The sequence below is a fragment of the Gasterosteus aculeatus genome, chromosome 15 (genome assembly GCF_964276395.1).
Source record: "Gasterosteus aculeatus chromosome 15, fGasAcu3.hap1.1, whole genome shotgun sequence".
Taxonomy (NCBI): Eukaryota; Metazoa; Chordata; class Actinopteri; order Perciformes; family Gasterosteidae; genus Gasterosteus; species Gasterosteus aculeatus.
The window spans coordinates 1,832,680-1,903,806 of record NC_135703.1 but is presented as its reverse complement, the minus strand read 5'-3'; the positions used below and the strand labels follow the sequence as shown (position 1 = coordinate 1,903,806).

The 71,127-nt window shown below is 50.8% G+C and overlaps 1 protein-coding gene across 17 annotated transcripts; it reads left to right on the top strand.

Annotated features, from left to right (window-relative positions):
• Positions 1-28,312: 28,312 nt before the first annotated feature.
• Positions 28,313-69,801, top strand: fgfr3 (fibroblast growth factor receptor 3). Of its 17 annotated transcripts, none has more exons than XM_078089307.1 (18): positions 28,313-28,860; positions 32,208-32,405; positions 42,220-42,483; positions 44,980-45,033; positions 50,346-50,515; positions 56,947-57,070; positions 57,258-57,448; positions 61,053-61,197; positions 61,716-61,888; positions 63,319-63,464; positions 63,688-63,809; positions 63,937-64,047; positions 64,127-64,317; positions 64,412-64,534; positions 64,886-64,956; positions 65,922-66,059; positions 66,324-66,429; positions 66,546-69,801. In XM_078089307.1, the coding sequence occupies exons 2-18, from the start codon at positions 32,318-32,320 to the stop codon at positions 66,711-66,713; spliced, it is 2,385 nt and encodes a 794-aa protein (XP_077945433.1). In that variant the 5' UTR covers positions 28,313-28,860; positions 32,208-32,317; the 3' UTR covers positions 66,714-69,801. The 17 variants fall into 17 exon arrangements, with proteins under 17 accessions (XP_077945433.1, XP_077945430.1, XP_077945431.1 ...); XM_078089304.1 differs by having other exon boundaries at positions 63,316-63,464; XM_078089305.1 differs by having other exon boundaries at positions 61,713-61,888.
• Positions 69,802-71,127: the final 1,326 nt, after the last annotated feature.

The window sequence follows — 71,127 nt, the reverse complement described above, 5'->3', positions numbered from 1 at the left end:
TCATCATAAACCAACATGGCCCTTTCCTAAAGTCTTTGTGCTTTCCCTCCTACAGGCTTCTGTGGATGGTGGTTCTATCTGCTGGTGGTTCTATCTGCTGGTGGTTCTATCTGCTGGCGGTTCTATCTGCTGGCGGTTCTATCTGCTGGTGGTTCTATCTGCTGGTGGTTCTATCTGCTGGCGGTTCTATCTGCTGGCGGTTCTATCTGCTGGCGGTTCTATCTGCTGGTGGTTCTATCTGCTGGTGGTTCTATCTGCTGGCGGTTCTATCTGCTGGTGGTTTTATCTGCTGCAGGTTCTATCTGCTGGTGGTTCTATCTGCTGCAGGTTCTATCTGCTGGTGGTTCTATCTTCTGGTGGTTCTATCTGCTGGCGGTTCTATCTGCTGGTGGTTCTATCTTCTGGTGGTTCTATCTGCTGGCGGTTCTATCTGCTGGTGGTTCTATCTGCTGGCGGTTCTATCTGCTGGTGGTTCTATCTGCTGGCGGTTCTATCTGCTGGTGGTTCGATCGCTGGAGGTTCTATCTGCTGCAATTTCTATCTGCTGATGGTTCTATCTGCTGCTGGTTCTATCTGCTGCTGGTTCTATCTGCTGCAGGTTCTATCTGCTGGTGGTTCTATCTGCTGGAGGTTCTATCTGCTGCAGGTTCTATTTGCTGGTGGTTCTATCTGCTGCTGGTTCTATCTGCTGCTGGTTCTATCTGCTGCTGGTGGTCCCTGCAGTGGTCTGCTGTACACCTGCTTACTATTCACAATTATCTGAATCATCTCTGTCATATGAATTGAATGTCATGTTCATCTTCTACATTGTTTATTCTGTACACATGACGTCATTGTAGTCTGTCCATCAGGAGACAGATCTTCCTCTGACCTTCTCGCTGAGGTTTCTTCCCCTTTTCTCTATGAAAGGGTTTTCATTTTTTGGGGGGGGTTTCCTGTGCTGCTGTGAGGGTTTCGGGACCTCTGAGGCAAATTTGCAATTTTGATCTACACAAAATATAAAATATAAAATTGAATGGATTCCTCCAGGTTTGTGATGACTTGGTTTGTAGAAACTACAACAACTTATTTCTGACTGAAGGAACCTTTAGGTGAATGTACACGCCCACAGGAAGTAGTTCAACACACCTTTTTTCAAACCATCTATCTGAAGAATCTTTGCAGATGGATGAAGTTAATAAAAGTAAATATTACCCCTCCTCATTTTGTTTAACCAAATCAAGAGGTTTAGATGTGGAGCAACTGGCTTTGAGTGGTATTAGAGTGGGACGAGGGGGTCGGGGGGGGGGGGGGTGTTACTGGCTTGTTTATCCAGCGTCCCCCAAGTCGTGACTACTGTTCACGCAGGCAGGATCAGAGCCCGCCGATCGGGGCTTTGAGTGTTTAGTCCGTGGATTAGCCATTGTGGCGGCCTAGCACCATCACCGCCCACCCCTCACCACCCCCACCCCCCCCCCCCCCCCCCCCCCCTCATCGGCCACCCAGCCCTCTACACAAACTCCATTGAGAGCACCCAGCACCCAGGGGGGTCACAGTCCAGTATTCACTTGGAATTAGAGAACGGGATGGCTGATCTGGGACCAAATTCACGTCTCAGTCAATCAAAGGTGGGGACAGAAGCGCGGGAGGAGCCGTGTCTCCTGCTGAGTCGGGGACGTCTCCTCGACCAGGCGTCCGATACCACAGCGCTCACACACCAATGCACAAGGCGCCGTTTGGCGTCTGTACCAGATGTACCAGTATGACAACGGCCGTGTAGTCAAACAAACACAGAACTTTAAGCCAGGAGACCTTTGTGTCCCAACGCTGGAACTAATTACATTTTTTATGTTCTTTTATGCCCACGAGGTGAACCTGTACATCGCACCCTCACACAGCACATGAGCCGATCTGCTGCCACATAGCCGCAGCGCCGAGGCGATGGGCCGCCGGAGCACCGAGGGGCCGGCAGATGGTCGACCCAGGAGAGACGTCTTTCATCAGGCGGCAGCGCCAGGAGCCGCCAACAAAGAAGATCTCCAATCAGAGGCCCCCCCCCGGAAGGGGGAACAATGGGCCAAGTGCAGGGTGAGTCATTCCTCATTCACCCGGCAGCTGGCCGGGAACCAACAGGTCGGCGTGCTCGGCCTCCACATGGACCCCGGGGGGGGGGAACCTCGCCACGACGAGGCCCGGGACGGACAACTTGTCGGCAGACGATCAAACTGGCGAGACCAATCAGCGGCGGTGGAATCGCGGACCTCTTTGATGGCTCTCGGTTTTGTTGGAGCACCTGTTTGACACCGTCTCACTTTGATCTCCCCGTCTCCCTCTCAGAGGGGGGAGGGAGGGGGGAGGGAGTGGGAAGGGGGGGCTTCTTCTAACAATAAGCAGGTTTATCTCACTTCAGATGTGTTGAGGAATTTGCACATGACAGTGATGTCCGGCTTGAATGTAACGAATTCCAAAAGCAGAAACCTATTTGCGTGTTACCCCAACACGGACATATGAGGCACATTCGGTAAATATCCAATCGAATCCATTCAAACGCGTGTTGAATAAGAGTGGAACGTGTAATTCATTCGGATCGTTAGCGTTATCTCTCTGAGCTGAGTGTGGAACAGGCGAAGGGTTTGCTTCAGCTTTGCGCTCGCACAAATATGCCAACATTTACACGTCCCAGATACCGGTGGAAAGAACCGCCCCGGGTGCCGTTAAAGGGACTGTTAAGTGCTTTACGCTGCGCAGTAAGATGTGCTTTAACTGCCTCGCCGTCTGATGACATTTCTATCTAGACAGAGCAGCCGGACTGAGCCCCGTTAAAGATAATGGCACTCCACAAACACAAAAAGCCCAGACAGGCCAACGCCAGTGAAGATCTAGCAAATTATACCAGGGGAAAAAAGAAGTCGCTTTGTTATTTGGGCTGAAGAAGAGGACTCGGGACATGTGGAACGCCGCAGCAGCCACGCAGGCCGCGCGCCTGGTGAAAAAGTGTCCTGGCAACGCTCCGGTCCGCTCAGCCTCCGTCACACAGCCTGTCCTGTGGCAGACGGCCATCACGACACATCTGGATGGTTCATTTCCACCAAAATACAGTGTGGTGAAAGTCAGCAGAATGTGGAGGTGAAGCCGGCATCACGTGCGCTGAACGTTGGACAGGAGTGTGTACTTTATCTCAACTATCTCATATGAGTTCTTTTGTCACCAAAAGTCCAACTCGGCTCTGCCAATGACGTTCACGCCGGAGGATCAAGCCGCATGATTAACATGCAACACGGGAAGAAGTGTGTCCGGTGCCAAAAGGCGAGAGAGCAATTTTTTTGTTTTTTTTAGAGGCGTATAACCTGATATCTGCATATCACGCCAGACATGTACACTTCCTAAGAAGCAGGTCTTCCTGAGACACAGCGAGCTAACCGTACACTCAGTCTACGATGCTCACTGAGGTGAGAAGTCGTTTTCTCACGCAAACAGACTTCTTTTTGCAGCCATAGGAGTTGCGCCCCGATGGGAATCAGAGAGAATCCATGTCCAAAGTCAACTTTCCACACCCATCAACCAAAATATCGGAACAAATACCTTTATGTGTCTTTCTGCTGAGGTATTTCATCCTGGACCAAAGTGGTGGAGAAGCTTTCGCGAGCTCGTCCAACATCAATCTCTGTCTAAAAACGGCAGCCTTAGCGTGGAGTCAATTAAACCCAACCAACGCCTCTTTCTGTGCTTGTTCACGCCATCCAGCCACCACTAGAAATAGTCTCAATCTATGGAAGACTGCACGAGCGATGCAGTGGCTCCATGCCAGATAACAGAGGTCCTGCTGGGACGCTGATGCACGGTTCGGCTCCCAGGTTGTGTGTATCACAGTGAGACAGCGATGCATCAGTCAGCGCAGACACAATCGAGGATAAGAGTGTGATCAGGGTTAGAAGTGAGACAGCAGTGCGACGTGATGGATGGTGAAGAACGCTGAAGAACGTCGAACGGTTTGAGATCCTCTGGACAAATAAACGTTCGACACACTCACAGCCCGCCAGTGGACCCGTGTCTCCGTGTGTCTCACCAGGACCCAAATCCCCGGGCACTGCCTCTGCCAAGCAGTGTAAATATTTAGGGTCACCCGTCGCACAGTGGAAAAATAGAGCTGCGACTTCGACTGCGTTCCGCAAACACGACCTGGTCTGTGTGGACAGAAGCCAGCGGCGCATACCTGCGAGTGTTTGTGTGAAAGGCTTTTTACTTCTATTTTACTTTTCAGGGCGACTTTGACAGGAGGCAGTAAAGCGGTATCGGCGCGATGAGGGCGCCGTGCCATTCGGGGGGAGCACATTAATCACGGCTGGAGAAAAGGCTCAACGTAAACAGCGGCCCTCCTCCGACGGAGCCGCCGCACCGCGAGGCCCACAGAACCTCTTTCCTCTTATGGTCTTTGGCTTTTTCTTTTCCTATATATATATATATATATATATATATATATATATATATATATATATATATATAGAACCTAGAGAGAACAACCAAGTATTTACCCTTTCCCCTCAGAATTCTCTCCTTGTCAAGTTAAATTAACATTTGGACCATCATGCAACAGTGAAAGCCACACTGCACAAAGTACTTGCACCGTACTAATGCAAAAGATCACGTCTCCCTGTTCGGCTGTTTGGATCCTTTGAGGAGAGAGTACACAGCCATGATTGTTTTAGGTTTTTACTCATTTTCACCAGTAAATCCAGAAGTAGCTGTATAGATATTAGATAAATATGTCATGTTTGTCCCCACGGACTCAAATGTGCATTTTCTCAATCTAAATCTCAACCGTATTTAACATTAAATTATACATTACAATTTTGACCTTTTAAGGATATTAAATTAAAATGTGAAAATCCTTGTGGATTAACTTTAACTCTCCATAAACATCGATGATGCAAAACACACAGACGATGAACACGCAGACAAATGCGCACATGTAGTTTGCTGGCATTTAACCTTGTAGATAAATCCCACATATACGAGCCACATAATCCGATTTACCTCGAGCGGACTGAGCTGACGGTGAAGGCATGAAACGATTGGGTAAAAATGCAACGCGAGGCAGAAGGAGCAGACGGGTGTGATAGATTAGTGGACACGTTACACAGAATCCTGTGTGTGGGTTTGTAAATCAGGAAATCAGAGGCGACTTTCAGAAGAAAAAGAAATTGTTGGGGATCTGCTACACTAGAAGCATTGACAGGCACGTTGAAAAGAGCCTCAGAGCCTGAAGGAAAACTACCCGGACACGAGGGGATTGATTCAACTTTTGTGCGTGTGGCCTCTGGTGGACACTCGGCCGCCGAAAAAACGCCTATAAGACTCATTCAGTGGCAGAAAATACAGCTTTGACCCCACAAGGAGACACGGGCGCCCGGACCCCAACAACTCGTAACGCTATCATCACTCTGCGCTTTGACCAGAGGGAGGAAAAGGTTCCCGTCCCGCGTTTCGAGACGTATTAAACTGCATGAATAACGTATTGAGTAAATAACGGTGTTTGCGGCCCGCACGACTGCCCCTGAATGGCTCTTATTCAGTGGGTCCACTGACAGGCTCCCTTGTGCTCTCCTGCACTCACCCCGCCGCGACCTGCGCTGGTCCTACACGGAGGTGGAACTCGCCCAGGTACAATCACGGTGGCTTTGTGTGTCTTCAGCTATTTATCCTCAAAGACTGCAGCTTCGACCAAATACCCGCTGAAGAAAGTGGAGCATTTAGCAGAGCCAGAGCTTTTTAATGGTGGAGACCAAACCAGTAAATGTTGTTCCTACTTATTTACCCGGCGGATGCAAATCCTAGAGGCCTAAAAACGAATGCTAATGTTCCTTCACACCGTCCAAAATAATAAAGGCGAGGAAACGGTTTAGGTGGAGGCGGCGAGGAGTCAGCGGGTCCGATCCAAGAGAAATAGAAGCCACACAATCGGACTCTTGGCTTGAAAAAGGACAAATGTGTCCCAGAATACAAATGCATTTAACGCAATGCTCACATGAGTGAATAAATATGTTAATGATAAATAGTCCTCGTGTCGGCAGACAGAATATCTACATTCACATTATCACTGTCATATTACAGCCCTTTCCTTTTCTCTCATAAGACCTGAAAGGCATAAAAATCTAAATCCTTCGTCTTTTCAAACACCCAAGTTGTCCGTCACTCTTTCGCCTGACGAGGAGAAAAGTGGAATCAGACTGGACGGAGATGCTGAGATGCGTTTCTCATTACTGTGAGACGAGTCGGTTGTGATTTATGTCGTCCTGCATCATTTCCTACCGATAGGAGAGGAAATCCTGCAGCGGAGTCTTCGTCAGACGCCTTTGAAGTGTGAGTCAAAGAAGACAAAGGAGAGCGTTTTGACATCAACAGATGTGGTAAAACAACTACGTAAAAGGTTCTGTCTCCATTTGTATGAGACAGTGATGTCTTTTTCATCGTCATGCTGTTTTATCAGCACGGGGATGAAACCATGACTGCAGGTCTTAAACGCAGCAGAACCTGCGTCGTCTCTCCTCTTCTGATACAACGACGGGTTTTCTTGGCCGGCTCACCTGGTGTCGAAAACCTAATCAGCTCTTTCTTTCCAGAAGAGGTTGATGAGTCCAAGATGAAAAGCAATCGGATCAATTTGAAAACGGGAATAGTGGTTGGAACTATTAGCCCACAACACAGAGCTGATCTCAACCCCAGATCTTCAGAGTTCCACCAGCTGGGGATGCTTATTGCTTCTTTTGGAGATAAATGGATGAGATATGTGGTGTGGGACAGTTTAAAGGGAAGCATACAAGCATGAAATGCATGATCATGGATATAACTGTGAGAGTGTGAATAGATTGGTCGTGGAATGAATGGTGGACATATAATTATAAAGCTACGTCACGTCTAACTGCGCGATCACTGGATTCAAACATCCGACAGTCAGCGGTGCTCGCAATAAAAACCGGGTGAACTCATAAGAGCAAACAGACGCTCTTCTCCAGATTTGAATTTCAATTGGGTCCCCCGCCTGCTTAACAAGAGGAGGACAGTATTAATCATAATAATGTGCTTCAGCACGAAGCTTTAATCATGGACAAAGCGTGAATCAGATTAATTCACCTGAACTAAACGCAACGTATCTTTAATAAATCAAGAGAAGCTGTCAGAAGGAAAAGTAAAAAGCATCAACTTGAGCAGCATTGATTAACAATAATTCTGCTGGTTGTCGTCATTCAGGTCACAGGGGGGGGGTCCTGGAATACGGAGCTTTGAGCGGGGACGGAAAGGCTTCCCCTCTAATGAGTCCTTTCCTCTGCTTCCCTGCTCGGCTTCCTGATGTGTGCAGATGCTGCTGCGGCAGCGGCCTCCGAGGGACTAAAGTCGGCGACGCTCTTCTGCTCTTCCGACAGTTTGACTCTCTGGAAACACGCTGTGCAATTTTCTCGAAGCCAGTCGAGTCTCCATTTCTTTTCCAACCACTAACTCATTACAGTTGATGCATCAGGACAAAGGAATGCCGGAGCCCGCGAGTCGAGTTCAGAGGAGGAGGAGGAGGAGGAGGCTGACGGAGGGATGGATGGATGGATGGAGGGACGGGGGGGGGGGGGGGGGGGGACGGAGGGGGGGGGGGCGGCTGTGGTTTCCATCGAGCTGTCTGGCCCGACCAATGTCTCGTAGGCAGAGACACAACACGTCGCTGCAGTCCCACGTCGGCCTCCGGGGGACCAAACGCCGGAGACGAACGGTGCCGATTGTTCGCTGTGGGAAGAACGCGCGTCGTGGTGGGAAGAGGGACGCCGTGCGTGAGCGGAGGGGCTCAAACAAACACCGGAGACCTCCGGTTGTGTCTCTGTGAAGCTCGCGTTGGCTTTGGTTCCGGTCTCTGGAGACGTCCGGGATCTCGCGTGTCCGTCATTGGGGATGTCGGAGCCCACAGCTCGTGCCTTCGGGAGCTGCAGATGGAGGATCTCCACCCGTTTCTAATCTTCTGCCTTGGGAAAATACAGGTTTGCTGTATTCCAGAGGAACCCACAAAGGAAATGTCAACAGAATCAGTTTTTTTTTTTTTTTGCGTGTAATTACAAACCAGTTTGATTTAAACTCTGCTTTCATTTTGGCAGAACCGTTGTGAATCCAGACGGGGTCTCAGAGCTCGCTGGAGCGGCCCGCGTGGGTGGTCCGGCTGCTCCGTCATACAGGACCGACTTGTTCTGCCGGGGCGGCGATGTCATCGCGGCTGCATCTGCATCGAGGCCCTGCACACACATCACACACACACACACACACACACACACACACAGTTTACGGTCTTCTTCTTCTTAGTCGCAGCAGTGAGCATCAGGCCGCTGACGGCAGGAAGTTTGGGCGAAACGCTGCAGACCTTAACGTGAGCCGACGACTCCGTTATGCTCGGGGCGACCCGGAGTAGAGCGGGTGCACCGTGACCCCTGACCCCTGACCCCTGACTGCTTAACGGCAGCACCCACTGTGCAGGACGGGTTAAATGCACAGAACAATTTCCTGTACGTGTAAAATAATACGTGGCAATTCTTCTTCTTCTTCTTCTTCTTCTTCTTCTTCTTCTTCTTCTTCTTCTCTGTGATGACGGACGGAGGCTTCAACCCAGAAGCCTCTGCTGTGTGTCGTCTCCAAGGCTACAGGCGGAGGGGAAACAAGACGACTAGCGGGAAGAATCCGACGGCGTAGATCGGGCGTTTTGATAGTCAAAGGGGTCGTGATCAACGAACGTTACCAAGGTCCCATGAACCAGAACAACACAACGTCAAGTCCAGCTGCTCCTTCTCCTCCAAGCTTCATGTTTGGTTGGGTGTGAAAGTACGCCTCCACCAACAAACGTGTCAGTTAACGGCACAGGAAGAAGAAAATCATGTCAGTTTGTGCTGAATAGAATTCATAGTTGGTGGAAAAGAGTCATTTTGAACGATCCGGTTGGCGTTACTCAGCGACCAGTCCGGCCCTTTTGGATCGCACAGCGGCACCGCGGTGATGAATCCACGAAGTGGTCGAGGTTACGGCAAGGCGCTCTCCCAGTTATAGCTCAGCAAACCAGAATAACACGCTGGCCAAACACGGCGCCGCGCGCATTCACAGGAAACCCACGGTCAGCATCCTGAATGAGAGCTATGTGCTTCCACGCAGGAAGCAGCGCGGCGTTTTCACTCCCGCTGTGCCGCGGGCGTCTTCGCCACAGGCCGGCTGTTTGCCGAGGCCCGTTTGGGTCTGTTTGTCTTCCCGTCACCCCCCCCGACCCCCCCGAGTGGTAAAGCTTCAGCACCGTCCTGTTACTGTTCAACCGCTCGGACGACCTGCTGAGCGCGGCTCCATCCTGCCCCCTTCAAAATAAAACTGAGGGTAAAAATGCATTTAGAAAAAGAGAAGGAATCTCTGCTGGATTATTTTTAAGCTTTAATTCACCAGCAAATTTCCGTCGCCGGACCGTAAAACCCTCAATTATGCTCGACTCCGTCCAGACATTTGCCGTTTGTTTCAGCGAGTCCACACGCAGGAACTTTATTTGAGCATCTTATGTGCAAAACATGCGCAGGCCTCAGTCCTCTGTCGTGTCTTTTTTTTTTATAGATAGCAACACACAGCCAGTTAGTCTCCAGTAAACAAGCTTTTATTGGGGAATAAAACCTTTTTCCATCAACACCACGCAACCGCCGCGGCACACAGCGGCGTTCAGGAGGTTTACGCAGAAATACCTCCACTCCGGCTCCAGAGGAATTCACCAGAATCAGTCTTCTCTTCTCTGTTTTTTCTCCCCCCTCCACTCGCACGTCTCGTGGAGCTCTTTCCTCATTGCGTAACCTTCTGAGAAGTGCGTCCCGCACAAAGAGGGTTGGCAGGGAGTCGAGTCGCTGTGGGGGCGAAAAACAAGGCGCGGCGTTCAAATGGCTGCTTAAGGACGCTCTATAAATAGATCACATTTTAGGTGTGTGGAGTTATTTTTGTTAACAATCCACGCACACGTTTAAAGTGACTGTTCGCTGGGGTTTGATGCAGAAACAGTTGGAAGTCTTTAAATCGTTTTTTTTTTTTAAACTTCAAATCCCCAAATATTAACGGCAGGCGGCTCGTGGTGACCGGTACCGAGCCGGCTCTCTATGCCGTGACCTCCTTCACCGTGTCCTCCGTACGGTATCTCACCAAATGTTCCCCACAAATATTCAACAACACGTGAACAATTTTTCCAAAATAATCTCCTCGCTTCTCAGAAAACGAGTTTAGTTTTAGGGAACCGTTGTGGTTTCAGCTTCGTATCAAAAGTACTGTTTAGGTTTTAGGACCCTGGTTTCAGTTTAAATAATGACTCAAGTCGTGAGGACCGGCCGTCTACTGGGTGACGGTCTGGTGTGTATTTCACCCACTTTTTGTATTTCCTCGTTCACGATTTGATGGTTCGATGAACCAAGATGAACCAACTTTTCCTTGTTTTTTTTTTTTTTTCCAATAATCTGCATTAACTGAAATACAGATGTGAAGCGGCGCTGCGAGGGAACATCTGCCAGTGAGAAGGTGCCACACGGTGGATCCAACTCTTCATCACTGAGCGACGCAGCAGCTTCTCACTGCAGCGTGAGGACCAGCGGTCGGCGGTCGCCGCCCCCACCGCGCCCACCGCGCCCAACGGGTCAGCAGGCCGCCGACACAAGCGGGTGCTTCTCTTTGTCGCCACTGAATTGCTCCTCAGGCGTCGTTGGGGAGGATCTGCAATATGAGTCACGCAGAGAATCACGTCATTTATTATCAAAAGGAGAAATGTTGTCTCCTTCTTCCTCCTGTTTGTTTCCTCAACTGTCTCCTCGTCCCTCCTTCCTCCTGCCTCCTGCCTCTCGCTGCCTTCTCTCCCTTTGTCCTCCCCTCCCCTCCAGCGTTGTCCTCCTCCCATCTTCCTTCGCTCGCTGGCGGCCCGGCGGTGGACGGGCTCGGCTGGCGTAATAAAAATAAAATAAAATAAAACGCAGGGGTGGAAAATCTATTAACGGGACTTATTCACTTCCAATGTGGCAAATGTTTCTTTTGGGATCTCTGAATAACGACATTATAACGCAGGAAGAAAACAGCAGCAGAAGACTCAGTCTAACCAGCGGGGAGCCGGAGGAGGCGCGTTGCTGTCTGAGCTCCTCCACAGATTGAAGGAGTCTGCTGTGTCAAAATAGCTTTTCCTTCATGCCTTGCCCGCCAAAATAAAATAGCTTTAAGTATACTCATTATGTGTGTGGTGGTAGTTTTTCTTAGCGTTGCCGTTGCGGAATAAAATGACTCACTGTTCAAATTACAGGTTTGCTCCGGACGAGGCACCATGTTAATGCTCTGGAGTCAAAGTGTATTTGTACCTATGAATTACAAAATAAAGCAGATTGAATGTCAAACTGTTACAGTACTACTCACAATGAAATTGCAATTAAGCATAAATAATTGCAATTGATTAATAACATGTTAGTGTTAGTATGCATGAGGCTGTCAAACAGTGAAATAATGTTTTGACCTGATTATGACGTTAAGATGAGTCATTCGGATCCTGTATTATCTTTGAGCATCGCTGTTTCTCGGCTGGTCTTTTTTGTGTTGTTGTTGTTGTTGTTGTTGTCTTCTGGTAAGTGGCTCAATGGTTACTGGCTGAACATTTTTTTTATGTGATTTATTTATTTTTTAATTGCACGTATATGAGTGACCATTGTGCGTGTTGCATCGAGCCCGTCTGCCCGGCGGAGGCGCTGACGGGGTTTTAATTGGTCTCGCTCGGCGTGTTTTAAACGCCCCAACGCCACTCCAACGATTTCACAACCGTAACCGTAACCTGTTTTAATATAAATAAATTGCGGTTTGTTGTGCAGCCGGAGCCTTCTGGTCCCAACGAGCATCCGGTCTCGTCCCCCCTCACCTCTGGACTCTGGAGTGAAAACCAAAGACCCGCCTCCCACGACAGGAAGCCGTCAGGTAAAAAAATGTCCTGCTTATTTACAACACGGAAGCTCGGTGACCACCAGGCAGAAACCGGGACACGTTTCTGTGATCAAATCTTCCCGGCGGGTGACAATGAGTGGAAGCCCTCCAGCGAGCCGACCCGGCACGCTCGCCCCGTTTGCCAAAGAGCCATTGTCTTATTGTTGCTTTACACAATGTGACTTGTTAAACCTGCAAATGAACTCGCATTGTAACAACGGCATCTGGTCCCGGTTCACTTTCTTCGGGATCGCCTCCGTAATGGGGACGAATGAGCCCGTCGCCGAGGAGCTTGAGGTGTGTCTGCAGAGGAGGTTCAATCGGATCTTTTTACATTCCGGTTGTCGCGTCACACTTTGCAATCGACGCGTCTCCCGTCACGTTTTGCACTGAGCAGAAAGCGCCGCTCGCATCTGGAAAAGGACGGACGGACGGGAGGATCAACCCGCCGCCGCCCATTTGAGAAGAAGCGAGATGATCTCGGCTGCAGCGCAGTCGCCACGTCGGTGTTCACGCCACCTCTCCAGGTCAGACAGCGCAGAGCGGATCCCGTCACGTCTCACGCAGCTGTCTGCGTAAACTCCGCCGCCGCCGAGCCCCTTCAGGTAACCCTGGGGAGGGATTTGGCGCTCGTCATCGCTCAGGTATGTGCCCAGGTTGTCGGAACAGGTTTGTGCGCCGCGCCCGGCTCGGCGTGCGCGCGCGGCCTGCGGGAGATTAATGAGCTGTCAGCGGGCAGGGGAGGCTTCAAGAGACGGTGATCGCTGCTCATCACTCACGCCGGAAGAGTTACGGCCTCTTACAATAGTGCTTCTCATCATTTATGATTACGCGTGACACAACTTGGCTAATGGTTTCTGTTTGGTTTACTGGATCCTCTCACCGAGTACAAGTGTTTATTCACCACATGCATGGAAATGGTGTCAAAGATAGAGAGTTTTGTTTGTCTGCACCGAGATGGACGAATGGGTCAAACGCAGGAACCGTTACTATGGAAACTGATGTCATTTTGAGTAACAACCAACCATCCATCCATCCATCCATTGTCAAACCGCTTATCCTGCACACAGGGTCGCGGGGGGGCTGGAGTCCATCCCAGCCAACTTCGGGCGATAGACAGGGTACATCCTGGATTGGTCGCCAGCCAATCGCAGGACTACACAGAGACACACAACCATTCACACTCACATTCACACATCTACGGGTAATTTAAAGTCCCCAATCAACCTGATCCCCAGAGCACGTCTTTGGACTGTGGGAGGAAGCCAGAGAACCCGGAGAGAACCCACGCAGACACGGGGAGAACATGCAGACTCCACACAGAAAGGCCACTGGGCGGAATCGAACCCAGGACCTTCTTGCTGTAACCACCGCGCCACCGTGCCGCCCTAACAACCAACCAAGTTGTTTTATTTCCCTAAAATTAGTGCTTTTCACACGGGACGGGAAAGGAAAAGCCGGTTTGGTTGTGTGTCTCACGCCAACGTTCTGGGAGACGTTAATGACTCTAGAACGTCAGAACTGCGTGACATGATCACGCCTCCAGCGCGCACTGCGACGTGCTGTACGTTACCGGGTTCCTCGCTGATCCGTACTGTATCCCCCCCCACAGACACGACGCCGGCTGCTCACCGGGAGCATCAAGTCATCCGTCTTTGAAAAAGTGGCCCGAGTTGCGACTGAGAAATTGTGCGTCCGGCTTCCAGCAGGTGCATTTTGTCGAGCGCGGGTCGATGAATGTTTCATTCACCAGAGGTCGGTCCGTGGCTCTTCTAGGTGGAGCTGAGGCCGTTCAAAGGAGGCTTTTATCTTTTCATGTTTTTCCTTTTCGCGGCAGCGTGTTTCCCGTTTATTTTTCGGGAGCAAAGAGAGCTTTGAACGTGGGTTCCAAGGCGGATTCGTTCTCTGAGCGACTGAAATGTGAAGTGATAAACAACGTTTAAAAACCTTGGGTTCAAGTTTCTCCCTCGTGGGTCTTCCTGTGTGTCTCTGCATCTTCTTTCTGCCGCGTCTGATTCCTCCTCTTCTCACAGCACATTACCGTCACCCTGCAGCACCGCTCACCACTGCAGCTTCTTCCCAAAGAAGCATCGCACTGGCAGCAGACTTCATGCGGCGATGCATTTAGCTCACTGGGACCTTTCATGTGGTGCAAGCTTCCCTGGATGGATTTACCAATCAGACTTTTATCAATTCAATATCAGAAAACTCGACATCTAAAGGAACGTCGGTTTATTCCTTTAACTGTGAGCAAAGTTGAGGATCAGGAGTTCGTAAAACGGTGAAACCAAATGGGGTTTTTACTGTGAGTCAGGCGATTCAGAGATACGGTAACCGAGGCAACCGGCGTTACAGTACGTGCTGCCAATCACCAATCAGCAGCAGTTCCCCTGTAAGTGGACGATAGACGTGCAGGACCCTTGAATGCGTCATGACACGGAGGAGCACTCTCATTTTCTCATTCCGCCCCCGCCGTGACCTGGCGGCGGTTCTTTTAACACCAGGTCTTCAGTTCAACACCTACCGCTGATATTGGCTGCCAGCACCGTCCTGCATTATTAACTCTGTGGTCTGAGGCCGCGGGGGCCGAGCGGGGGGCCCCCTCGGCTGCTGGAGTCATGTGCAAACATCGGCTCCTCTAATTGAGGATGGCAACGAAAGTGCAGAGCAATTAGACGGCGCGAGGGTCCGGGACGCCTCCCGGCAGGCCAAGACGAAGCTGCTGAGCTCCGGCAAGGCGCTCCGCTTCGCGCCCGTATATATGCTTCACAAACCAAGCAATTAAATGGGATGAACTGATTTCGTTTCCCACAGTAAATGGTTTTGAAGAGCATGAAGTGTGTCACGTTCATGAGCATCGTGGTCGGCCGATAACAACAAGATGAACCCAATCGACCGCTGCCGTGCATGTGCACGTAACGCTCCCTGAGAAATGGTCGTCGCCGGCGTGTGTGGCTGGCACGCTGTTGTCTGGGTGTGTGCGTTGCTGCAGGTTCATTCTCCTTAACTTGTCTGGGGTTTTAAAAAAAGAAACGGCTCCTGCAGAAGGACTTGGCGCCGCGTCGCTCTCCGGCGCGACGGGCTCGGACTTGCAAAATATGTAATTACCTTCGTCGACTCTCAGAACAACAGGCCGTGTGTTTTTGGTTCCATGTGCGTCTGCGTCTAAGACTCATCAGATCTAATTAGATGCCTCTGATGTGTGAGGGATCGGATCACCTGACGGTGACCTTTTGGCCTTTAGTCGTGCTTCTGTTTGCATTCGGACCTGTTGAATTAAACTCAGATACAGTTGTGGTAATTAAAACAACCAAATATAAGACTTGCAAACGTTTAGAAAAACTCTTTAAAATGTGAAGACCACGCAAAACCTTAATTATATAATAACGGTCTTTAAAGTTCTGGATCAAGTAAACATCAGTGGAGCAACTGAATGTGTAGCTTTATGTTTTTGTTTAATGCAAACTCACTAAAACAGCCAAATTATTTCCATGAGGACGAATAGAGCTTCATATCAACGATATATAGTACAATTTAAGTGCTACAATATACTCACATAAGAAAGGAATCATATTTTCTCAAACACTTAAATTTGTTGACATTTTTGACAACCTTGAGGGTGATTTCTTGCAGATGGGTTGTAGTATTTATATATATATAAATGTCAGTGGTCATATATAGAACCATGTGCACAATTATAAAAAGGAGCTGTGGTTTACTCGCCGAGTATGTTTAAGTCTGTGGAGCAAAAACCAGAAAGCAATCAGTTCTTATGTAAGTGGCCCCAGAGGGCAGAGAGTCCCCAGGAGCCCATCCGAGGCCGCCGCGCTCCGTTAATCATTTCTCACTGCTGATAAGTCGCACCTTACGCCAGCAGCATGATTGAGATCCGTGGTTATTCCACGCCGTCCCTCCGCCTCGAAGGCGTGGCTGCACAACGAGCTGCTTCTTCTTCTTCTTCTTCTTCTTCTTCTTCTCCCACGCATTGCCGCGATTCTTCCCCGCTCGGCGTTTCCGGCACACCTTGAGTGCTGGGCGGCGCTTCAGAGCCACGAGGCTGCAGGTGCCTCGACTGACACGCGGCTACAGGTACAGCTGCAGAAGAAGAAGAAGAAGAAGAAGAAGAGGCCGGTTAAATAAACACTGTCTATTAGTCCAAACGTGAGCCCGTCCCGCTGCGTGGCTCCCAGCCAACATCTGGATCAAGTTCTTAATGTTTGGTGTTGCTCGAAGCCGACTGGGCGCAGCCGTGCATCCTAAACTGTGTCCGTGCATGAGTTCACTCGTGTGCAAAGGAAACAGAACACTGATGAGTGACCTCTGACAGCGAGGTGGAGCTCTTTCTTATATAAATCAGTGAGTTTATCGGTTTGGTGTTTTGAACCATTAACTGCAAACAAAATGAATCCTTACAACATTTTTACAACATGCATGAATTAATTTCAGCTCTGCTGCTTGTTTAAATAAGCGGAATGTGGAAATGAAAACATCGTGACATTAAATACAGGAGATGATAAACGACGTGAACTTCAGCAGCTCGAGACAAACTGCCAATTTCCCAAAAAGCACGCAAAGCGTTTCTGCACAGATTCCACAGGAAGTGAAACATTTTGGGGAAATGCGTGAATGTGGACGTTACATTGAAAATATCAATCAATTGGAGTTGGCACAGTTTGGAATTGGGAGCAGCTCGCAGGTGTAAATTGAGTGGATGAATATGAAGCCCCCCCCCGCCTGCCTGGATGAGCGATGGCTAAATGAAGCCACAGCAGGTTAAAGACGGAGTCACGAACAGCAGCAGTCGATCGGTTCAGTAAATCCGCCAGGATTGAAATATAATACGCGAGGGCTTTGGGGGGGGCGAGCGACTCCAACACCCCTTCCTCAAAGATCCTTTTTGTCTTGAGCGTTGGGCGGCGGACGGAGCGGCGTTAACAGGCTTCCAGCGCTTAACGCGGCAGTTGTGAAAACACGCGCCCCCCCCCCCCCCCCCCCCCCTCCCCCCCCGGGGGCCACGGCCCTCGCTCCGCTTTTCTGTTTCCAACAGAAGCCCAGAAGGTTCTGGCTGAGGCCCGAAGGGCTCGCACAGGGGGGGGGGGGGGCAGCGTTCAGGGCGAGAGCGAAGAGGGGGCTGGAACTGAGGAAGATTATTGTTTGAGGCTTTAATCGTGAGGCGAAGCTCGGCACATTTTAAGGGGGGGGGGGGGGGGGAGTCTGGAGCGAGGAAGTCAAAACAAGCTGCCGTGAGGACAGAAGGTCCGAGGACAACGACCAGCAGCCCGACGCTCGTTCAATGTCTGTTCCTTTATGACTGATTCTTCTGGAAAGATACAATGTATACAACAATTATCAACTTAAATCTTCAGTACAGTAAGATTGTAATGCTTAATATTTTTCAACTTTTTAATATTTAAAATTTGTTTAACTTTATTCCCCTGTTTTATACTAACCCATAGCCTTAGCCTTATTCTTACTAAGCCATTGCATTAGCATTTCATTCCACTTTATTTTATTACCTGTGCACTGTTGTCTTGTCTGTCTACTGTCGCGCACTAATCGCCAAGACAAATTCCTTGTATGTTTGACATATTTTGGCTAATAAATGTTTCCTGATTCCTGATTCCTAAAAAGAAAGCATCCTCAGTAGCTGCTGAAGCCACTCCCCCAAATTCCTCTGGCGGCGCGGTGAGTCGTGGTCACAGCTACGCTAGCAGCTAGCTCATCACGGTCCAGCAACGACAGCTCCCGGATTCATTTTTCTTGTGAGGATATAACTTAAATTTAAACAAAAACACCAACGCCGCCTTTAGAAAACCCCTTTTTCAAAGTGTCGTCTGTCATCAAATGAGAATGTGGGATTGTCTTGGTAGCGGCGGCTTGTGCTCTCGATGTGCCTTTTCAATTATTTTACAGGCGCGCGTGAGCAAGGTTTACAACCCGCTCCTGTTGGTGTCACCAGCTGTTTGTAACAGTTGACAGAACAAACGGAGGCTTTTACGTTGACTCGTCTTCCGTCTGTAAAGCGCTGGATGCTGAAGTGCTCCCAGCGCTCTTTCTATTACCGGGTTTATTTGCGGTCTTCTATTTTGGATGCGACCTATTTAAGAGGGCGGTGTGTGTTTATGCAGCCCTCTCGGGTTACTGCGCCGCGGTAATTACGCTCCCTGCTTTTAGCTGTCATAACACTCGCTGTTTGGGCTCGCGGAGGACGGCCTGGGGGGTGTCACGCCGGGCGAAAACCGCTCCCCGGGCATCGCAACCCGTGTTTAACTGCAGGGTCCGGCATCAAGGTCCACTCGTCCCTCAACATGACTATATAAATATATACAGAGAGAGAGAGACTTTCAACCTGGACTCAAAGAATGCGTCTGAACGCTGTTCTTCTCTCTTTCCGAGCAGCGGACACAGAAGCAGATGAGGACCGAAGTGGAGGACGGCCGGAGGACGGCCGGTCCTCCTTCCTGCGCCCAGAACCATCGAGCGAGCTCCTCCGAGGTGTAGTTAGTTCATCCAGCCGTGTGCATGATGGATGATCCCAGGGACGCGCCGGTTCTGACCCAGCTTGGAATCCGCAGCAGTGTCTCCCCCGCGTTCAAATCAGATCTTTAAATAAACCACAGCCACGTAAACGCAGCGAGCGTCATTCACATAAAAAAACAGTCGTCCTTTGCTAAAAAGACAAGCGGCTTCAGACCGTTTTCACTCCTTCTGAACACAGAGACGTTGGACAATTCTTATACTAAGACTACGACGTTAACGCCTCGAGGGAGGACGTCAGGTTGCGTGCTGTAAAGACATTTGGGTCAAACAAGGACACGCGTGTTTGTGGCGTGTGGAAGCTTCACCTCGCCACCTTGAAGGTGTTTGATGCAGGAACCCTGGGGAGTTAGAAGGTACGAGCGCAGCACAGTGTTTGGTGATGTCGTTGCGGCGCATCCCTGGACCGCGCGCCAACGCGTGAAAACCCGCGGCATTGTTGTTGACAGTCGGCGACGAGGAAGTCCGGGGCACTGAGGCTCTGCTGCAGCTCCTCGCTCGCACTCGGTCCGTTGTTCTTCCTCTAAGTGAATTAAAGCACGATATCCACCGCATTCAGGGCGCCGCCGCTGCTGTTTCCAAGGTAACCACCAACTGGCATCCCGGTGAACCTCATCATCACAAAGCAACATAAACATCCTTACACGGTTTTTTTATTTCCAATTAATGTTACCCGCCGCCGTTAATCACACCGTTACCCCCCCCCCGGGACCTCTGGGGGTCTGAGGAGTGGATTCACCATCACCATTGCTTTAACGGGACACTTTTTATAATCAACTCCTGCAGCTCGCTAATCATTTTAATGCTCTGTTTTGCTGCTTTATTGTCTCGACAATCATTCCGAAGATGCGTTCTTTTATCTGTGGCCCGATCACGCGCCGGAGGAGCGTCCCTCCCCCCGAAGGCAGGAACACAAAGCGCACAAGAATCTGAAGGTCCGAGCGCTGAGCTGCTACCCGACGCCACGTAGCGCTGCACATCTCGCTCCTTCGCCCCTTCACTGTCTCACTCTTTACCCGGCGTCGCTCGGCGTGGCCGCGCTGACGCAGACGGATTTGCGTGGCAGACAGTTGGAGGCCCGAGGACGGGAGGAGATTGCTTCACGAGGCGTCCGGGCCGCGCTGGATGTCTGGAGGGTGATTTGCCAAAAATCTGTCAAAGAAAAAGTTCTGCAGTGGTGATTGAGCAAGTCTCGCCGTGAGCGTTGGCGTAATTTACTGAGAAGACTATTATTTCAGTTCTATGTACCTTTGCCTCAAATAGCAATGTTTTTTTCTGGAAATGTCATTCAGGATTAATTGGCGTTAATGGATTAAATATTTGATTTAAAAGTAGTAACCATGCAAACAGTATCGACAAATAAGCTTCTTTCTGCAGCTTTATTCCCTTCACACAGTAGCAGCTAAAACATTTATTCTGAACCTCAACTTAAAGAAATCTTCTTTAATCTAAACTATATAACATGTTTTAATATAAAACTAAAGCCATTTGCAACTGCCAGAGCTTTAATGTTGAATGATGAAAGCAAGTTGCATCATAACAGGCAGCTACCGTGTAGCAGCAAGTCCGCATCTATAAATCAGTTCTTTTGTTTCCTGACAGAAGGAACACTTCTCAGCATAAACGCTCCGCTCAGTAGTCGCGGTATTTGTTCTAAATGTTTGTTGGTGCATTGATGTTTTATTGGTGTTTATAAGAAGCGGTGCTCCGTAGTTAAACACCCGCTGTGTGCCAGGTACCACTGACTGTGTGCTAGTTAGCTTAGCAACAACTGTCAAGCCGTTTATTGTCCGTTTGTCATCAGACGTCGGGTAATAAAGTGGCGCTGGCCTGGCGGCTAACTTAGGTGGCTCGTGATTGGCCCGTGAGGGTGTGTGGGCGGGGCCTCGGTACTGTGGCTCCCGGCGCACAAGATCACAAACTGTCAGACTCTCCACATCTGCAGAAGTTCAGGAGGCTGCCAACGCAGTGACGTAAGCGTCACTCACCTTTTATTTTAATTAATATACTTATTCTCCATCAGAAACTCCCACGTTCCGTTAAAAAGAAGATTGTCCAGGTAGACTCATTGTTTACATGTACGTGTGTGAGATAAACTTCACTTCACATCACCTCCCGCCACTGTACGTTTGATTGACATGTGAATAGAGCTCAAAAACACCACGGAGATTATCTCCTAGCAACACGGATGCAAACAAAACAAAACAGGAATAACACCTGAACAGGATATCTGTGTAGTTGTGGTGTTATCAATACGACTACATGCGCGTGTATTCACACATCACACAATGCGCCAGGAGCCACGATGAAAACGCTTTATTTTCGCTGGAATTTGGAAACATATTATTCATTTTCACTGCAGCATCTTTTGACGAAAAGCTTCAGACTGTTCTGATCTCGGCTGGAATCTCTAAAGTGAAACTGGTAGTCCGGTGCGGCACGCACTTTCCCACAAGTTCCCCATAAAGTGGAGAATGTGCCTAATCCCGTGCAGAGTTATGACATATGGTCGGTGGCTTAAGCGATCTGGGGCCATTTTAAGATTGAGCTGGAATGCTATTCCCGAAGGGGAGAGCGAAGGTAAATAAAGGAGACAGTGCTCGGCAGATATGGGAAAATATTGACACCACTGACCTCAGTGCTTAACTGATTAAAGGCGGTAACATCTCGCAGCTGTCTACTCAACAACTTTTAAAAAAGGGAAACCACATAGGACCCCTAAAAGTGTGTGACTTACGCCAACGATGCTCACATGATACACACACAACTGACATCCTGTGTTTTGGTAGGATGGACGGAATAAAAGGGCAGAAGAGAGAAGAAGAAGGATTTTAAATGTAAAAACAATAAAGCCGCTGTGAAGGATTTAGTGTCATTTAATGAAAACTCTACAAAGCGCGATGAATATCAGAGGCGGGGGAGTGATTCTAAAAGATACATTTGTGAGAAACACTGAGCAATCGTTGCTTCGTTTTCCGCGGTTGAATCGTCCTCATTTCGCTGTGTTCAGATACGGTTGGTGAAAACAGCCGCGCTAAAGTTAAACTGCAACCACGTGTCTACACGCATATGGACATATGTGATGCTTTTGCTCGCTGCAAACTGTCATTGGTGGGGATTCATTCAGACAGATGTGGATTCGATTCGACGCATTTGAGCCGCTGTCGCTTTGCATCGAAGCTCGTCACGTGAAAAGCCTCACACGATTCCCGGCTACGGCTCCTCGTGGCTTGGTTTCCGTCTGCAAACAGCAACGAGCGCACACGGCACCTGCAGGGCAGCTCTCTTCAGATGGACCCGCCTGCCCTGTGATCCATATCATTCCCCCCATAACGGGTTTTCAGACAGACTGATGAATGTGCGAAGCGCTCTCACCGAAAAAACGACCCCCGCCCCCCCGGCTCAATGGGCTGCTCGCTCGACCCTCGCAGCGCCACATGATTACTGAGCTCCTTTACCGATCAATACGGATCAACGCAGGCAAGCCGTGTGCTGCTCTTGGCTGGAGGAGAGGGAGGGGAGGACGAAGGACACTCACAGAGGAGCAACGTGGATTAAAACACGTGGAAATGCAATAAGTGACATAATTACTTCACTGCACTCAGAGGATCGTTGAGAAGTTTTGATTAAGCTTCTTTCATTCAGGAATGTTTTGCAAGAAATGTCTTGCTGCTGCAACAGGCTACCTTCACATGATGTGATGCTCGTTTCTTCTTGGGGGGGGTTTAGAGCTTGAATGGTGCCGTTTGGTGTCTGCGTCACTAACCATTAAGCACAAAGGGCCTCCGTGGCACTCGAGCAGAGCTTGACTCGGAGTTTCGTCACCTGAATGAAGACACACGACAAACTGGCACTCAAACCGCCTGCAGCGTTGCCGCCTTCGACTCGCGGCAGACGAGGCGACACACAAAGGGCCGTCGGGGGACATTCGGGGGTTTGCACAGTCTCGCCTCTGAAAGAGACGTCTCCGTTTGACAGCTCGTGACAGGTCTCGTCCCTCCCCCGGTCTACGCGCTCAGGTCTCACTCGCCTGCACACAGCGTTACACTCAGCGTATGGAGCCAGGAGCGCGTGCACACGCGTGCACGCCTGCACACACACGCGCTCCATCTCTCTCGCACACACACACACACACACACACACGAACTAGCAAGGTGGGAGGAGTCAGCGGTAAAAGACTTGTAATTTGTGTTTTGCCAACAAAGGCCGGCTAATCCTGCAGGGGGGCTTTGTCGCAGCTGCTATTGTGTGTTTGTGTGGTGTGTGTGTGTGCGAGTGGGGGAGAGGCAGAAAGAGAGAGGAGGTGTGAGAGGGGAGGGGGGGAGGGATGGGTGAGGAATGAAAATGTGAGGGAGAGAGAAAAGTGAGTCTTCTTTTTATTTATTTCAAATCTGTGTGAGAGTGTGCGTCGCTCTTTGTCCCAGCTGTGTGTGCACATCTGCGGGGGGGAGGAGGGGGGGGGGGAGTGGGAGTGTGTATTCGTCGCCTCCCCCTCCTGCGGTTTTCTGCATGACAGAGCTCATTTTAGGCCCCGCCTCCTTCTCTCCCCATGGCCGCTGCTCCCCGGGCCGGGCTGAGACCTCTGCTCCTCCGGCGGCCCATGGAGCCGAGGGGTCGCGGGGGGTCGCTGGGGGTCACGGGAGGGAGGGAAGGAGGGAGGGAGGGAGGGGAGGGCCGCAACGCTTGTTGGAGTAATTTAGCTTAAGACGGAGATGATCCCTCTGATATCTGCCAGGGGGCCTCGGCTGAGTGGAAATAAAGTCGCCAACGTGTGACAGGTGGAAAGATAGCGAGCTAATAGCTTTGGAGCGGCGAGCCCCCCCCCCTTGCCCCCCCCCCAAACCCCCCTCCATTGCTGTCCCTTTCACACATTAAAAGAAACCACTGAATCAAACTCACCTCCCAGTAACCGGCGAGGGAACCCGCCGGGAGGCTAATCAGAATTAGGCAAATCATCAGCGAGTTCAAGTGTCTTCAAAGGAGGGGGGAGACAGGGCGGGGGGGGGATCATTTTTGTAGGAATTTGCTGACGGGGCCCCGGTGTTCGATCGGCGAGGGGGGGCGCTGATGGTGCGCTGATGCCGTGTGACGGAGCACGCAGGTGCCGCTGTGGTCACGTGCGAGCAAACAGGATTTCTAGACGGCGTTCACAGGTCGCCGAAGGTCGAGGTTCATCGCTGATCGAGCAGCGTGAGAATCAATCGGCTGCTCAACGTCCTCCAGCTGGGAGAAAAACATCGCTGTGTGCAAATAAGGACAGCAGACAAATGTGTCTTTGTGGGGAGCAGGTTGGAAAACAAATGTACTCGTCTTCACCCGAAACATCGTCTCAGGTGGTCCCGTGCCTTCACTGAATGATGATCTGACGGCGCTCCAGCGGTTCCTGTTGGAGGAGACTGAGCAGATACAGTGAACACATTTACTTCATTTACCAGGTGGAGATTTTTGCACCTGAAGCTTATTTTCACCTGTACACCGGTTAAAGGCACCACAGCGGCGCATTCAGAGACGCAGAATTGGCCCCGGAGCAGCTGGTCGAGGACGTAGCGACGCCGAGCAGCCGAGGTTTGACGTGAGCTTTGATTGGCAGGCAGCGAATCGCGTTCAGCCGGAAGCCGCACCGCGGGGGGCCTCCTTCACCCGGGCTTCAGGGACCGGTCTGACCGGCCGCGTGAGTCTCTCTCCTCCCACGCTGCAGCCCGTGAGGGGGGGGGAGGAGGGGGGGGGGGGGGGGTGAGGGCGCCGCCACAGTCATTAAAACAGGCTCATGCAGACAGAAGGAGAAGCAACACGTTCCTCCAGTCGGGTTCTCTGGTGTGTCAACGTGAGACGACTCAACACAACCGGTGTCCTTTTCATTTAAAGCCCGAGGCCGCGCGCACACACACACACACACACACACACACACTCTCCTGCTCTCCCCTCTTGGCTGCATCTCTCTTTCAAGCCTTTTGATGTTGGTAAGAAACTGAAGGAGTAGTTATGAAAAAAACAGCAGGCTAAAAATAGCTTGTGGAAGAGACGGCAGGAAATCGCCTTTCATCTGTCTTTGCAGCAAGAAGTTCTGTCTCCTCTGCAGCGCGCGGAGGGAAGTCCAGGGGTACAAACATGCGCGGCAAATCGCTATCGGCAAAGGCTCAACAAACAGGGGGGAGGTCAGAGGTCGCGTCGCTGACCCCTCTCGCACTCTTTAAACAGGACGTTTCTCCTTCTCTCCTGCTGTGTCAGAAAGTTCCCCCGATGGTCTGTTCAGATCACACCATCACAAAGTTGTTTTCATCTTGGAGCTTGATGACACTTTTCGAGTGTGCGTGCAGCTCAAATATCAGTTTTCTCTGGTAAATGTACGCGCGGGCGCTTGTGTAACCTCCACGGAGGCCGAGGGTCAATGCGTGTTTGTGTCGTGAGATGTAGAGTCGGCTGATCAGGGATCGATATCGACGTGATGGTCCACGTCTACAGGACGCGGATGAAAACATGGAAGGTAAGAAAGAAGCAATGGGGAAGAATAAAAGGAGGGCGGTGCAGCGGATCGAGGAGGGGAAGAAGGGAACTAGTGAATAATACAAAAATAATGATTCTAGTTCAACGGAGCTTCGTCTCGTTTTCACGCCGCCGGGCCGGAAGCTCTCGCGGCCCATCGCTCTTCTTCTCTGCTGCGACAACGCGGCCTCCTGTTCAACCACGACGTCGCTCCGCCCCCAGGACGGTGAGATGACGCCGCTTCCTGCGATCACACGGAAGCGCTTTTAGAGACGGTGTTGCCTCTTTCATCGGCGTTTTTTTCTGCCTCCCGCTCACGAGGAGCTGCTGCCTCTCGTTTGAGTTTTAAATATGAAAGGATTTGTGCGGCGTGGTGCTCCGGTTGTTCATCCCGTGTAAACAGCAGCTTTTCCCCGGCGTGGGGGGGGCGGGAGGCGTGGGGGGGGTGTTGCCTTTTTCACTCTCCAACAGTTGTTTTTTCGGGTGTGTGAGTGCAAATGCAAACACAGCTGAGGGCTTGTTTTGTTTGCTGTGTTGACTTTCACTTTTACACCTCAGCTCACAGTCACAGCAGAGAGGAGGAGGAGGAGGAGGAGGAGGTGGAGGAGGAGGTGGAGGAGGAGGTGGAGGAGGAGGTGGAGGTGCAGAGCGGCCGCCGTGTGCCAAGGCTCCGACGTACAGATCAAGACGTCACAGCTTCTGTGCCAAAGCTTTGAAGAGCTCACAAGCTTCTTCTAAACTCCTCAGATGGTGCAGAGATGTTCCCAGTCGCTTTGTCCCTCCAGAATAATTGCTGTTCAGACGGATCCTTCACTCTCAATATGAGCCTCTCACGTCGGGAAGGAGCCTGACATTCAATCAATGACATTATTGACAGAATGCAAAGATCCAAGTGAAGTTTTAGTGAAGATTGTGAAAATAATAATAATGAATTTTATTCATAACGTCTCTTCTAATCCAAACATCTCAGTCACAAGGTCAGGGTCCCGCTGGCCGCAGGAGACGACCTCTGAGCCCCGAGATCCACTTCAGCCCCTCAGATGTTGTTCTCAGAGTCAAGCTGTCAAACTGTTCCTCACAGCGGGGGGGGGGGGGGTCCAAGGGGGGGGGGGGGGTGACAGGGGGTAATGGCGACGACTTTTTCAACAAACTGTGCAGACAATCTCGCCTGTTCGCCTCCTCCAGAAAGCGGCTGCTGGAGCGCCGGTGACAGCTGAAGGTGGGTGGAGTTCTTCACACCTTTCTGTTCAGTGGCCCCCGAGAATATGAAAGCAACCCCCCCCCCCGATAACAAGGATTCTGGACGCTTCAACGGACTCAAACTCATCCAACAGGCTCTTGTTGTTGTTTAATGTTTAACTGGGTTTTAAATGAAAAGGCCTCACCTTTCATCTCCTGCTGATCTGTTCCCTGGGGGGCTGGAGGAGGAGGAGGGGGGGGGGGGGCAGGAATGTGTGTGTGTGTTCATTAGAAGGAGGGGGGGGGGGGTAAAGAGGAGTTTTGTTTTTTCTACTAACATGAGCGGTCTTGGAGAACCGGAGTGTGTGATTGTCTGTGTGTGTGTGTGTGTGTGTGTGTGTGAGGTCATCTGGTCAGTCTGCCCATCAGTCCTCTAGATGACTGACTGAGCATTCTCACCATCTGTATGACCTCCGTCTCTGAACCCCCCCCCCCCCCCCCGACGCTTCTCACGGAGCGGCCGCGGCCCAAAAGGTCGCGGATCACCGGCCGCTCTCCTCTTCTTCAGCGACTTTAATGAGCTGCTTGTTTTCTCCCGTCGGACTTTTCCCATGAGCACTGAGGCGTCGTCACGTGGACGCCGTGTTTCCGTCAGCGTGCACCAGGAGGATTCAGCACATTTCTCAGCTCTCCAGCTGATTGGTTGTCTTATTAAACGGGTGTTGTGGAATTTGTTTAGTTCTGCTTGAGCGAAAACAACAAACACGACGAGATCCAAGGCTCAGTTTTTATAGTTAGAAGCTTATTTATATTATCATCCAATATTGAACCATGAATCAGTAGGTAAACATGTTTTAATTGTAAGTTTAATTAGACTGAAGCTGAAGATGAAAAGGGACAAAGGTCAGAAAGGAGGAAACTTAAATGATTAGAAGTCACATCATTTTACACCTGGCTAATATATACAAGGATTTTATTCATATTTTTGTATGATTTCCCCCGGAAGGAAATAAGAACATCTCAGATTTGCGATTCATTTTAAAATTCTGTGAAACACTGAATAATTTTGACCTTTTAAATTGAAATTGAATTCAAATGAAACAGTCTGAGAGGAGAAAATCATTTTTTTTTAACTTTTTTATACTCTACAAAAGGTCTTTGAGAACATCCATCACAACCTCCGGGAACCAATTTTAGCAGGTTTGTCTAAAATCCCAAAGTATTGTATTTGCAATGACATTGCAATTGTATATTTTTATATTTTATAATATTATATATTATAATATATTAATATAATATATATATTATAATATTAATATTATAATTTTATAATATATTGTATTTGCAATGACCGCTTCACGCCGCCATAAAGTCGCCTTCTCAAAACACGTCACCTCGTCCTGACAGCAGTAAGCAGCCCAAGGCCCAATAAATGGGGGCTGACGGTGATTTACTGTCAGCTCGGCACGCTCCGCCTGGTCACATGGCGGGTCGCAGTCGTTCCAATGACTGAAGGGAAATCAAGCGAGGACCAAAGGACGTAAATCACACTTGTTTTCATAAAATTATAACCAGAAAAATCATTTCACAGGAGATTTTTACATTTGTTTTTATGTAGAACATCTGGATAAAAAACACTTTTGTCTCACAGAATCACAAAACAGAAATAAAGTTGTAGTCAGTTTATTTGAGTTGTTTAAGAATAACCAGAGGTATGAAGATGATTTCTAATCCCCATGTGGGTAATCATTCCTTAATGGAGCAGCTCCATGTGATAATCTTCTCTCCCCTTCAAAATTAAAGCCTGTGCAGCTGCGTGGCATGAATCATTTTCATGTTTGGTGTTTCTCTTTTCATTATTTTGTATATTATTTCAAAAGAACACTGTTGACAAACTGTTTAAAACTAAACACGTTGATGAAATTGTGAGAGGATTAAGATAATCACGTTTACCAAAAATATAATGTTAGAAGAAATGAACAGATGTGTCTTTCTTCATTATCGCTTATTTAAAGAGGACGAAACTAAACTCAAAATCATGAAGAAATGAGCAGCTGTTATGTGGCACAGTTAACGTCACTGCGTGTTCTCTCACATCTTTCTCATCCACGGTGTCATTGCATCACCGGCTCGTCGCTCAACGCTTTATTTTGAAGGTGCAGGCCGGAAGTCCTCCTGTCTCCAGCCGGTGTCCCTTGACGGCAGCAGCCGGCGCAGCTGCTACTTCACGGGCAGCCAGCGGAGGAGAGACACCAGTCCGAGTTGGTCGTTCCGAGGCAACGACGCGCGCCCGCAGGACGTCCGCGACCCCCGACACACGCGCACGCACGCACGCACGCACCGGCGCACCAACCGGAGGAACCCGCGAACCGGAGGTTTGGACACCTCGGACCGGAGCGAGCGAGCGCGCGCGCGCGCTGCGAAACGGGATTTAAGTGGGAGAAGTTGGGCTTTCGCAACGGCGGTGCCCGCGCCGAGGACTCTCGTTGTCGAGTTGTGACGGGGATTTCGGACCCCCGCCGCCGGCCTCCGCCCCCCGCTCCCCTCCGCCGTGGCCACACCGCGAGGACTTACGGATTTTTAAGTAGTTTTGTGGGGTTTTATGAAGTTTTAGGGGAGAGAAAACGGCTGTATTTGTTCTTCTGAAGCCTTGGGGACACCTGAAAGGATCCGATTTGCTGTCAAAACAGTTTACATTTGGTAAGTATATTATTATTACTATTATTATTATTATTATTATTACTATTATTATTATTGTTGTCCACCCCGTGCTGCCAGTGAGGTGTGGGAGAAATGGGAGTGAATCCTCCGCGGGGAAGCGCCGCGCCGCGCCACGGCACAGGTGCCGCAGCGGAGCTGCGCGCAATCGGCGCGTTCCGGCCGCAGTCAGCAGGAGAAAAGGGGGAAGCCTTTTTCTGCGCGCGGTTCCACCTCGGTGCGGGGGACGCACGCACGGCGTTCTGCTTCTCGGCTCGTCAGTGCGGGCTGAACCGCGCGTGGCCCAGATTTGTGTCATTACGCGCACCGCGGGGGTGAAAACGATTATTTTCCCCTGAAAACGGCAATTGGTTTAACCTATTCCCGTATTCCAATTTACACAAAGTTGCTGAGAGACTGAAGTCAGTTTGAATGCAGTGAGTGATTCATTTAACGAAAATACCGACACTTAGGTTTCTCGCAATTTCCTGGAACAAGAGGAAAGCTCCACGAGGTGAGGAATTACGCACGTTTATCCGTCCAACCGGATAAGCGGCAGGACTGGATGCGTCTGGTAAAAGCTCGCTTTCCATCCAGCGTTGGTCAAACGTTTCCTCGTCCCGATTTCCCTGTCGAAAGGAAGCCAAACGTGGACTTTCGTCGCCAACGGGCGCTCCTCGGGACGAGCACGCCTCTTTCTCCGCGCCGCGGCGGTGACGTCTCCTCCGGTTAGCAGCAGGCGCATGAATCACGCATCTGCCTCGCTGCCGACGCCTCTCATCACGTCTGAAGTTCCTCCAGAAGCCCCCCCCCCCCCCCCCCCCCCCCCCCCCGGTGATCCTGACCCCCTCAGCCGCCGTGTGAAATCCCATCACCGGAGGGAATGAACGCTTGCGCCTGTTGGATGTCCGAGGCGTTAAATAAGCGTGCGCGTGATAAATCGCATGTATTGACCCGGTTTCCATCGGAGGAGCGTCGCGAGCCGCTCTCCTCCGAATGAGCGCGTGATTGGCTCTTATTATTAACGTAATTGGCCCGAGAGACTCGCTCCGCGCGGCGCCGCGCGCTCTTTGTTTCTCCTCCGATAACGGAGGAGCGTGTTGCGTTCAATGGCTCAATAACTAGTTCATGTAACATTCCAGCAAATATAAAGCGTGCGCGCGTTGCATCTGTAGGACCGCGTCAACTGGAATGTGTCACCCCGATCATCATCATCATCATCTTCATCATCATCATTCCCCCTAGTTTACTGTAACAAATCCTTTAAGGTCTCTCGGTGATTTGGGGGAATTTGAAACTCACTGAGCACTTTTTTATTTCCCATCTCACCTCCTGTAATTATGTAAATCCACCTATTATCTGTCGGTTTTCCCACCGTGTTCTTCAGATGCGTTTCTACTTGAGACCAAAGTGTCCGCGCGCGTGTCCCCCGCAGAAGACACGTGGACAGGTGTGGCCTTCCGCACCTGACGAGACAACCGACAGCTTGAAAACGCACGTCTCTCTCGGCTGATCGATATCAGCAGCTCTCACCTGAGGGTGAAACTGTGTGTGTGTGTGTGTGTGTGTGTGTGTGTGTGTGTGTGTGTGTGTGTGTGTGTGTGTGTGTGTGTGTGTGTGTGTGTGTGTGTGTGTGTGTGTGTGTGTGTGTGTGTGTGTGTGTGTGTGTGGAGGGAGGGGGGGGTCACAAAGAAGCGCTGATGTGGAAGATCCAGCTCTCCCCCCAAACAACAGTCGATCTTCTCCAGCTTAATAATTAAAGATTAGCACTGCGGAGAGGGGTGACCAGCATGTGACTCGCCGCCCACTGAGGGGGGGGGGCGACAGGGATATGAACCCCGGTTTAATCTCTTTTTGTTTTCCGCCCCCGAGTTTTTACAGTGAGAGGACAGTTCTGCATGATTAATGTTCATGTTTTATTTACTGGCTGTGTTTCCCTTTCATGCTTTAAATATATATATATATTATATATATCAGCGTGAAAAGCAGTCGTAAGGCTTTGACCTGCGGGGTCGTGTCTTTTAGGATCCGCGCCCCCCCCTCCTCCGCTGCGTGGGCCTGAAATCAGAGTGTAAAACCGTCTCAGCCGAGTGTCATTGCTCGTTACATGCCGACAACACCGAGCATATAAGGTCCCTTCCTCGTCTATTAATCGCAGGGGTTTTAAACTGGTTCCACCTCCGCGCTGCTCCTCCAATCCGAGGGTTCACTTTGTACCCAAAGTAGTCCCGACTGCTACCTGTCACCAGACGTCCATCCAAAAGCCGGCGTGGTTTTTCCAGTCGTCTTGTCTAAACAGATCTGCACGCTGACACGAACCCAAGAGTCGGCTCTCCAAGTGAAGTGGCTGCAGAAAGCTGCCAGAAAACACAGAGACAGAGAAAGACCCACAGGGAAGTGCTTAGATTACACTCCCCCCGCTTTATCAAGTCACGCGTCGCTTTATCAAGTCACGCGTGTCTGTGTGTGTGTGTGTGTGTGTGTGTGTGTGTGTGTGTGTGTGTGTGTGTGTCACACACACCTGAGATACGTGTTGGAGAGCGATAATGTGCAAACACAGTCTCGCCGAGTCGGCTTCAGTTAGTGCTGAGCAATGAGTGGGTCACAAGAAAAGACACACACACGCTCTCTGGACTGTGTGTGTGTGTGTGTGTGTGTGTGAGTGCGCACAATACACCTCTGTGTGCAGAAGCCCACTCGCCTGCGCGTGTTTTTGTCGGGGTCTCACAGCCAAGGCTATTCCAAAGCTGGACAGAGCCCCTAAAGTTTAAGCTAACAGTTGGTGTTGTGCGTGTGTGTGTGTGTGTGTGTGTGTGTCTGTGTGTGTGTGTGTGTGTAGAGGGGGGGGGGGTGCTTTTCTGGGCACGTCGCTCACAGCTTTCTCCTCAAACCTCAGTGCATTCCAGCTTCTCCCTCCCTAAGCAAACAGAGAGCGGAGCACTCCGCCGCCACTCGCCGTGCAGCCGTCACCTCCCTCCTCCTTCTCCTCCTCCTCCTCCTCCTCTTCCTCCTGCGGGCCGCCGGGCCCGTTGGGCCACTGGTGATTTGTGTTGGTCCTCGTCAGGCTGAGGTTTCTCTGAGCCGTCCCTTCATCAGGAATCTTTGAAATCTGTGTGGAATTTGAGACGTTTCCCCCCGCGGCGTCCAGCTGGCAGTCCACCAGTCCACTAGTCCACTAGTCCACCAGTCCACTAGTCCACTAGTCCACCAGTCCACCAGTCCACTAGTCCACTAGTCCACTAGTCCACCAGTCCACTGGTTCATATTCAGTTCCCGAGGTGATGGCGCGTTCCTCCCGCCCGCTCAGTGTCCTGCTCACGTGTGTGTGTGGTTTGTTTTCCGGGGGCCAGGTGGGTGACGGCGAGGCGTCGGAGGCCCCCAGCATGCCGGCGGAGGAGGCGGTCTGAGTCCGGCTCGGGCCTCGCTGCTCTGCATCATCCGCCCCCGCCCGCCCAGAGGGATGACGGCGCCGTGGCGCTCGCTGTGGCTCTGCTTCCTGCTTCCTCTCTGCGTGGCCCCCGCCAGGCTGCCCACCGCTCCGCCCACAGGTAGGACGCGCCGCCCTGCTGTGTTTCTGGTTTCAGGCGTCATGCCAGAGCGGCGTGGAAGGACCAACCCCCCCCCCCCCCCCAAATAAAACAAAACAGGAAAGACAACGTTCAGCTGCTCACCGGCTCCTCAATAGTTCCCTGCTTCATTTTCCATGCTGATACGACTGAATTAGAGCCGCTTGCTTTTCTGTGCGTTCATCACTTCAAAAGGAACATTTATTGTGTATGTGGCTCTCTGTCTGTCTGTCTCTCTGTCTGTCTGTCTCTCTGCCTGTCTCTCTCTCTGTCTCTCCGTCTCTCTCTCTGTCTCTCTCTCTGTCTGTCTCTCTGTCTCTCTCTCCGTCTCTCTCTCTGTCTGTCTGTCTCTCTGTCTGTCTCTCTCTCCGTCTCTCTCTCCGTCTCTCCGTCTGTCTTTATCTCACTAGCAGTATTTAATTGGCGTCTTCTTGCTTCGCTGAGATTCTCGCTGTTTGTTCTCGAGGCGGCGAAACCCCCCAAGATCGGCCCAAAGTGAACGCGGAGCCGTGTTTGCTTTAATCTCTCCGTATTGCGCAATAAAGCCTCCCCCAAAAAATCAAAGCAGAGTAATTCTTTTCTGAGGCGTCCATGTGTTGCCCCCCCCCCTCCCTCTATTTTCATTTTATGTGCGCGTTATTTCGTCTTTGACATATTTTACGTGCTGCAGTGAGAAAGACGAGCAGTGTGTGTGTGTGTGTGTGTGTGTGTGTGTGCAGAGACATGCAGTGTGTGTGTGTGTGTGTACAGAGACCTGCAGTGTGTGTGTGTGTGTGTGTGTGTGTGTGTGTGTGTACAGAGACATGCAGTGTGTGTGTGTGTGTGTACAGAGACCTGCAGTGTGTGTGTGTGTGTGTGTGTGTGTGTGTGTGCAGAGACATGCAGTGTGTGTGCAGAGACATGCAGTGTGTGTGTGTACAGAGACATGCAGTGTGTGAGTGCAGAGACGTGTGTGTGTGTGTGTGTGTGTGTGTGTGTGTGTGTGTGTGTGTGTGTGTGTGTGTGTGTGTGCGCGCAGACCTGCAGTGTGTGTCTTTCAGTGTGCACCTTCCAGACAACCGGACCAGATGGACGTCACACTCGCACACTTTGGACTTTAATGCTGTTACACTTGACGTCCTTGAGACTTGAACCACCACTCAAGATCTCAAGTTTCCAGACAAAAATCAGCGACAGCCTGAAAAGGCGCCGGTGGCCGAGCGTCTTTCTGCCTTTAGAGGATTTAGTGTCAACTTTGCGAAGAAGGAGCGCGACTAACGCAGCTTTCGGAAAGGAACGTCATCGCTGAATACTCGATCGCGATTCGTCAATGACGGCATTCTACGCTCTGTTGTCTCCGTCGTCATGGACACCGCTCTGATCCCGTACCTGCCGAAGAGAAGCTACAAAACTAGACCTGTTATTCTTTAAAAGCCATATTTCATTCCTGCTGACACGACGCCTTCAGGGTCCCGCAGGACTCTCATTTCGACTTTGTGTCGACGTGGACTCCCCCCCCCCCCCGAGGGGCTGACGTGACCCCCGCCTACCCGTGTGCAGATTCCCCGGGTCACAGCCAGACAAACTCCCCCCCCCCCTCCTCTGCCGTCTCATGTAAAAGCTCCAGGGTTACAGCAGACGTGTTGTGATCGTGTGCGCCTCATTGCCTTCCCTGCTGGGAGCCATCGCAGCCTATCATGCATCCACGAAGCTGTGTGTGTGTGTGTGTGTGGGGGGGCTGTGATTTCAGCAGCGCGGTGCGCAGACACGGTGAAATACGGCCTCTCTTGTGTCGATACGTTCGGGTCGTATGACGAGACGAAGCGCTCTTTCATCCTCGTCAACGGAGTAAAACAAACCTGGATCTGAAGTTTACAGTCGTGAAAATGTTCTTGTTGAGAAACCGGTTGGCAGCTGCGAACTGATGACCTAATAGCTCCTGATCATTTGAGGCTCAATAAGTCAGGAAGATGTTGAGATCTTTAACCCGCACGTGTCCTCCTGCATGAGGTGAAGTGGGCCTCGTAGCCCACGGGCAGCGTCTCTGTGCCTGGGGGGGGCATCTCCAGTCCACAGATGGACGAGCAGTGGGGATAAGATGACTGCCGTCCGCTGGCAGATGGTACGAGTTCCCCTCAGCCGAGAGTTGTGACTCCAGCTCTCGGCCTGTGTGTGTGTGTGTGTGTGTGTGTGTGTGTGGGGGGGGGGGGGGGGGGTGCAGATTAATGTGTGTATCTGTTTCAGGGTCAGAAATTAGCAGGTGCTGAGGACAAAGGTGCCCTTGATAGTCAACATTGCACACGTTGCCGTTCTGGCCGACGTAACATTTCTAAATTATTGATCGGTTCTCGCTGAACTGTGAGAGAAAAAAAGCACATTTACACTTATGAGCTGTTAAAGAAATGAAGTATATGTCTCACCGTATATATAATATACAAGAAGCGCCGTATTGTCTCAGCCAACCAGCTTCCACTTATTACACTTAATAAATATACTTATAACTGTGTGTGCAGCCGCAGTAGTTTGTGAATCAGGGCCACGGATTGTTTTGTGAGGACAAAGTGACCGTGACCTTTGACCTTTGCTCTGTGTTATTCTTATCCCCTCTGTATTTACCGACCCCCCCTGTGTGTGTGTGTGTGTGTGTGTGTGTGTGTCTGTGTCTGTGTCTGCAGTTAAGTGAATGTTGTGTCTGTGGAGGCAGATTACGAGAGGAACGTGGCAGAAGAAAAGAAAAGAACGGTAGAAATTACAGGATAGAGTGTGTGTGTGGAAATGCATAATGTATATTTACACACAGACTGCTGTGTGTGTGTGTGTGTGTGTTGTCACACGGTCATTAATGCCCTCCTTTCAGATCAGACGGCCAACGTGTGTGTGTCTCTTTGTGAGGTTGTTCCAGCAATGATTCCTCCCATTTAGCTTTGAACCGCGCGTTTGTCGTGATGGAAACTAAAAGAACTTCTGGGACGTAACGCCTGAAGACGGCTAAGGTCAGGTCAAAGGTCAGAGGGTCCTCTCAAAGATAAAGATAAGTACAAGGGTGTATGTGTGTGTGTGTGAGAGGTCACCGACCCCCCAGACCCCCCCCCCCCACCCCGACCCCAGCAAAGACTGTAAATGTCAGCAGGGGTTGTTTGGGTCATTAGGAGGCTCGTTAAATCTGTGCCATGCGCACATTCACGTGCAGGCTCTACAATCCACACACACACACACACACACACACACACACACACACACACACACACACACACACACACACTTGCCCTCTGAAAACCTCTCCAGTGTTCCGTAAATCTTTGAAAAGTGGCACACTCTGTCAGAAGCATCTCAATGGAAGCGTTTGAAAAAAGGCCTCTGGATCTGCCGCGTGGTTCGTCTCTGTCCTCCCCCCCCTTCACTAAGAGGGTTGCTTCCTCCCGCGATCGTGGAGTGATCTTCCCTTTGATCATCCCACTATGTAAATGAGTTTCTCCTCCCCAGCAGGAACGATCACTTCACTGGCGACGTGATCGAGAAATCTTCTGGCGAGCGGCGGGCGAACAACGGGTGGTTAAACAATGGCTGTTCTTTCCTCTCCGTCCGCCAGACACTCGGGACGTTTTGTTGGAAGGGAATTGAAGGCTGAACACACCTCGGGACGCTTTACAGTCCGTCAGGATTTACAACAACCTTTTTTAATTGAGTGAGAATAAATCGCCTCAAAGAAGTCTTGAACTCCCGTGATGATGGTCGTCTTTCACAAAAAGCACAACGCTGTAAATCTGGCGCGACAGTAACGGCTGGATTGGTTCTACTAGCTCTCCGTTTGCACCGCGTCTCTGTGGAGGGACGCCGTCTAGACACGGCGTTTTCTCGAGAGGGGAACTCACAGCGGCTCGTTGCTGGTTGTGATTAGAGGTTCTCATATCAGATGGAAGCCTGGACTGAATCGTGAAGCAAAGCGCGTCTGATATTTGCAGATCACCTGATTACCAGCCGGGTCCCCTGAACGCTGCAGCTGGAGCAAACACATCTGTCCTCTAAACTTACCTGAGGATGTAGAATGGGAGGTGGGGGGGGGGGGGCTGTAACTCAGGCTTCCTGTACTGGGGGTGCGGAGGCCTCGGCAGATGACAGTGACCTCCTGTGGATCAGGAGGTCACTGTCAGCCCGGGGGCCTTCGTACCAACCTTGCCTGCGGGGGCCACGTTTGCACCAATACGCCTCATTAAGGGCCTTTGAAAGCCTCTCGGGCGCGTCCCCCCCAGGAATTATCCCCCCCCCCCGACCACCTTTCTTCTGTCTCTTCTCCCTCTCAGCACATTTGGAGTCTGAACCATCTCCCTGTCCCGTCCCTTTGTGACGGCCCGGCCCGATTCAGCCCAACGGTGTCCCCCGCACACTCACACACACACACTCACACACACACACACACTCTGCTACACACTCACACACCTGGTTCCGGGTGCTTCTCTGACATCCGCTGGGCTTTTAATTACAAAGCTCCACCTTGAGGAGACGCTTGAGATACTCGACAGATAAGGGAACAAAGACGCTCGTTGTCTCGTATCGGGACCACTGCTTTTTGGAGGGTGTTTAGGGAGGAGGAGGGGGGAGGGGGGTGAAATCAGCCAGAGCTGCAGTTAAATCGGACAAAATGTTTGACGAGTGACAAGTTGATTTACACCATTGATTTAGTTGCATAATTCTGATTGAATTGTTGCAGAAAGGAGCCAGTACAAACAACCCTCATGCATGCATACAAACATGTTGTGTGCGTTTGTGTGTGTGTGCACTGTGCCAACAGCGTTGGAAGAGTGTATTTGTTGCTGGCAAACAGATGGCGGGTTGTGTGCCAAACTGTATGCAGTCCAACACACACACACACACACACACACACACACACACACACACACGGGAGCAAGGGAGACAATTCAGGCCTGATGTGTCTCACCCATCAGCCAGGCCCTTGACTCCCTTACCTCTCTCTCTGTGCCTCGCCCCCCCCTTCATCTTCCTCCTCCTCTTCTTCGTGTCCGCCGGACGAATCCCAATTAGCTCCATCGACCCCCCCAACCCCCCCCCCCCCCCACGCAGGGAGGCTGACACATCGAATATAGAAACCAAACGCTGCTTACATCGCCCCCCCTCCCACCTTCCCTCCCCACGTGTTATTTTGCTTGGAGAGCTAAAATAATAAACTGTAGCGCCTGCAGAGCGGACGGGGGGGAGAAGAGAGAAGTCGAGCCGACTCCTGTTTCCCTTTTTCTTTTCTTTTTTAAAACAATCCGTTTCAAATTCCCATGAAACGTTGTTTTCTGAGCACCGGTGCGTCTGCTGCTTTGCTCAGTGGCACTAAACAGCAAAAGCCATCGAACGTTTTCACGCGTAGTAGAGCGCCGCCACATTGAACCTGGCCGCGCGGCGTGGGGGAGAGGGGGCCCCCGTATTTCTGCAGATGGTTCCTCTTGAGCCCGAGTTCCAGAGGAACCATTGTTCAGTGTTCAGGCCGTGTTAGTGTAGATGTCTGAGGACAACTGTGCTCCAGTTGTTCTCCTCTCTGTGGCCCGTCTGTGCCGTAAGTGCAGGCCGGTCCTGGAGGGAGGACGATGGGATTAGAGGCTTTCCTGCTCTGCTCCTCCTCGCATAAGCAAACAGGCTGAACACAGAATCCGGTCCCGAGTGCTCAAAAAAAGGTGTCCGGCTCTCTCTCGCCCCCCCCCCCCCCATAGAGGCCGTAAATCGTCTATCTTCATTAAGGACAAAGACAAATCGCTGGCAGGGAACGGGGAGCTTTGGCGTCCGCGCCGCGAGGGAAAAAAAACAGAAAAAGCCGCCTTGTAATCGGATTGGTTCCTCCGTGTGGTGAAAGTGATCGTGCCCCTCGCACACTCCGCAGACGTCCCGGCCCTTTGTGGGGGTCCGACTTCGCGCACTTGTCTGCTGAATTGAAAGTAGGCCAGTTCGCCTTTGGAATGACAATTACCGAGGACGGAGGGACGGAGGGACGGAGGGCAGGTGGGGGGTGACGGCGAGGGTCTGAAAAGGCCGATTGGCCGCTGCCAAGATGCTCTGGATGTACAGTAGCTTCCGATGCTCGTTAGTGCAGCCGGAGCCGGGGGGGGGGGGTTAATCACGCCGGGGCGGGGTGTTTAGAGGAAGCAACTATCTTTAACTTGATTTAAGGGGTTCTTTTGAGGATGGACGCACCGAGCTGGTGGGGGTGGGGGTCTTTTCTCCTCTCCCTCCATCCCTTGGCTGGCGGGCTGCTCCGCGCCGGTGTGAGGTTGTCAGGCCGGCCCCAGATTAAGGGCATTGTCGGAAGGTATTTACATCCGGCCAAACCATATTAAACAGAGATTAGGGGGGTTTTCACTGCACGGCGCAGCAAAGGAAATAAAGGAGACGGAGCTTTTCAGGGACGGGCAGGATGCACAATGGGCACAGCCGTGAAATGGAGGAAGAGAAATGCGCTCTGTGGAGGTGGGGGGGGGGGAGGGTGGTTGAGATGGGGGGGCTCCACAGATCCTGTTTGAAGGTCGCGTGATGCCGAGCGTGCCAAACGGTTGGCAGCCGGTGCCGTTTTTTTCCGCATAGGAAGCAGAAGTAGAAGAATGTGTTGGCGGGACGCGGCGAGCAGACGGAACGCTGCGGAGGCGCGTCGCCAGCTGCAGGAGATCTAAGAGGTCACTTTTTTTTTTTTTTACTGGAGTTATCTGGTGACGGATAAAATAAAACGTTGATTCGTGCACAGCGTTTAGAAGCGCTTCCCTCTGAGGAAATGTGGAAAAATGCTCTCGCGGTTCTGAATAGTTTTCCTGTAACTAATCACCTGCTTTCAGAACGATTCTTACTCTTCAAGAAAGAGAAGGATGCTCTTCATCCTGAGAAGATGCGTCTGCTCCTCATGAGACACGAGTGTTTGTCTCCTACATCTCTGACCATCACGTCATGAGGCCACATCTCCCAGCGGATTCGGTCCTCCTGATTATGATAACGTGACTTTATTGCCCTGCTGCGCTCTGCACGGGAGGAAAACACGGCCCAGTTCTACCATCAGCTCTGTGTTAGCGGGGAGGAGGAGGAGGAGGAGGAATAGGGAGCTTTATGAAGATGAACGTCTCCCCGGCCCTGAAATCCATCACTCTCTGAGGTGGGTTAAACGCAGATATGGTTTTAAAAAGGCAGAGATGAAAACCCTGAGTTTAAATCCTCCAATTTAACCGGTGTCTCCCCTCAACATCTGTGGAATAAATCCTCGAAAGCCTCCTGCTGCAAATACGAGAGGAAAAATCGAGAGAAGCTCACAGTTCTATTAATGTGGGTCAGCGTGGCTGCAGCCGGTCGCTCTAAACAAGCAGAACTTTGTCTGCTGCCGATACGGGAGTTGTACAAAAGCGCACACGGAGGCGTGTTTGCCGAGCTGAACGTCGTGCGGGTTTCCTCCCGTGACCCCGCGCGACAGCCGCCATGGCGACGGCTCCTCGGCCGGTGTCTACGCCGCTCCGGCCGCCCACATAAAGGGCTCCTTTCATCCGGGGCCCTGGAGGAGTTTGTAGAGGATAAATAAACCTCTTCAGAGGGACGAAGAAGACGGAGTCTGTTCAGCGTGTGACGGGGCCGCATCTCAAAGACGCTCCGTATTTTATTCTGAAGGGCTGTTTGTTATGATGTTGAGGCGAGAGGGTAAGACGGGCCGTGAGGGCAGGGGCCTCTTGATTTATGGAGTGACCGCCAAGCCTTACCCGCTCTCACGCACACACACACACACACACACAAACTGTTCCTCGTTTACAACGGCAGACACATTCGTACACACACATTTACACACATGCTCAAAGAGTACATGTCACACATTGTTCCCAGCTGGCACCCAAGTTCCGGAGAGCACACGCACACGCACACGCACACACACACACGCACACACCAGGCCGCCGATGGCTCACACCGGACGGAAAAACAGCGGGAACGTGTGGATGTTGATACGAGCGGTGCAGCCCAGCTTTCATGTATCTGCTGCGTCAGGATCACTTCGGGTGGGTTTTTATTCTGGCGGGGCTTTGATAACAGGAACAAAGAATTTGAACAGAGAAGATTTAGAAAAAAAGGCTGTGAATTAGTGCGTTTGATGAGAGCAGAATACGTACAGGAAGGGATGATAGAAATGAATCAGCCGGAAGCTCAAATTTAAGCAGATGGTCCAACCTGCGATATCGTACCCGCGTGTTGTTCATCATCTCTGTCGTCCAATAGAAAACCACTAGAATCCTCCTGCTGTTGTCTGTATAAAAGCTGAGACGGAAGAATCAACCTGCGCTCGCGTTCATTGAGCTTCACACATTTCCACCATCCCTGGACGCACAGCAGCTGGAATTTTCCCTTTGGGAATTCCACGTGCCCACTGACTTATCAGGAATTCCTCTCTTTGCATATCTGTGTCTCGTTTCAAAGAGCTGTGATCAAACCTGCGTCCGTGCATTACAGGACGTCCACTTAAAGCCGGTCAATTTGGACCCAGAGGCCTCAAAAAAAGCCTTTCAAATAAAAACATACTTTTATTTAAAGCACCACATTTTTTTCTCCCATGTTTTAAATTTGCCGGATCTGAAGGTGAAGCTGATATTTTGTTATTGACAGTGACAAAAAAAAAAAAAAAAGGCTTTGCTCTTGTTTTTTTTTTCTTCTACATGTATGAAGCACTGGTCTTTTGTTTTTGTACTTTCGGTAAATTGCATTTGTTTGGTCTTGCATTGATGCATCGCCTCGCTATTTAAATAAGCTGTAATATTGTGAGGAATGCTGTAAGAACATTTAGAGGAAATTAATAGATTAAAATCGTAGGAAACTGGAACTTTGTGCATGGAGAGACACCATTTGTAACCAAATTAACAAAAGCTGTGCTTTATAAACGAACCCTTTAAAGCAAGAAGTAAGCGCTGAATACAGAGAAGGTGCTCCAGCCTCGCTGCTGCTGCTCATTCAGAGTCTCTGGAGAACTTTATCTTCCCCACGAAGCCCGATTCCTTCTTTAAGACCTGAAGACATCAGATGTATGCAAAGAACCATTTATCCTTTGGAGGTCACACATACTTGGATTGACGCTCAGCGCTTTTTTTCCCCTCAATGGGCCTTTTCTGCTTAAAAAAAAATAAAATAAAAAATGATGTGTGGTAAATATCGTTGTCAAAAGCAGAGGTCTGGGACGTGTGATGGCGGAGTAACGAGAGAGAGAGAAAAAAGGACTCGCAGGTCATCAATTCAGTTCAAATTGTTTCAGACCTGCAGCACCTGGAAGAAAAAGAGGCCTCCCAGCGGTTCCGCTGGAGCGCCGCCAGCGTCTCCCGTTGCGTCTCCCGTTGCTTCCCCCGCACATATCGGCACGTCCGTCTGTCTGCGCGGCCCCTCGCCCGTGGCCGTCGGCTTGAATGGTCGACCAGGGCGACCTGAGAGCTGCGCGAGGTACGAGAAGACGCCTTCTGACGGAGGAGACACAAGGGGACTGTTTGTTTTATCCAGACGTCCCCCACCTCTCCTCCATCCTCAGCTGGTAGACATGTTGATTTTTTCCCCCGGTCTCTATCCAGGCGAGCTCCTGGAGTAAATGAGTATGTGTGTGGCAGGAAGGGGGCCCGGGGGGGGCGTTTATTCCCACAAGCCCCAGATCTTACAAAAACTCCTCTTCACGTTGTCAAATCTCCAAACCGCACAAGGTATTCAGTGTGAGGTCAATCTAAAGATGTAGCAGACGGAGACGCAGCACCTGAGAATACTTGAATGTGAAATAACGCGTAGACGTCTCAACGCAACGTAACCGTGTCCTCCTCTTTGTGCGCAGACTCCGTGTCCAGCGAGACGGCCTTCCTGGAGGACGACGTCCTGGGCATCGGGGACACCCTGGAGATGTCCTGTGACCTGGAGGACCACTCGGAGCCCGTCGCCTGGTTCAAAGACGGCGCCGGGCTGTTGCCTAGCAACCGGACGCGGCTGGGCCAGAGGGTCCTGCGCGTCGTCAACGTGTCCTACGAGGACTCGGGTGTCTACTCCTGCCGGCTCGCCCGCAGCAACGCGCTGCTCAGCAACTACACCATCCGGGTCACAGGTGATTATAGACGCTTCTCATTCGCGGAGGAGATGATCTCTGTTGTCCCTCGAAATCGGGCAAAGTAGAAATAGGAAGCAACGACACTGTACGCGCAATGTGAGAACGCGTTGCGAGGAACGCGTTCCCTTTGAATGAGACGCCGAGGACGCGCACGCCTGTAGGATGCTCCACTCGGTAGCTGAGCTACTGGGGAAACACCTACAGCGCGCGGTGGAGCCCTCGGTGACCCTCGGTGACCCCGCCGGCCTCCGTCCGCTCCGCCCGCATTCTCGCCGAAGTATCGGCAAACACTGAACGAGGTTCAGCGGTGACGTCTGCACGCGGAGAACACTGAAAACTGAAGAGAAAGTTGAATTATTTTCTCCTTCCTGGTCGGTTTCAACTACCGGTTAGCTGCGCGCGCACACACACACACACACACACACACACAGCTTGCATGACAAGGCAACGCCCAGCAAAGTTTCACACACATTCTCCCTCCTGACACACAGTCAGAGGTCAAATTAATTATGGTATAAGGAGACGAGTAACGTGTGAAGTGAGCGTGATGCAAACGGAGCTCTGACAGGAATGCAGGGCGGGGGGGGCGAGAGGTAGGGGGGGGGGGGGGGGGGGGGGGGGTAATGGGGGGGTCAAAGGCAGCGAGCGGCAGCTTGCCCGTAAAACTCACGGCGAGACCAGCGGAGCCGGTTATTGACACTAATTAGAAAGCAATTAGCGAGAAACATTTAATCATTGAAAACAGATGCGGTGGCAAGAAACGAGGGTTTCAACACCTCGCAACCCCCCCCCCCCGTTACCGTCCAAGACCACCGAATCCACTAAAGGCTGCAACAGGACCCACGCAAACACACTCCCCACATACGTGTGCGTTTGAGATGAGGCGAGGCCATCGCGGCCATTTCAAGATGGTTTTAACACTCGGCTCGTGTTTGAATTGCAGGAGAAGTCAGACGTTTTACAGTACGTGGCGGCAATATCCTGTTCTTGTCGCTCTACTTTCAACGCGGCGCCTCAGCGCCGTCCCGCACACACACACACGGGCGTTTGTGTTTGGTCTTTTTCCTCAAATATTTGAGCAAGGTGTCAGATGTTTAGGAGTGGTATCAGATTTTGCACCTGGATGGCAGCCAGACAGGCGTGTGTGTCATATTGTGCACACACACACACACAAATAGAAGGTGCACATAATAAGGGTCTGTAATGTGAAGAGGTGACAGAAGTTACAGCAACAAGTTCATTGAAATGAACAACTTCTGCCATCATGGAGGGAATGTTTCTGGAGATCATGGCCACCACGTCTTCGTTTGCATTCTTATTTCACTCAACAAATGATCCATTTGTTCCCTTAAAGTCGTTTTAGTCTACGAATCCAAAGTGCCACCGATTAGCTGAAGAGCTTATTCAGACGCTAAAGCAAAGTCAGATGTATTTATTGGTTTCGTTTTACCGGAAAACACTTTAATCTGGCTGAACGCTCCAAAATATTATATAAATCTATAAAACGTTTTTCTCATCACTTTCCTTTAGTGCGATGTTAATATTTTCTTGTTTCGCTGCTGTCTAAGACCTGAAATTAAGGCTCTTACTATTTTTAGCGCAGCAGATGGTTGTAATTGACACGGTTTATGTGAAAAAAAAAAAAGTTTGGTTAAGCTAATGTGGTAAATCTGTCTGTGTTTAGCGCTAATTAGCAAATGTTAGCATATCAACACGTTACAACGGGACGGTTAACATTTTCCCTACTAAACACTGGTTGTCATCGTGTTAGCCTAGCGAACGTAGCTTCAGCTCTTCTCTTGATTTCACCTCTTCCATAATCTTCAAACCTGCAGAGGAACCAGCTTCTCCTCCGGCCGCGCCGACCGGCGCCACAGTAGCCGGCCGGCCGAGGCCTCAAACAATTGAACGTGAAACCTGCTCGTCAGCGGGTTTTTCGGGAGCCGTTTTTAGCTCACCTGGGGTTGTCGAGGCAACAGCTGGCTCTCATTAGCCGAAGCTGTGAGGCCGAGCCACGAACCGGGGAGGTCAGAAAATAATTACAACGTGGCAATAAGTAATTAGCATCCGACATGCTAACTGTTAGCCAGAGTCAGCCTCGCATGGATGGAGAGAGTTGTGTGTGTGTGTGTGTGTGTGTGTCTGTGTGCGTGCGCAGCAGAACTAATGACCCTCGTTTCTGTAACGTCTGTGGAAATGTTTTGGTTGTGAGCTCGAGGACTCGAGGAGGACTGAAGACTCATTCATGAGTTCCTCGTTGAGCACAGTCGGTTTTATGATGCTTAAATACGCGTGCGTATATAAAAAGGTGCTTGCTGGTCAACACGCCATTTCCTCTTAACTGGGCATTTAAAATTCCTGATTTGTTTTTTGTTCCCCTCTTTATTTCCTCTAGAATAAGTCAATGAGCTTTCCAGATGTTCTTCTCATGCTATCGGTTACAGAAATCAGTTAAGATTTGTATTGATCGATCTTGTGTCTTTTCCCCCGAAGATTCTCTGTCGTCTGGGGACGATGAAGATTATGACGAAGACCCAGAAGATGCAGGTAATGGAAATGGTGAATTCTTACTTTCTTTTTTTTTAGCTTCAACCTGTATGTTTGAGTGAAACAACGTTGTACCAGAGCTACGAGATGCTCGTGATGAACGGCCTCGTGTTAAGAACCTATAGAACAATAAAAGGGACACAAATAGAAACAAGAAGGAACTCATCTGATGACAAAAAAACAGATGCAGTTCCATTGATCCCAATTATTTACCTGCTAAATTTAGCCCTAAACGTGGGCTCATTTGTCAACGGCATTAGTGCATTTCTAAATAACAATATCTGGATTGTTTGCTAACCACCATTCATTTACCTCTTAACAACGCAAATCATTCACCATCAAAAAAAGGAAACCTCCACTCTGCAGTATTTTTAGCAGCTGAACGTGGAGCATTAACGTGTTCCTGAATACTCACGTTGGAAATACAACCTGACTTCCACCAAGGCGGCATGAAGCAGGTCGTTTAATGAGCACACCGCCTGCAGACCGGGAGCTGCTGAAGACGGAGAAGACACTTTGCTCAAACGCGCTTTCATTTTCTACTTCTTGATTTCCCTTTCCTTCCCGGTTTGGACCAGCTGTAAAGTCCATCTTTGTTAATGTGTAAGGTTGTGTGGACTGCAGAGAGCGAGCCGGCAGCCGGTGAGCCACTGACTGGGGTTTAAATACTGAAGGAGTGAGCAGGGCAGACGGGTGAGTGTGGCTGATGGAGGTGGACGCGGCCTCCATTAGGTTAGGTGGAGTCAGAGGTGGAGAACGCAGGGTAGGAGTGACAGAGCTGTGACACGAGAAGATGCTGTGTTTTTTTGTGCAGAATGTAGTTAAACTGCATTTTATCGCCGTGGTGGAAGCTGTTGTCTCTTGGAGCCGACAGGGTTTTCGTCGGATTGATGCGGCTGATTCGATTCCTCTCGGTGCAATCCGGGTTTTTTCCATCTGCGATGCGAATGCCGTGGCTCTTACGGCGCGTGTTCAGCGGCTCGGAGCCCCGAGCTAAACGCCTCCGCCGCACACAGGTTTTTTTTTTTTTTTTTTCGTTCCATCCAGGTAACGACCCCTCGGTTTGAGATGCGAGCCGCTTTGGCGTTTCAGAGACGTGCGTGAGTTCAGATGTGGGTGAACAAAGAACAATAAGGGACGTCAGCTACCGAGAAGGGGGGGGGGGCGAGGACTCGGACAGATGGAAAATAAGAGGAAAATAATGATGGAAACAAACGGTTCTTTTAACTGTCTGCACACTTTGGCGGCTCACGATGGTTTGAAGGAGGAACCGGCGAGACGACACCTTGAAGCGCTTCTTCCTGCCCCACGCGACGGCTCAGCGAAATGGGCGCCGGGCCGGGGAGGGCTGCCGCCCAAATGGAGTCAAGGGCTACGAAGCTCCGCGTTGTGCGAACCACGTGGCCGTGCACATTTATTACCTTAACGAATGATTGGAGAAGGACTTTTAGCTTAATTAGGGTCCTAATTAACTGAGCCCCCCCCACCCCCCTCTATTATTAACGGCGATCTCTCTCTCCTCTCATTTCCCGTCTCCTATGAAAAGAAAAAGGAGCTGGTAATTAAGTCGTCATGCGAAAAAAAAACTTTTACTAAATCTAAGTGAAGTAAATTTCCATTCAGGCTTTTGGGAGTTTTGGCGAGTTGCTGTTTTTCCTTTTTCTCTGCAATTCTTTAATTCCGAACGTCTCTGCCGGGACACGGGGAATAAATCCGTATTGCAGTGAGGCAGTTGCTGCCGATGACAGGACGCAAAGGGAGCCGCGTGAAAGACTGTCAGACAACCAGAGTAATAAACGAGAGTAAAGGCCCCGTCAGTGATCGAATAATCATCCAAATCCTCTCATTTTAATGCGCCGCTTCACGCGGCGGTGAAAGCCTGTAAGTGTTTCCCTAAAGTGGCGGCGGCCGCAAGTGGCTTTCGGCTTCCTGCAGACGTCCTGAATGCCGGTAAACAGCCTCGGACTGCCAGACTTAATCTCTGGATGTAAGTCCACCCTCATGACATGCAGGGCTCCGATTTCCCCGGCCAAAAGGAGAGAGGGATTAGCCCAGAAACGCTAAACCCCCGATCGCCGCTCAGCCTCCGCTACGCCAGCGCTAATTAACCAGCGGCGAGGAGCCGCGTGACCGGCTGCCAGGCGGAGAGTCCCGGTCAGGTGAGCGGGACAGCGTCCACGTGCAGGGAGGACGATGGCAGACGGGGGACGTGCAGAGAGGGGCCGTTAATGAGAGGAGGAGAGGGTTGAAGCGCCGCCGCCGGCCGCAGCTGACTGTTGTCAGAGGAAGGAGACGGACAGAAAAGCATGAGCTCACTCCCCACAGGTCGCCAGCACCGACTCCCACGGCCTTCTGGGAAAGGTCACGGGAGGCGGACGCCTTCCCGGCGCCCAAATTGTTAATTGAAGTCAAAGACTTCATGGGAGGGGCGGACGCGGCGGCGCAACGTCGCCCGTTGGTTTGTCCGCTGATGTTTTGCAGCCTGGAGTTTGGCTCTTTTTGCGTAAACAGAAGTCGAGAGACGCCTTGTGCGTCCAAGCAGAGACCTGTCAATCAGCGCATAGCCCCGCCCTAAAGCATCCCCTCCCTTAGGGTCTGTTTGACGCCAGAGCGGCTTCCCTCTGACGCACGTTTTTAGGAGCCCGCCGCACTCGCTTTGCCGCCTTGTGGATGCCGCGTCTTTCGCTGCAGAACTCTGAGGCTGACGCATCTCTACGAGATGTCGGGAAACAGAGGAAAAACATCTCATGCAATCTGCTTTGCACGAGACCATCTCGACACGAAAAGATGGAAAGTAAACTGCTGAGATGTTTGATTACATGAAGGCGTTGTGGATCATTACCATCTGTCATACGTGGCTTTGTTAGAGTTGTCAGACAGAAGAGCTTCACCCTCAGTTATTGAAGTCAGTATTTCCTTGTGGTGTGGAAACCAGCGTAAACACAGCGTATTCTGGGGGGGGGAGGAATGTTAACAGAGGCTAATCTGTGCTCCTGAGCTATGCAGCCTCCTTGTTTACCCTGGCAGGAGAGCAGAGAGCCGGGCCACGCAACGCCGCCCGGCGCCCGCCGTTCCTGCGACTCTTGTTTGCCCCGAGTCCCCGCAGCCCCCCCCTCCTCCCCCCGGGGCCGCGCGCCTTCAAAGAGCCTCGGTGTAATCTGGAATGAAATCTGCCCGTGTGCTCGCAAGGCGTCGGCGAGGGCAAATTACACAATTAGTGCTCCTCCTCCTCCTCCTCCTCCTCCTCCTCCTCCTCTTCCTCCCCCCGGTTCGGTGTCTGAGTGCTCGAGCGGCCGTCGCTGGGTCCTGACAGAGAGCCACCGTCACGCTCCCCCGACCCGCGGCTCCACGCCGGGGGGGGAAAAGTCCCAAATACAAACGCCTGAACTCCCCCTGAAGGCTGCGCACAACTCTGTTACTCCGACCGCAGTGAAGTGATTCAGTCCAACTCTGGATCTCCATCATAATTCAGACAGACAATGATGGGATTAAGTTCAGTTGTTGCAGAAAAAACAAAAAGGTAGACAGGAAATAAAAGCATTTATGGTTCCTCATCCAAAATTTTACTTATTTATTTTCCAATTTTACTTTCCAGTATTACTAAAAAATAAAAATATTAATAAGTGAATTCCAAAAAGCCAAAACAATTAGCCTTAGCCGGCATCTGCAGCATTGACTGCTTGGCTTGATTGACAGGTGATCTTGTGCAGGAGCACAGCAGTTAGCAGCTAAAGGTCAGTGAATAAACCATCGCGGTGTCTTTGGGATCCACGCCGCCGTCTATTCCGGGTTACAAACACCACCGAGGATCGGCAGCAGCAGCGAGCTGTTTTCAGAAGGACCACACATCAGCACAGAGAAAAAACTGTGTGCGCGTGTGTGTGTGTGTGTGTGTGTGTGTGGCCAGAAAACGATGTGTTCGGACTCCCCGGAAGGTGTCCCACGGTGAGCGAGTGCCGCTCCAAAATACGCCGAGACAGACGAGATGCAACAAAATGTAACAGATATTCCCCTTTTAAGGTGCTGTGTGTGTGTGTGTGTGTGTGTGTGTGTGTGTGTGTGTGTGTGTGTGTGTGTGTGTGTGTGTGTGTGTGTGTGTGTGTGTGTGTGTGTGTGTGTGTGTGTGTGTGGTTGCACGTGGAGAGCGTTTGCCTCTGCGAGCTGGGGAGTCTCTAACTCAAGCAGGGAGCATGTTTCAGCTGCTCCATTGCAGTTTGTAAACACACACACACACACAGACACACACACACACACACACACTGGGATCGGGTGGAGTGACGCTCAGTTTGTTTGCTCTCTAAGAAGATTCGTCTTTCATCGCTGAATCTCTCTCCTCGTCTGGTTGTAATTACTCCGTGAGGCCGACGCCAAAGTTTTACGGCTGGCAAGAAAAAGTGTCAGAAATGTATCAGAACTTCAGAAGTGATAAACACACACACATGATGCGGATCAGAGACACACACACACACACATGATGCGGATCAGAGACACACACACGATGGGGGGGGGGTCCCTATCGACATCTCACTTGAGGCGTCCTGATGAGATAATAACCCGCCCATGTGGGTTACTACACACACACACACACACAACATTGAGATGCTAATTAGCTCCCCTCTCACTCTCTCCTGCTGCATTTAGAACGTAAAAGAGACATCTGATGACCGGTCAGCCACCTCCCCAGCTTTTGTCCCGGGAAACACACACACAAGGACACACACACACACACACACACTCCTACAAAGAGAGCGGTGAGCCTCCACACCCCGACAGTGGGAACAATGGGCCTCTCTGACTCGCTACCCTCTCTTTGTCCGCCGTCCTCTCGATACAACTCAATAAATCGCCCCGACAGGGACGATTCAAATGAACTCCTGCATTGTTGTGTGTGTTGTGTTGGGGGGGCATCGCTTTGTGTCCTCCGTCAAACTGCGTTTTCATGCCGTTTGCGCATCTGCAACTTTCGCGAGGGGGATGGGGGGGTGGGCGCTGACAGCTCAGACGCAGGTACCACATCTGCTCGTAACTCATCCAAGATGAGGACCAATTTATTTTCTCTATCACCAAAACATGTTACATCAACTCCTGGAGGTTCCCTCCTGGTCTGTTTAGCCGGTTGCGCTCGTTCTCTTCCCGGTCGGTTTGAAGGCCTTCTGGCGAATGGCCCGGTACTTGAGATCATTGCTATGCGTTCGTGGGAGAACCCTCCTCTGGACGCTGGGTGACAGCGGCCTGTACTGCTCTGTGTGTGTCTGTGTGTGTCCTGCTTTGGAGAAAGAAGTGACGGCCTTGTTTTGTGTTCCCGCCGACAGAAGCTCCGTATTGGACGAGGCCCGACCGGATGGACAAGAAGCTCCTCGCCGTCCCGGCCGCCAACACCGCCAAGTTCCGCTGCGCCGCGTCCGGCAACCCGACGCCGACCATCCACTGGCTGAAGAACGGCAAGGAGTTCAAAGGAGAGCAGAGGATGGGCGGCATCAAGGTGAGAGGACGCAGAGGAGCCGAGATTTAAGGATTCAGATCCTCACACCGGCTGCCGGCAGGAGTCGATGTTCCCGCCCGGGCCTCCGTGCGCGTCATAGCTCCATGTCGACGGTAATGCGGTGCCGCAAACAGCTGTTGTACTCGGTTCTGTCATCGGATTCTCTCTAAACACTGGGCTCTCATGTGGAATGTCGCTGCTTAAAGTAACAGGGCCCCGGTTCGCGTTTGGGTTCTTACCCTGAGCTGCGGGATTAAAGGACAAACCCATCGTGGTAAGAAGATCGGAATTCAAACAGACCAAACCTGTGTTTTGGTTCAAAATAAACCCAATGACATGGCTTCTCAAATGATGCCCAGGGAGGAGAATCCCTCCCGTCCTGGTTCCCTCCTTTGTTGAGCCCCAATAGGACCGAGCGCTCCTTGCATGAAGGTTTCAGGGTAAACATCGGCCCCACTTTGGTTCAAATATGATCCTTTCCCGGTTGAATTGCTGCGTCGGGGGAAAGCGGCCGGCCCGAGGAGCCCCGTAGCTTTACAACGTCTTACAGACGGAAACCTCAGCTGTGTGCAGAGGCCGCGGCAGTGAGAGACGCGCTCTCCCCGGTGGACGTTTGGGCCTTTAAAGAGTTAAATGTAATGAGATCCTGCAGCTATTAACAGTTTACGGAGATCTCCCACATCTGCTCCCAGCAGACCAACAGCAGTTGTCTCCCTCCCTCTGTCCACACACACACACACACAGACACACACACCTGTCACCAGCCATCAGGACACTCCGAGTGGCTCCCCGACAGCAACTTTTAGCACGTTAGGTACGCAGGATGATTTGCTGGTGTCGGAGTTTGCGGCTGCCTTGTTAGCAGCAGATGAATCCCAAACTGGGAGGTCAGGTCGCTTGTACTGCTAAACGCTGAACCACAAGTAACCTGTTTGTGTGGAAAATGACTCACAATTAGGGAGCGAGACACAGACGTCTTCATGGAGACTGGTGCTGTATTAAGATACAAACGTTGAGACGACGTTTCAAAGAAAATTGATCGACGAATCTATGTTGGTGTCAACTGAAGGAGAGCTAGTAGACGTTAGCTTTCAGCCGTTAGCTTGGGGGTGTTAGCTTTCAGCCGTTAGCTTGGGGGTGTTAGCTTTCAGCCGTTAGCTTGGGGGTGTTAGCTTTCAGCCGTTAGCTTGGAGCTGTTAGCTTTCAGCCGTTAGCTTGGGGGTGTTAGCTTTCAGCCGTTAGCTTGGAGCTGTTAGATTTCAGCCATTAGCTTGGGGGTGTTAGCTTTCAGCCGTTAGCTTGGAGCCGTTAGCTGCAGCGGATGGACAGCACATACTTGTCTGAATAAAAGGGCTGGCGGCTGACGTTAAAGGAGGTCGCATTAAGTTCCATTATGAATTTTTTCAATTCTATTAGATAAAATTATAATCAAGCGAAGGTCTATTTCGGACTTATGACCTGTTAGACCTCTTGAGACTTGCTCTAAGCAGCTTATAATACATAATTAGGTAGTAATGCTTGGAATGCTTTTAAATCAAAGCCAATATTAAATCAACTATACGATAATCTTTACCTTGATCCTCTTAATTGCTTGTTAATGTGCAAATTACCACTAAAGCTGACGATAACAAGGTAAAAGGATCACACGTACAGTACTCAAGACTTGATGCTTGAGATTATTTCCCAGGATGTTGGTGATGGAATTTAACCCAGAATGTAATGTGTTTGTTTTCTAATGAGGAATCCAGTTGCTCGTTCTGTCCCGTATGTCCCGTGTGCAGTGCTTATCTGCCAGCTCTGCATGTTTAATCAGAGGGTGATGTGTACAGCCGGCTGCCACCAAGATTCACCTGCATTTTACGCTCCAGCTTCACCGGGGACGTTTTCCCACTTCTCTCAACCTGCAAGGCAGAACTTTACCTTTTAATTCTCCCTCAGTGAACTTGGCTTTGAATAACCTGCAGACTTTATGCTCTAAAGCCACTTTGCCAACATGCCGCCGAGTCTCTGGAACCAATTCCTGCACGGAAAGGGAGATGTGGGACTTCAGGCGGCACTTATTAGGACGTTCCCTCCCGTGTCTTTGTTGAGATGCCGTTCCTCGCTGCCCCCCCCGCAGTGCGTTTGAATCTCCCGTTGGCCATGTGGCCGGGGGCTGTCGCGCGGAGAGGTCGCCCCCTCCGTAGAATCGGGATGCTGGGTGACGGACAAGCTCGTGACACGGCAGGGCTCCAGAGGGGTCGGGGGGGGGGTCACAGCTTCACCCGTTCTAATGTGAAATCCTCTGCTGACTCCGCCTCCACCCTGCACGCCATCAGACGCAACAATGGAGGTTCAATGTCATTTCACGCATCAGTCTTTTCCTTATTATTAAAGCAACGTTCTAGAAGATAATTCAGACACAAAAAGAAAGTCTGCAATCTGCAAGTTGAGTGACGTGTCTAATACCATTATGTCGTCACTTAGTTCCTAACACGGTTATCCCTCAAACCACCTGTCAGTCAAACACCACCAGAAGCGCTTGATTCTTTATTATTTATCACGCGGCTTTGTTAAACGCTCCGTTCTGGTTGGTCAGCTAGGGCTTATATGTTTTGACCCAAGTTATTGCTTTTTCAGTAAGTATTGGCGCCTGGCGTCTGCCAGGGATGAGTTCATCCTGCAGGGCGGGGTGGGGCACCCTGAGGTCCTGACAGCCTGACCTTAATGTCCTTTCTCAAGGCTCAATTCCTGCAGCAGGGTCCTCAAGGTGGAGCCGCCTTCCTCCGGCCTCCTCGCTGGAATGACGAGATCATTTGGGATTCGACAGCCGCGGTTAATTCCCCACTAAATGACTCGCGACTGTGTCTGATTTTATTCTTTTTAAGGTTTGCAGAACGACTCAATCACCCGTCTGTGTGTGTGTGTGTGTGTGTGTGTGTGTGTGTGTGTGTGTAGAGATCAGCACAATGGAGTCGCCTCCACTCAGCACAGTTTGTCATTTGCTCTTAAGTGCCATCAGATCTGCACCAGTGAGAGGTGAAAGCCACCGACCACCATTAAGGCCCATTAGGGCCCACAAAGATACCTCCTGACGCCACACGGCAGTGAAGTGGCCTTTAAGAGGCCGCGCCGTGTTCCGCTTTGTTCCTTAAAGACGTCCACTTCAACAAGAAACGACTTTTTGTAGAGTAGGAGGAAAGATTCCTGCTGTTCTCTTTATGTCGGTCCGTTTGTGAAGGATATTTGTTCTTAGTGTGTCTGTATTGACAATAACAGTGGTATATAAGTATATGTAAATTGTTATACATAAATAATGTTTATTCTGTTTATAAGTTACAGTTACAGACTCTCCACGGTTTGAAAAGCAACATGAATCACAGATTCGACAACTCAAGTATAAAAAGGTCAATGTTGGCGGTATATTCATCACTATTTAAAGTACTAATATCATTCTATTGTCTATAGTCTATTGAAACGCTGCGTTTGTTGAAACTGAATGAAACGGCAAATAGGAAGTTTTGGCTCATTTGTAAAATGGAAAATTAAATTCCAGCATGGGGGGGCGACGTGCCGGAGCTTTGTGCGCCTTCCCAGAGTGACAGCGGCGCTTCAAAAGCCTCCTCGGGTATGGAGCGGCGGGGCCCAGAGGTCAGAGTTCACCTCTCTATTGAGCCATCAGATGGAGGTGGGCAGCGAGGGGCGTCTCTGCGGCCTGTCGAGTCTTATTGAGCCGTAGCCAACGCTGTTGCGCGCTGCCACGTATGCTGGGAGCGATCGCATTGCCAGACAAAAGTGGACAATGTAATTATTGTGTTTCGCCTCACAGGTTTCTCCATCCCCGTTGTGACAGTTTCCAAGTCGTGGCTCTTAAAATTTCTACACTTTGCAGGGTTATTTTTGGATTCCTTTTTTTTAATCTGAGAGCTTTCACGGTCGTTCGCCTTCCTCCCCCATCGTTTTAACACAAACACGCCAGAGGGTCTGGAAACGGACAGATTAGCCCGTTTTTTTTTTTTTTTTTCTCGCTCATTACCGCGTCTCCTCCTGAACTCTTCTCCGCCGCGTCGATGCAGCGGCGCGCGGAGCGCCAAACTCGGGCAGCGGACGCGGCCGGCGGGCCCTCGGGGCGCCGTCCGTCTATTTCCACTCTCTCTCTGCAGGTCAAATTAGACGGTAGCACGGATCCGGGCCGCCGGTCCGCTCTGACAAAGTCATAAATTGTGATAACTGGGCCCGCCGGTTGTGCCGGGGCTATTTTGCGAGGTGAAGGCTGAGGGTTTGGACTATAAAGGGAGCACAGCTTCCTGTGTTTTCTCAGACAGCTGCCACACTGCAAAAAAAAAAAAAAAAACCCCGGCTGCGTCTTTGTGAACTTTAAGCTGGCGGCCGCGATGTGACTTCTTGTTTTGATTTAAATGAGCGAAAGGCTCCGCCAGTGGAGTGAGGTAAGCTCGCTGGATTACACGGCAAGAAAAATGTCTTAAAATGAAGCCGATGACTTTATTTACTTTGAGGTAATTGAGAAATTTCACGCACAAAATGCTGCAACGCAAACCCCAAACTCCCCCTTCTTGCAGACACTTCTTGCAGTGTGAAACTCCCCGTCCATTCCCATGGCCAAAGCCCTAAAACCTTTTAAAGCCTCCTATGACTCAAACATAAGCTCCTTAATAATTTAATTCTGTTTGGGATCTGGCGTGATTGGAATGGACGGGATTATCACGTTTGGGGACTAACGCTGCAGGTTCAACGGGGGTTAGCCAGTGTCACATGGTCACAAAAGCGCGTGTGAAGAAAGTCATTAAACATGCCAAGGGAAAGACGGAGGGGAATTAAAGTGGAAATGTCACTCACAGCTCATTATTGTCACAATAACTGACAGTTATCCACCGTTTGGCTGAAAGCGGCCACTGTTCCCCCGACGTGACCGCCGTGGGATCACGGTCAATCAATAATGATAAAACCAGCACTTGCGATGGAAAGTGGTGACGCCGATGACACATTTGCTTTACTAACGTTCGCCAATATCAGCGCGCAAGTACGGCTGCATCAGCAGAACTGCACATTAATGCTTATGAATTCAACTCTTCTTTTGTAAAAAAAAAATGTTGTGTTATCTCCTATTTTGAAGTGTTTAAGATGAATTAACAGGTTTATAAACTAGTAAGGATCACATGTTGCCCCTCCGTTCGGTTGAGCTGAAGCCGCTCTGACTGCCAGCGAGCGCGTTCATCGCTGCGACCAAACGGGAAAACCTGCAGCGCAACTGCAGCTGTCGCATAAATCTACAAGTCACAAGTTCTTTAAAAGTTGCAGTGGCCTGAAAAGCACTAAAGTGAATGCGACTCCGCTAACGGCGCGGCACGAAACGAGGTCTCTTTAACGATAGAGAGACCTGAACACGACCTCTGATCTCGGCCTCTTTCTGTTGGTGGTCTTGGCGTCTACTGAGCATCGGCGTCAGCTCACATTTTACCACCTTCTAGCTTCGCTCCTCGTGCGCCCTCCCTCCCTCCCTCCTCTCCCTCCCCCTGCGACCGCAGCAGAAGGCGTCACTCATCTGCTCATGAGAGCGGCCATTGACTCCGGTTTGACTCCCCGGCTCTGGGAGGCGTAGACGGGGTGGAGCCGGCCGGCCTGCCGCACGTTACCACGCAACTGCAAATAAAAGAAAAAAAGCACACACAGGCATAATATTTACACTGTTACATTATTTTCCACATGAGGATCCAAGAGAGAGAGAGAGGGAGGGAGGGAGACACAGAGTGTGTGTGTGTGGGGAGGGGGGGGGTGCAGGGCTGATCCTCCACCTACCAGCAGAAAGGCCTCCTACCTTAAACGCGTGGGGTAGAGCGCTGGTGAAAACACTCGGCCCGCTCCGGGTCGCCACATTTTCCGACGCAGGTGATGCTGAGTGTTCCACTCTGAAAAGCCTCTTTGTTGACATCATCCACCCCCCCCCCCCCACCACCTCCCCCAGAAGAGTTCGCTCCGTGTTTCCACTTAAGCGCGGAGGTCGTCCCTCTCGCCCCCCCCCCTGCAGAGGCCCGTCGATGGTTTTCTCTGTTCTCGCCTCCCGAGCAGCTCCTGAATCTGTCCAGTTCGTATCAGCATCCGGCCCACACCTGCTTCCGATTACGACGCGCCGCCCCCTCCCTCCCTCCCTCCCTCCCTCCCTCCCTCTCGCATGCCCTCGCTGCAGGGGGAGGAGAGAGGGCGATGTGGCGTTGGGGTTTTCGTCTGATTGAGTGAGGAGCGAACGGATGATATTTAAAGAGACGGCCGTTTGTTATCACACTGGAAATGTACCGGATAAGCGCTCGACCATCCGGCCTGAAAACATGACACCTAACTATTTATATCTCTAAGCCTCCTCACAGATTTAGATGTGTTGTAATGACATATCCTGACTCCCCCCCCTGTCCTCCCCCCTTCTCCCCCTTCACCAGTTGAGGCACCAGCAGTGGAGTCTGGTGATGGAGAGCGCCGTGCCGTCAGACCGGGGAAACTACACCTGCGTGGTGCAGAACAAGTATGGCGCCATCACCCACACCTACCAGCTGGATGTGTTAGGTAACGCCCCCCCCTCACCCCCCCTCTCTGTGTGAACAAGGAGAACATTAACATCAGTGAGAGCTGTTGGTGTGAAGTGTACTTTTTAAGCGTCTCCATTTCCTGCAGCATCCCTCCCACGCGTGACTCGTGCTAATGACCGCGTGCTCTCCCCCTCCCCTCCCCCCCCCCTCTCTCTCTCTCTCAGAGCGCTCCCCCCACAGGCCCATCCTCCAGGCCGGCCTGCCGGCCAATCAGACGGTGGAGGTGGGCAGCGACGTGGAGTTCCACTGTAAGGTCTACAGCGACGCCCAGCCGCACATCCAGTGGCTGAAACACACCGAGATCAACGGCAGCCGCGTGGACCACAACGGCCACCCCTTTGTCACCGTGCTGAAGGTGGGTGTCCCCCCCCCCCCGTCCCCCCACCGTCCCCCCCGAATGTCTCCCGGAGGTCTTCTTTAGCAGCACAGATTGATGAGCTCATGACGCCGTTATTACGCAAAAGGGCCGGCGCTCGTACGGCAGCATCGTGGACCCCGATGGCACCGCTGTCAATAGAAAATAGAAATCTCAATAAAACACATGCAGAAAGATAATAAAATTAAGGGATCGCTAAGAATGATAACAAATAAATGATAAGTAGAATGACATAAAAAAATAGGCACGCATCAGCTCTGTCGCTCTTTTTGAAAGGTATTCTATCATTTTGGAGCATACTTAATAAAATAAAATTCTTGTGCATATAATTGTGTATTAAATAAATAAAACATCGGTATAATATCTGATCCCCTGAACTTTAATTTTCTACTTTATGTTTGAATTTTCAAACAAATAACAAAAGTTTAAACGCTTTATTTTTCGAGAGATTTTAACAAAAAGTGGGCAGACAAAGAAAAGAAATAGAGACAGATAGAACAACAACAACGTCTGAGAAATGATACCGGGAGAAAAAAGAAAAGCAAAGTCCAACTGTCCATCACAAGGAGCAGCTCCTCGTCGCCTCCCCAGACAGCGCCGGTGCTCAAGAATAGAAAGTAGAAAGCATTCCTCGCCGAGGAGGACAACACCCTAAACCCACTGAGAGGCGTGTTTTTTTTTTTCTATTTTGGAGGGGGGGGGGGGGCGTTCAGGGCGAGGAAGACACCCATCAAAAAAAAAGGAGGCCTCTTGCTTTCTTATTTAAGCTCTCCCTGTTTCTTTTTTTCCTCCGAGAGGGAGAGCGAGGGAGTAAAACAAACATCTGGTTTGGGCTAAGTTAACTGCCGCGGTGGCGGCAACGCAGGCAGAGAGACGGGCTCCGTTTAACCGCCGCCGCCGTCAGATGTGCTGCGTCGCGTGGTTTGAGGAGGAGGAGGAGGAGGAGGAGGAGGAGAGCGGGAAGGGGCACCCAAAAAAAGCCATGGAAAAAATGAGTGGAGGAACACAGGGAAGGGCAAAGTCAGCAGGGAGAGAGAACGTGTGACAGAGCGGTTGGTAAAGATGGAGGGCGAGAGGCTTCGAGAGTACGTGGGGGAGGGAGGGGGGACAGAATGAGAGATGGAGGAGAGTGGCAGGACAAAGGAACAAAGGTAATCGCCGGTTCCTCGAGGTGACAGATTCGACCTTATCCAGCAATGAGTTGTAATGACATCATCCAGGTGTGACCTCCACAGCTGGCTCCTCTGACGCCTCCATTAAAACACTTTGTGAGCAGGCGGGTGGGGGGGGGGGGGCGGGGTGATCCTGTGATGAGCTTTATTCACTCAGGGAGCAAATAGACTGAGGATGCAGCGTCTATAAGGCGCCTTTTAGCTTAGCTTAGCTTAGCATGAAGACTAGAGACAGTGGAAACAAATCATCCTTTGATGTCAAACAACTCTTTTCAAATTGGCAAAGCGCCCTATTTTGTTATTATATTAATAATATATATTATATATATAATATTATTTATTAAACCAGAAGAAGCTGTTTGTTTTTCTCTTTGCACCAGAAGACGTGCGCTGCAGACGGAGCGCGACGCCTCCTCGTCCGATAGGAAACGTTTCCGCCTCCGTCGCAACGTCTGTAAAACGTCCAGAGAAACAAAGTAACGAGGTGCACGTCTGATAGAGGGGGAGGAGGAGGGGGGAGGAGGAGGGGGAGGCAGACCGCGGCTCCACGCGCTATTTTCAAATACCACATAATTGAAACAGTATTTTCTGAGATCGCTGTTCCTCCCCCTTCCTCCCCCCCTCCTCCCTCCTCTCGCCTCCCTCGTCCCACCACAGTTCATTCTGACGCTCTGCGACATCTCCTGTGTGGCATAAACTAGGAGTTAAATACAGCTGAGGAGGGTTGGGGGGGGGGGGTTGAGGTGTCACGCAAGATTTATTTCATTTTTGAGAAATGCCTGAATTGCTCTTTTGATGCCTGGAAAAACAGTTAACGCTGAAGCGCCTCACCCCGACGTGGGGGGGAGCCGAGCCCTGGATGTTCATTAAGAAACCGTATGAAACCGTAACGATACGTTTGCTCCTTTATGTGCTCGACCCGTTTAATTATTCATCTGCACACTTTCTCTGCCACGAGCGTGTTTGCGTGTGTTTACGCACGCGGCGAGCGCACTTTAAGATGATTGACGCGCTCTGGCGCCTTTGATCTACCAAAAGACTACAATGTACAGTGTGTGTGTTTGTGTGTGTGTGAGACGGTCTAATGCTGTTAATCTCAGTGTGCACTTTGTGTGTCCACGTGGATTAAAAACACTTCTAGACTGATGTCAAAGTACCGAGTTCTGCGAATGAAAGCGTTTGATATTCAGGCCTCACTGTGCCTCTCGATCTCCCCCCTGCAGAGTGTTGTCAGTAAACACACGGAGGCCCACAGTAGGTTGAAACTGTCCAACGTGACAGAGAGAAACGCCGGGAAGTACTGGTGTCGCGCCTCCAACTTTGTAGGCAGGTCGCAGAACGCTTTCTGGCTCGAGATACAGAAACCAGGTAAACCCGGAGCTCCACTGATCCTTTGTCTCCTCCTCTCTGCGGGGCTCCGCTCGGGTGTGGCTTTGGTTACTCACCGGCTTGCACGCACACACACACACACACACAGACACACACACACACACTCTCACTTTCTGCTACCGGTGGATGTTGTACCATTGTAACTTGAAGCGCCACTTTGTCTTCTTTTTAGATCAATAACAAACACAATATCACGCCTTTAATCACAGAGACAACCCCCCCCCCCCCCCACCCACCCACACACACACACACACACACACACACACACACACACACACAAAAGGCCACATTAGAAGACACAGCAGCCAAAGCGGTATTGATTCCCCCAGAAGAGCGTTCTCCAGTTGTATTAATGTGCTTTTATATGAGCGGGCGGGACGACCGGGTCAGGATGTCACTGTTCATTACTGAGGCCCGGGATGGAGAGCCCCCCCCCGTCCCATCTCCTATTCCTCACCGAGCCACATCAGACCCCCCCCCATCACACCCGTCATTAGTCAGAATACGGCGATGCTCTTTTCTCAGTAGTTTCAAGGTTATTCATAATATTACAAAGTATTAAAACAACTGAAAAACGGCGTCATTTGCAAAATTGCACATCAAGTCATTTTTCTCTTCTACTATTACTGAGCACTAAAAATTCTGTTTCCTTCAAATAATAGATACAATCTGACTGTAAATATAATTCAGGTGAATGGTATTTTCTAGTCATACTACCGTGTTTACGGTGGTTTGCTGTAGAATCAAGTTGACGGGGAACCTTTTCCCCTCGGAGACTCGGTGAGAGTGGAAGTGGATGAGGAGGCCTGGCAGAGCTCCTCGGGGGTCGGATGGAGCCGGCGGGCTTCTCTGCGGCGTGGTGGCGGTGCTGCTTTGGGTGCTTTCGGGTGTCCTCTTAAATCCTCACTCCTTCCCCACAGGGGGCATCTGGTGTTTCCTCTGAGGAGCTTTTCGGGGCTCACGATATCTCTCCCCTCTCTCCTTCTTTTCTCCTCCCCCCCCCTCCCCCTCATCCTCCACAGACGGCCGGCATTAACACCACAGATAAGGAGCTAGAGGTTCTCCTCTTGACCAATGTGTCTTTTGAGGATGCGGGCGAGTACACTTGTCTGGCTGGGAACTCTATCGGCATTGCTCACCACTCTGCCTGGCTGGAGGTGCTTCCAGGTATATTTCCCTTCTTCTCCGCGGGTCCGTTGGCCCCCGCCGGCCGTTTCCGTCTCCCAAAACTCTCGGCTGCCGCCGTACGTTTCTCTTTGCTCAGCAGCACGTCTTGAATGTCCGCCGTTAAACCCGATGACCCCAGATTGTTAATGTTGGCTCGCTTTAAGTGCACTGGTCATCTTCCCTTTTTAACGGGACGAACGTGCAATCGAGCCTTTTTTAATCACCGCAGATCCTCAGTTTAAACGTCTCGAGGCGACGGGGGCCAATCTGAAGACATCTTTGTGTAATGACGTCCCCGAGGGGCGTATTACAGGTGCAGCATGAAACCACGGGCGCATTTCTTTCTGCTGCTTTGACTCATAGACGTTACTGCACAGAAAACGTCCCCCTACAATCCGCTCAGGGGAAACGTGCTGCTGAGCAAAGCTTCTTTTCCAGGAAAATCACTGAAGGAAAAGTAATGTGTTCATCCTCACGTTTGTTGTGCTCGGCGTGTCGCCTCCTCGCCCCCCAAGCAGTGAGCCCGGAGAAGGAGGACTACTACGCCGACATCCTCATCTACGTGACGGGCTGCGTGCTCTTCATCCTCGCCGTGGTCATCGTCATGCTTTGCCGCATGAGGATGACGACGCAGAAGACGCTGCCCACGCCGCCCGTGCAGAAGCTGTCAAAGTTCCCCCTCAAGAGACAGGTAACAGAAAGTAGATACAAGATTCCCATGAGCGCCTTCTTCTTCTTCTTCTCTCGCTCTCTTTTTAGTTTTACCATTAAGTTCCATGTCGATGTGATAATTTGGCCTGAAGTCACGTTCATGGAATCAGAAGCTTCAGTTTTCTTTTTGCCTTGGAACAAAAATCGCTCCTCAGGGCGGTCCGGGTCCAAACAGAACGGGTCCCAAAGCGGTCCTTCACACCTAAATAGCAGTTACGCCCAAAACAAAGATTCCGATTTGATGTCTTAAATAAATAAGTGCGTCTGCTTAACCAGTAGCTCAAGTGGTAGGAACGAGGATTGTTACGCAGGGTTGTGCATGTCTGGTTTCTCTGTGAGAACTCTTCACCACTGAAGGGTTGAGCTCAAATGAAGCCTTTTTCATAAAAGACAACTATCAATTTAAAGTCTGTTCCTGGAAAAGTAACCAGAAAACATGTGGAACGGTTGTGGAAAAGCCGCCTTGTCAGGTTGTATTAAAGATGCTTTAATCTCCTGCACCTACATCTCTATTCTGCTTCAGACTGCTTCATGCTCATATGAGGTAATAACAAACATCATATTGCATTTTCCTGTAATCTTTGCCTCGTTTTTGTGAAGCTAATCTCCAGGTTCTCTTCTTTCTTTTTCATAACTCTGAGTAAATCCCTTACACCCCCCCGGCGTGTTCAATCAGATATTACTTTTCAGGCCTTTTTAAAAGCTTCACGGCCTTTTTTTCGCTCATTTTTCTGCGGTGGAAAGGTCGAGGCGGGTAAGTGGTCATGTTTGTCGGAAGGCCCGAGACAGGCGGGCAACAAACAGATCCATCAAGAGCGGCGCCGGAGCCGTCAGCCGGGCCAGACGAATGGTGGCGGGAAGCGGAGAGCCGGCGGGGCTCTTCGGGGACGGAGCTCGCTGATGGATGGAGGCCTCCGTCCACCCGCCTCGCCACGCTCCCGCACACCTCCGCTCCCGCCTCCATACGTCTCTGTTACCGCCTGCTTCCTCCTGTGCACAGCCCTACCCCCCCCCTGCTCCCCCCACGGCCCTCGGAGGTCGGTGCTGAGATGTTTGCAGTGCGTCGTGCCAGCGAGCGTTCGCTCATTCGCGCGATCCTCAAAGCGAGCGAGGTCACACCGAGGTTGAGATGGAAAGATTTAAGTCCAACACGATATTTGAGACATCTTCTGCACTTCATCGATTTCTGGGTTTCTGGCCTTGACAATTAAAATCAATTACGACGATGAGGTCAAAAGTGTAATGTGGCCATTAAATGAGATGCATTGGGTTTCTCCGTGAGTGGGAGTTACGTGTTTTAACATGAAGAAAGATACAAACATGTTTCCTCCTTTTTCCCCCCGTCTGCTCGTAAAGTCTCACATCGTCCTCCTTCAGAGTCTATAACAGTTTATTTCTGAACCCAAGCAGGTGTCCTTGGATTCCAACTCCTCCATGAACTCCAACACGCCGCTGGTCCGGATCGCCCGCCTGTCCTCCAGCGACGGGCCGATGCTGGCCAACGTCTCCGAGCTGGAGCTGCCCTCCGACCCCAAGTGGGAGTTTCCCCGGACACGGTGAGAAACGCTGTCACGGAACGAAAAAAACAAACATTCGCCATCGGCGCCCAAAACGCCCGTCAGAGGGAAAGCGCGCTGTGAAAACACGTCAGCCGTCGATGCGTCGAGGTCGCCGTGACACCTTTTTCGGCGTTCATGCCACTTGGCGATCAGACTGGCTCCGCGCTGTCGAGGCGTCCTCTGTGAACGCGTCCTCTGAGGCTGTTTCTTGTGCTTGCAGGCTGACTCTGGGTAAGCCTCTGGGCGAGGGCTGCTTCGGCCAGGTGGTGATGGCCGAGGCCATCGGCATCGACAAGGAGAAGCCCAACAAGCCTCTCGACGTGGCCGCGAAAATGCTCAAAGGTGAGGGCTCCGCCAACGGATGCACGACATACAAATACATACATGGATATATATGCATATATATATATATATGCATATATGTATATCCATGGTCACGACATCAACCCTCTCTTTTCTTTGTCCCAAGATGACGCCACGGACAAAGACTTGTCGGACTTGGTGTCGGAGATGGAGATGATGAAGATGATCGGGAAACACAAGAACATCATCAACCTGCTGGGGGCGTGCACGCAGGACGGTGAGGCGCCGGCTCCCGTCCCGCTCTGCGGCCCGGGGAACCCGCGTGCCGTGAGTGACGCTTTCGCTGTGTGTCGCAGGTCCCCTGTACGTGCTGGTGGAGTACGCCTCCAAAGGCAACCTGAGGGAGTACCTGCGGGCGCGGCGCCCACCGGGCATGGACTACTCCTTCGACACCTGTAAGATCCCCGACGAGCAGCTCACCTTCAAAGACCTGGTGTCCTGCGCCTACCAGGTGGCCCGAGGCATGGAGTACCTCGCCTCGCAGAAGGTCAGCTGACGTTGTCTGTGTGTGTGTGTGTGTGTGTGTGTGTGTGTGTGTGTGTGTTGACGTGCGCCTGAGGCCTCTGTTCTTCTTCCCTCAGTGTATCCACAGAGACCTGGCGGCCAGAAACGTCCTCGTGACGGAGGACAACATCATGAAGATCGCCGACTTCGGTCTCGCCAGAGATGTGCACAATATAGACTACTACAAAAAGACCACCAACGTGAGTCTCACCCCCCCCCCCACAGACCCACCTCGTCAGAACTTCTAAAAAGAGAAGCTGCTGTGAGAGCGATGGATTCTTCCAAAAATCCAATTATGTTGTTTTTATTTCATAGCAGAAACAAACGTTTGTCATTATGGATTTGATGTCCGAACAGGGCGAAGGTGCAGGATGATAACAATAAGCAAGGCATGAGATGACATTCGATCCACCGTCACACACTCACCTGTGGGGGGGGGGGGCATGTGGGCGGGACCTGTGGGGTGGGGGGGGCGGGGCTAGCCGAGGGTGAGGGTGTGATTCCAGCTCAGAGTGCTTCTGCTGACCCGGGCGTTTCCTCTGTTGTTGCAGGGTCGCCTGCCCGTGAAGTGGATGGCTCCGGAGGCTCTGTTCGACCGGGTCTACACACACCAGAGCGACGTGTGAGTTTGCCGCGAGCGCGCCCGTCGGGGCGCGGCCCGGGGAATCCGAGGGCGCCGCGACCCAACGCGTTAGCGTCAAATGCCCCGAGTGTGGGCGTGAGAATGCGGAATGGCGGCGTTCCCGACCCCTCCCCCCCTCCCCACCCCCCCGTCCAAATACCTCCCGCCCCGCGAGGCTGAGCTCCCCTGCGTGCCGCCGGCTCCGCATTCCTCGCCGCGTTTTGTTCTTTAATCTCCCAAAAGGGAGACAGAAAACACAAGTGAGCAAAAGACGAGACTGGATCCATCGCGGTTTATGAGCCTCGCCTCGATTGGCTGCAGAGTAGAGGCTGATAAGAGGGTCTTTACGGGGGGGGGGGGGGGGTTCAACCTGTGATGAGAAGAAAGCTGATTTTAGGAGCGAAGGTCAGTCTGCGTTGCGATAGTTTAACCCGCCTCTAAACTGCTCCTTTCACACCCCAATCCGCCCCCCCCCCCCCCCCCCCCCCCAAGCCAGACGCCGTGTCCCCAGCGCAGCCATCCAAGCCAAACACGGCGGCCCCTGTCAACACGGGCCGCCGTGTAATTACAGCAGACTGGGAACAAGCCGAGAGGAGAATCGGGTCCACTCTGTTATTTCAGCAGGTCTGGATTACAGAGTCGATCCTCCCGCCAAACCTCCTCCTCCCTTTATACAGTAGTCTGTTTGCTCTCACTCACCTCGGGGGGGGGACTCTGACCCCTGACCTCTGGTGGTTTTACTGAAAGGACTGAATGCAGGGGAACGCCGTGGAGGCTGTGAGAACGCTCAGCGAGACGTCTCTGTTTACGGCTTCACATATTTGTGCCGTCACATAATTACGTTTCCAACCGACGGCTTCTACAAATACATTTAGACTGGAACACGTAAACAATGGTGAAGATCAATATTTCCCAGCTGTGGACGTGCCGGTGTGTATTTATTGTGCGTGTGTGTGTGTGTGCAGGTGGTCCTACGGGGTGCTGCTGTGGGAGATCTTCACCCTGGGGGGCTCGCCGTACCCTGGGATCCCCGTAGAGGAACTCTTCAAGCTGCTGAAGGAGGGACATCGGATGGACAAACCTGCCAACTGCACCCATGAACTGTAGGCGTCCCTCATTGTCCCTTATTGTCCCCGGTAGTGACGTCGCATTGGTTGTGTATGTCTTATTTATGTGTATTTGATGAGCAAAGGTTTTCATTGGAGTCACCAGCTTAAAGGTGAAAAGCCCCAAATTCGATGCCAAATGAATCCATATTTATGTGGAACGTCAAAAAGTGGCTGAAAATCTTGTCTAATTGACTCCAAGATTTAAAATGCTTCACACAGTAGATGTTGCGAAGCTGACCCTCGGCGTGGCCGTTTCAGGTACATGATCATGAGGGAGTGCTGGCACGCCGTGCCGTCCCAGAGGCCGACCTTCAGGCAGCTGGTGGAAGATCACGACCGGGTCTTATCCATGACCTCCACCGACGTAAGTCTCGTCTTCTCACCCCACAAAGCCCAACGGAACGGCTTCGGGCCTCCGCAGTGTCAGTATGAGAAGCGTTACCACACGTGGAGTCTGACCTTTGACCCCTCCCCTGACAGGAGTACCTGGACCTGGCGGTGCCCTTCGAGCAGTACTCGCCCACCTGCCAGGACTCCAACAGCACCTGCTCCTCGGGGGACGACTCTGTGTTCGCCCACGACCCGCTGCCCGAGGAGCCCTGCCTCCCCAAGCCGGCCCCCAGCAACGGGGTGATCAGGACGAACTGAAGCTCGCCACGCGATGCTCCCACAGCGCTTCAGCTCCTCCGCTGAGATCCTCCTCCTCCTCCCCAAAAAACTCTTGAAACATTGAAGGATTTTTTTTTTGGTTGTTTTTGCCGTTGAACCATGTTCGCGTTCCTCTTTTCAAAAATGAAATTCTATTTTTGTACTCGGGCCAGTTTCCCTCTTTTTTTGTTTTGTTACGGACAATCTGTGTGGGTGAAACCATCCCGTGCCTCCGGGGACGAACGGAGGAGACGAGAGGCGCGGATGGGGGGGGGCGTCGGTCAGAGATGGAGTGGGCGGGGCCTCCGGCGATGATGAGGCACCGCGATGGACCGCCCCCCCGCGGGGAGGAGAACGCCATCGGCACGTTTTAGCATCCCGGGAAACAAAACCCTTTTTGATAATCATGGAACAAATGGCGGAGTTTCAGGGCCGTAATTAGTACAGTGTTTTTTATCTATCCAGAAAAGATTTATTGTAAATATATAAATGCAAATATGTATCATATTGCTGTTTACAGCCATGTACTTAAAAGACAAAAAATGACATTTTCTAAGATATTGTTTTAGGACGGAAGCATCGCAGTCTAGAAGATACTGTCATGAAAGTGTAAAACATTTAATCAGATTTATTTGAATTATTAACATGTATATTTGTAAAGATATTTATAGACTTAACACGTTGTTCTTAGTTCCAAAGCTCTAGTTTAGGATTCTTGTACTGTACGCAAAGACTTTTATTTTCAGTTGTTTTTTTTGTAACTTATTTTACAGCAGAACTGCCACGTTACTTTTCACGGACTCCTCTGGTTTTCGATCCACCCGTTTTTTGTTTGTTTTTACAAGTTTGAGAAAAAAGAAGTAGAATGTACGGCGGAGACGTTCGGGGCCTCTGAAGACGACCCGTCGAAGGGAAGCCCGGCGCTTTCCGCCGAGGTCGAATCCTGTTTTTTGGAAAAGTTGACGTTTGCAATAAAAAAAAAAAAAGCAACGACTGACTCTTGCTGGGCAAGAAGTAGATGTGCAGAGAGACGACGTGAGGACGCGCTGAGCGTCAACAACAACCGGCTGTGAAGCACAAAGGGCCTTCAGAGAACCTCAGCGGGACCCAGAACTTCAACCAACGGTTTAGTCCTTCATGGGAGGACGTTTTCCTCTGAAGGCTTTCGAACTTCGCATGCCGGTACGCAGAGGTCACGGGGTCGATGCTCACGAGCTGCTCGCCGTGTCAAACGCACTCGTCTCAGAGACGTAAGCTGTTAAATCCTTCTGCTGAGAAACCCGCCCGGAGGCTTGAGATGTTATTGCTGCTCCGTAGTGTTAATACTGAAATGAAGGCATGCTGCGACTTACTAGTCACACAGCAAAAAGTAAAGATATGTATCGTGTGTGTATATATATATATATATACATATATATATATATATATATACACACACACATCAGTTTGTTTAAAGCAGACTGTCTGGATCCTTTAGCTTAGTTTGCAAAAAAGTGCCAAATTAGTCTTAAAGTCTTTTTCAGAGTTCTCTGAACCCCAAAAAATGCAAATGTTTGTTGCACGTGCAGCAAAGGATCATGGGATTTGCCAAAAGGATAACTCCCCCCACAAAAAACAAAAGACTTGAAATTTATACAGCGTTTGTTTTTAGCAAAGTCACAGAAGGGGACGAGCTCGTTCTGGTGTGTGAGCTGCTTTTCAATCACCAGTCAGTTTTTGACACCCCCCCCACACACACACACACACACACACACACACCAATATTTAAAGTACTTAAAGGAGTCAACGTGGCATTGAGTTCTTTTGATACACTGGGAGATTTGTAGCACTACATTATTTATCTTTCCATCATCGAATGAACACCGAGCTGCCGTCATTTCCCTTTGCAGGCCCCCAATCTACCAAGTGCCTGCAATGATCAATGAGGGGATCAATTGATTCGTTTCCATCACGTTTTTTGAATGTATAATTGCAACAAAGACTTTTTTTTTTTTTTAAAGAAAGGAAGCAGTTGTCGCTCGCAGCGTCTACATCAACGATAGCCGAGGCGCTTTTTTTTTTTCCCCTGGAGTGAAGCAGTCGGACAAAAAGGCACTTGTGTGAAGGTTGAACGGCTCTAGTGAAAAGGCGTTTGATTTTATTTATTCTTCCATGCTGGGTAAGAGCTTTCCCTATGGTGAGAGCCTTTCTATTCACCGCACTCTGCTTTTCAGTGTTGTTTTCCATTAAAGAGGCCGAACATGACGCTGATGAGGACGATGTAAAGTGGTCATTTCACCCCCCCCCCCCCCTCACAAAGCAGATGTGTTTTTGTGTTTGTTTATGACAAAGCAACGCACATTTTATATGAAAACAGTTGAGGACACACAGAATGATGTCGTACATTCACAGGTACTTCTTAATGTGCCAGTTGCTCACATTTAAAGAAAAAGCAATACAGAAGCTTCTGGTGGCGTCCACCTGTCACATGACGGGTTGCTAGGAGACGGAGCGCGGGTCTCATTAACGAATCGAGACCTTTAACTTTGAGTTAAAGTCTGGAAGCAAAGCGTCTCCGGCTCGTCGGACGTGAAAAACAACAGATGCTTTGCAGAGTGAAGCTTTTCTTTTCTTTTCCATCACGCTGTTGTGACCCGACGACGTCGGTCCAGATTAATTTATAGTTTGAGATACGTTTTTACGAGTAGAGCTTCAGGCTGTGTGGGATATTTTACAAGAATCTCAGACGACATTATTTTCATACACAATATTTTTAATTTGCATTCCGCAGCAGGTTTTTCTTCAGTACGACAACATCGTGTTTGTGCTTTTGATTTTGATTTTGATTTTTTCCAATCCCGCATAATTTATTTTTCCTCTCTGCATTGTGGTTTCTAACATAGAAGGATGGAACTAACTTTGGCATTTTGTGATTTTTTTCGGTTTGTAACTCATAGCCTGTTTGTTGCATTGTCCCAGTTTTGATCACGATGACTCCTCTGTAACATTCCACCACAACAACCCCTCTGGGCCAATGTCTCCCCCCCTTTCTCTGTGCCTGACGAACCACGGTGTCAAGAAAGGTTTTCAATAAACATGTTATAATAGCGCTCGCTGTCATTGCCGTGTTTGTCACTGGGAACGTGCACGGAGAAGAAAAACAAAAAGCAAGTCCAGCAAATCCCAAGTTGGTGAGTTTGCGTAAACTGAGCGAAGGCCAAACACCACAAAGTCTGTTTGCACAGCGTCGCGCTTTTGTTTGGTCTGAACCCTTTTTGTGAGCCGGGGTTTTTTTTTCTTCTCCACAAACCAAAAGACACAGAAGAGACGCAGAAGAGACGCAGCAGCGTAAAAACAAAGCGCATGAATCGGGACGCGACCTGAAGTCCTGGTCCAGACTTTATGGAAGCCGGATCCACGCGATTAAAGGTGCAGAAGAACATTGGAAATAGCAACTTTTTAGGTCTTCATGATGAATTCTTAAAATAACTGTGACTAAGTCAGTTTATTAATTCAATAGCGTCCAGGTAAAGAGGGTCGAACGAAAGGCAACTGACTTTAAAACATTTTTTTTGTATTTTGATTTATTGAATTTATCCAAATTCCAACTATTGCGTTAATACATTAGTTAATACATAATAGAAACCAGAGAGATTCCTGTGTACGTGCATGAAGGACTCGGGGGGGGGGAGAAGTTAACTGATGTCGAGCCGTGAGTCTCAATCCAAGCAGGAGACTCGACTACACGACTCGTCTGAGCCGCCAGTTCCTGCTGCTTCTGTCACGCAGGGAACAAATTAGCCTCTCGTAGCATCTTAACTGCTCTTTAATGAAGGAAAGCCCCCCCTGCCCCCCCCCCCCCCCGTATTTGCTTGCTGAGGACAGTTCCCTCCCTCGCCGCCTCGCTGGCTGCAGCTCAGTAACCGGCTGGCGGTGGGGGGACGGGGGACGGGGGACGCGTGGGGGGGCCAAGCTGGACAGTTACGGAGGGGGAGAGAGGGGTCTGTGTATTCGGGCTGTTGGCCCTCGGCCCGTCCCAAGTGCGTCCTGAGGGGAACATCCTGCCCCTCGTCGGGACTTCCTCGGCCGGCTGAAGTGGCCCATTCACGGGGGGCTTGTGAGGGGGGGGGGGGGGGGGGGGGGCGCTTGTTTTCGCTGCTAAATGGATGTTTCTGTTTCAGAGGTGTTTGCGCTGGTGGAGGCTTTTCTTTCCTCCCTCCCTCTCCGTCCCAATCCGTCTTCTCCCCCCCCCCCCCTCCCCCCTCTTCAGGCCGCTGTGTGACCTTTGAACCCTCTCTCCAAGAGGAGGCGTTGCTCCACTCGGCCAATGAAGTGAGCGGAGCCACAATATTCCATAATGCAAAACAAGCCGTATTTATTCCAATGTGCAATAATAGACGGATAAAATAGGCAATAATAACACTTTTAAATAACC

Bases quoted from the DNA above. Each gene is read 5' to 3' on its own strand.
- fgfr3 (XM_078089294.1), top strand. From the start codon at position 32,318: ATGACGGCGCCGTGGCGCTCGCTGTGGCTCTGCTTCCTGCTTCCTCTC. The intron at 57,449-61,052 runs GTGGGTGTCCCC...CATCCTCCACAG, and splicing joins CCTTTGTCACCGTGCTGAAG to ACGGCCGGCATTAACACCAC. The intron at 64,535-64,885 runs GTGAGTCTCACC...CTGTTGTTGCAG, and splicing joins ACTACAAAAAGACCACCAAC to GGTCGCCTGCCCGTGAAGTG.